This window comes from Medicago truncatula, chromosome 8 (genome assembly GCF_003473485.1).
Source record: "Medicago truncatula cultivar Jemalong A17 chromosome 8, MtrunA17r5.0-ANR, whole genome shotgun sequence".
Classification (NCBI taxonomy): Eukaryota; Viridiplantae; Streptophyta; class Magnoliopsida; order Fabales; family Fabaceae; genus Medicago; species Medicago truncatula.
This window is the reverse complement of record NC_053049.1, coordinates 37606313-37669768: the sequence shown is the minus strand read 5'-3', so window position 1 is coordinate 37669768 and position 63456 is coordinate 37606313. Positions and strand designations below refer to the sequence as shown.

The following is a 63456-nucleotide window of genomic DNA, read 5'->3' as shown; positions in this document are numbered from 1 at the left end:
ATATTATCATTTTTAAGGTGTAGTTAAATGGTAACTAATGTCGTCGAGATACTAGTTAAGGTATTATAAAATAAAAAGTTTACCTTATAAATTACGTATTTTACTTTTTGAAATTTGAAAAAAATGTTCTTTTTAATGCTAACTTTATCTTTTCTATCTATTTTTAATCGTTTAACTAGTGTTCGGGCACGAGTTAGCATGACCCTTGCATAAAAGATTATTATATTTCTCATTTAATCTTTGTTGTTTTAATGCTAACTTTATCTTTTCTATCAATTTTTATTAATTTTTTTATAAAAATATTCAAACAAACTACAACCAGGGGCGGACCTGACGGTGTGGCAAGTGCCACACAAGTTCAGGTCCAATTTATTTTATTATAATTTTTTTATCGGTTCATTGTATATTTCTATTCATATATTAATATGTACACCTAATTTTTTTATGTTTATACATACATCTATATTTTTAGTCATATATTAATATGGGTACATTTTTCTAAATTCCAATTAAGTCAGATAAATTTATTAAAAGAATTTCCTAAAAAAATTATTAAAAGAATTCTAGATTATCAATTTGAAAGAAATCTTCCTTAAAAAGAACTTGAGACATTTCTCAAAATAATCTGTCAAAAAAATAACCAAATTTCCTTGTGTGTCACTTAAAATTTGGTTTTGACATGTAGTATTATCTTTTGTGATTTCTGTACTAAGTACTAAACAGAAAAAGAAAAATCTACGCTGCATAAAGGATTATAAATTACTCATAAATAATTTAACTTGTATGCAATTGACCGTAAAATATTTTATACACGTGTTGAATAAATATCTTATTCTGATATTAGCTAAATTATATTTTTAGTTCTTATCTTTATTTTAAGTTTTAATTTGACCCCTCTTTTCCTTTAAAAAAAAAATTGACCCCTCTTTTGTATTTTTGTACATAAATAAATGGCCCATTATATTGCGAGTTATAACAATCTTTTTCCTTAAATAAAAACAATCCGGTCCTCTTTTTGTTTGTTTCTAAAAATTGTCTTTTGGTAGATGAGATGGTCTTCTATACACTTTAGTTTGAACGGAAAGGATTTTACATCGCTGTAACTTTGAAAAATGAAGGACCATTTCAACACACAAAAAAACACAAAACAGAGACCTATTCAAACTTAAAATAGAGATAAATGAAAAAAAGAATTCCTTAAATATGTGATCACATATGTCAAAAGAATCATTATAATTTTTTTTTGTCAACCTTCACAAGAAAAAGAGTCCCAGTAATGTGATGTTCCATTGTGTACTATAATAATTTTGAGTAGTGATATTTGAACAATTATGTGGGACAACTTCCTTAAAAAAAAAATTATATGGGACAACTTATGTGAGAACTTCTTTTTTCTCTCTTTTCATTGGTCAAAATTAATGGAGAGAGAAAAATGAAGAGAGAAAATAAAAGTATAATATGAATATGAAAGAGAAGGTTGTCAAAAAATTGTCACAAAATGATTGTATAAATATCATTTTTTAATAATTTGGTCATAAATTGTTTCCCTCTAGAATTCAACTCAAATTGTTTCACAAAAAGTACTTTCTAATGATTTGTTCTAATGTCATTAATATGTTAAATTCAATCGCTTGTTGTATATACCCCACCTGTCATAAATTATACGTCATTTTAATAAAATATGTTTGTTCTAAATTATATTAACATATTATTTTACAATATCAATAAAATATTAACATATCTTTTTATAGGGTAATGTTAACCGGTGTCCCATGATACTGGTTAAGGAATCGAAAAGATGAAATTTTAAATCAAAAGAGAAATCATTCAATGCATTACACAACTTTGAATCCAAATATTATATTTTTTGCATCATTATTTAAGCATTTAATACAAATATTATTATATTTGACTTCTTAACCAGTGCTCTGGAGCACCGTTAGCATGACCCTTTTTTATATTATGCCCTTATTATTTGTTACTCAATTTTTTTTCAATTTATTTAAAATTTATTTTTCTCCTACCGGTGAATGTTATTTTTGCATACTGTTTGATATCTTCTTTTTTCAAATAAACATCAGTTACATTTCTTTATTTGTGTAAGAAAATTAAATCAATATATAATTTGGGACGGAGAAAATATTATATCTTAAACTTATCACATTATAAATTCAAAATAAATATTATAATGATATGATTATGACTGATTAAATAAAAAAATTTGTATTTTGAATGTATATTAACTAGAGAATTATACTGTTTGATTGAGTAAGATTTGATTGAGTAAGAAAGAGGAATAATACGGTTTGATTGAAATACCGTGAAAATTGTAACCAAAAAAGAGAAATACCGTGTAAAATTAAATATATTTTTAAAGGAAAATTAAAGATTTTTATAGACAATTAAAGACAATATATGCAAATTAAACTCAATTATAACCATATTATTGTGAACCAGTTCTTACTTTGTTAAAAAAGGAAAAGAAAAAACCATTGAAAGATACAACGTCGGAGATGAGGTTGCATGAAAAAAGAAAGGTTAATAGGTCTTTATCCCTTGTAATATTAGTTATTTCCGATTTTCCTCCTGTAAAATATATTTTTTGATTTATCCTTTGTATTTTTATTTATTTACCCTTTAATAGGCCAAACAAAAACGAAAAATTCTGAAGAAAAAAAAAATTAAAATTCGTTTTTGTTTGACCTATTTACGGGGGTAAAAAATTATTTTGCAGAAGAAAAATCGAAAATGACATATATTATATTACAGGGTAAAAACCTATTAATTCAAAAAATAACAAGTCATGCTTTGTTGTTGCCGTTACTGTCTTAGACCTGTGACTGACTGTGCCGTTAACTAAGACAAGAGTTAAAATCGAAATTTTCTTGTCTTAGTAGTTTGTTTCTTTTTACTCATAAATAAAGTCAGAAAAACATCTCCTGATATTTTTAATAATTTAAAATAAACATTTCAGTCAAAAAAATTAGATTTATTTGAAAACACAAATGGAAAAAATTAATAAACATTTCAGTCAAAAAAAAAGATTTATTTGAAAATTAAAAAAGAAAAAAATTAAATGATTTGACTAAATCATTTATTTTTAATTTTTTATATTATAGTGTGTTGTCCAAATAAATTTGAAGTTGTGTCCAAATAAAAATTGCTCATGAGTTTTAAATGTTGTTTCTCACTTTATTCGTAAACAAAAAAGTGTATTTCATTTAAATTAGTTAATATAAGATGAAAATATTGAGTGCTACAAAAATTTTGGACACCATTTTTTTTTCTTTTTGAGAGGAAAAAATTTAAAACACATAAAATTGCTACTCTTAACAATTTTTTATCTTTATTGTTGTAAATGTGTCCAAATTTTTTGTCTAAAATTTTGCATAGTTAGTGTGAAAGGTTGAAAAATATAAATCCAGCCGTTGCTTGAAATCATAGCTATTACATATGTTACGCTGAAAAACTGAAACCAGGCACAATCATAGGATAAAAAAACATTTAAATTCACTTCTTTCTGTTCACTTTTTATGTTCTGAGTTGAAACTATCAACCTTAGTTTCTCTCTCTTCCTTCATCTCTCTTGGCCATGATTGCTGGGAAAGATCTTCGTAATGGTGTTACTGATTCTGATGGTGAAAACTCCAGAAGCAAGTTATCAAGACCCAATTTTGATCCAAACAAACGTTACCCAGATGATAAAGATGCTGTTTTTCTGAGAGATTCTGAGATGGGTGGTGGTCGTGCTGGTGGGTCCAACCAGGTTTCTGGTGGTAACTCAGGTTTTCAAGAATTGACCCTGAGTTATCTCTGTGGAAATCCAAGATTGAAAGAGATTCAAGGTGAAAGCTTTCTGAGTCAAAAGGGTAAAGAGGTTATGGTTTCTGAGAATTCAAATCAAGATGGAGGAAAATGGGTTGAAAGAGATTTTCTTAGTTTGAGTGATTCTTCAAAGAGATCTATTGAAGATGATGGTGAAAGAGAGAGTAATATTAGGGATAAGAGACCAAAGGTTCAGACACTGGATCTTTCTCTTGGTTTACCTGATGTTTCTCTTTCTCTTACTGCTTCAAATGCTTTTCAACTCAATGGTGATCATCAACAACCTTTTAAAGTTAAACCTAGCAGGCCTTCAACTACTCATACTTCTTATTCAAATGATTATACAGCACCTTTGTCTCATTCTTATTCAAACGCCTTTTCATTTTCAAATGCTTTTTCACATAATCCAAGTTGTTCTTTAACTCGTAATTCAACGGATAATTTTGATTATTCCGCGAGTAAAGACGATCAAATTTGGAACTGTGGTGAAGGGACTAATGGTTCTGTGCATAGCAGGTTTAAGCCAATTGGTGATGGTATTGTTGCTTTGGCAAATCCCGGAAATGGAACTGGTGTTAGTTCATTTATGCAACCAGGTAATAGTAGTCATTATAAGACGACTAGTTCTGAAAACCATTCTTTTTTTCCTTCTGAATTGCCTGCTAGACATAGGTTTGAGACTCATTCAGGGGATTCAAGGGGAAGAAATTCTGAGAGTATGAGGGGTTTTGAAGGTGTAGATGGTGGTGGAAATAGGAATCTTTCAAAACCAGAGAGGATTGTTAGGGAAATTATTTGGGAGTCTGTTCCTATTTTTTCATTGACAATTCAGGAGCTTGCCGAGGAAGTTGTCACATCAACTAAGGAGTACTTAAAGAATCTTATTGAGACCAAGAAAGAAGAATTGGTCAACCTTCAAAGCAGGCTTGAGAGAAGGTCCGATCTTTCTAAAGAGACGCTTTCGAAGGGCACTAAAGTTCAGTTGGAGATTCTAGTTGCTGTAAAGATGGGACTGTCCAGCTTCTTGTACGGTAATCTTCAGCTATCTGAGTTGGTAGAGGTTTTCTTGTATAGGAGGTGTAGAAATGTTACCTGCAAGAGTTTGCTTCCTGTTGATGATTGTGACTGTAAGATTTGCTCGGGAAACAAAGGGTTTTGTAGCTCTTGTATGTGTCCTATTTGTTTGAACTTTGATTGTGCAAGTAATACTTGTAGTTGGATTGGATGTGATGTTTGTTCACACTGGTGCCATGCTGTTTGTGGCATCCAGAAGAAGCTCATCAAACCGGGACCGAGCTTGAAAGGACCTTCTGGTACCACGGAAATACAGTTTCATTGTATTGGATGTGAACATGCATCGGAAATGTTTGGATTTGTTAAAGATGTGTTCATGTCTTGTGCAAAGGATTGGGGGCTTGAAACCTTGTTGAAAGAGCTTGATTGTGTGAGGAGGATTTTCATGGGAAGTGAGGATTGCAAAGGGAAGGAACTGCATTTGAAAACCGATGGCTTGCTATTAAAGCTTCAAGCTAAAATAGTATCTCCTTCAGAAGCCTGCAATCAGATCATGCAATTTTTCAACTGTAAGTGTCTGGACTATGGTATTTGTTTTCCACAATTAAATTTATGCATTTATTTAAATAAACAATTGCCTGCGGCATTTGGTTTGGTAGGATTGTGAATAAACATTACTTTTGATATGAAGGTGGATCAACATTACTTTTGCTAAATATTTAATATATACTGTTGTGAAATTGTCTTATTCATCATGCTCTTTATACATTTCTGGTCATTGCTGAAATAAAATTTAACAAATAACAGACAATTCAGGAGACTAGATAAAATGTAAATTGAGTTTAGCGTTTGGTTGTTCAAAGGCAAAAATCAAACAATTATGAGGATGAAGTGCAAGTTGAATTCCACAGTTTTCCAGCAATATTTTTTTAAGACAGGAAATTCAGGGCAAGTTGAATTCGAGTTTGTTGATATTGCTTTTGAAGTAGGATTATAAGCATATTCGGTTTTCATTATTTTAGTAAAAGAAACAGCCAAAATCTCTCTTGTGAACATTTTGATTATAAGCCTTTCATTTGAATGGTATGTATGAAGTGATTTGAGACTCTACAAGATGTTTTATTAACCTCCATTTGTTTGATTGACAGTTAATTAAACTTTTTCTCTAGATTCACTTACAGTATTCAGCTTAAATATTAAATTTGTCAGAGTTTAATAAGTTATTAGAGTGAACAATGAATTATGTGCTACATTGAATATTTATGCCTAATATAGTATGTGTGTTATGTTGCAAATTACTATACCCTCCCTGGTCAAGCTATTTATGTCCTAGCATTGGTGTTTTCCATTTAAGTACTTCATTGAGGTAGGAAGCGTTGGAGTGTTTGTTGGACTGTAGCCCTATGAGACCAACACAAACAAGGACACCGGACACTCACACACAAACACCAATAATAAAGTGATTGAAATGTGCTTTTCTCTTTGGTACTGTTGAATGTGTTGATGTAACTATTCAAACTATACATGTGACCCTGTGATTTTTTGTTGTGTCATCTTGTGTAGAAGGCCTTTTCCTGCCTTAGCTTTAACTATTGATTATTGATAAGCTTTTTGTGATGAAGCTTGTTTGTTGTAATTGAATGACCTATAATTATGTCTGATATCTAACTTTTGAGAGATAATTTTTTTGATGAATAGATGCGGAAAACATGGCAAACTTTCCGGCTTCTGTTTTCTCTTCAAAGGAATTGATAACCTCTCAATCCAGCCTTCCAAAGGACACACTGTCTCTTCCAAAATCTAGTTCTTCAATACCGAACTACGCCTATGAGTCGAGCTATTCTACTAGGCCACATTCCGGTGCCCCATCCAAAGAGCTTCATCAGAAAGACCTCAAGGATAGCATCTTTAGCGAACTAAAAAATGACGATGATCTTCAATTAGCGGCTTTACTAAGCAAAGGTGGAATTGAAAGTTTGGAGAGCATTGTTCGGATAAAGGAGGCAGAAGCGAAAATGTTCCAAACCAAGGCAGATGAAGCAAGGAGGGCGGCAGAAGGGTTCCAGAAGATGATTAGGACAAAGACTGCACAGATGGATGAAGAGTATGCGACAAAGCTTTCAAAACTGTGTCTGAATGATACCGAGGAAACGCAGAGGAGGAAATTGGATGAAATGAAAGTTGTGGAAAATTCTTGTGTTGATTACTATAAAATGAAAAAGAAAATGCAAGATGAAATTGATGGTTTGTTGGCGAGAATGGAGGCAACAAAGCAGCATTGGGTTTAACTTTTTTCCATATATTTTTAGTTGTTTTTATTTTGTTTTCTTACTCAGGATACTGCTAAAACATGTTTAATTTATTGAAGTTCTGCTGTGGTATTTATTCTGATTGTTTCCAGAATGGATGATTTTCGATTTTCAATTTATAGACTCAAGATTTTGGTGTTTCATTGCTTATATATTGAGCTGTGTTATTTCAACACAATTTTAGACATCATTTAGTTCTATCTTCATCTCTCACATACTTTTTTTCGTTTTATACAATTTACATGGATTACAAAAATACACAAGAGGACCGGTATTTTTGTCAAATTTATGTGTCAATTTAACATTTTTGTTATATATTTTGCATAATTTGGGAGGACATGATAAAAATGTGAAACTTAGTGGTCCTTCCTAATATACTTTTGTACCCTGAAAGATACTCTCTTGGAGCATTTGAGAGAAACTGTTGGACAGGAATAGTTTTGGTCCAAAACTATTGGTACACTCTTTGGTGGATGGAGCATAAAAAAGGATAATGCTCAAGCACTTTGGTTAAATATTGTATTTCTGGGATTTATTTATTTGGTCACATTGGAACAAGTTCACTAAGGTGATAATGATGATGATGAAAGGGAATATGAATCCTTTCATGGTTTCATTTTGAGCTACGTGCCTTTGTGTTTCACTTTATATTCGACAACTAAGAGCATCTCTTGTGCATATGTTCGAAATACGGTTCATAAATATAATACTAGTAATGAAATTTTATGCTAAAGAATGTGCCACATTTAAGGACAGTATCGACCGTAGAACATATTAATATTATTGTTGTAAAAGTTATTCTTAACTTTAATCCATTAAAATGAAGTGTTCTTATTCAATGTGACATCTTTAATTTCTTCCTAAGCTGATTTGGTAATCGTGGCTTTTACCAAACATTTGATTATTTATCGAACCAAGACACTTTCAAGTTGCCATTACATTAAAGTAAAGTAAAACGCAACTTCATCGTGCTTGAGAAATGTAATCATTGTACTCTTTTTATGCTACTACAACTATTCTTTTCATTATGTTTAATATTACATTTACCGTGCTTAATGGCTCAACGTGTACATCTCAGATTGAAGCCTCACAAAAATAATTAGTGAGATAATGCTGTCCACAAGGAAAAATCTAATTGAAAATTTACAGATTAGTGGAAATCAACCAATATGCTCGATTGGGACATTCTTAATGAGTTTGATCCTGTCTTATCTAGAAACAAGAATTTTCTAATTGGATTCTCCTTGACAGATTTCAACTCATGACTTAACACATACTACCATTTACTTCAAGACCAGATTAATCGTTATTGGTCTTTCAGTCCTTGAACTAGAATAGGTCATATTGAACCTTTTAGTATACTCTTTTTTATACTTTTTTTTTAAATAAAAAATATTAGTTCATATATCGTTTTTAAAAATCATATACTCTTTTTCATTCATAGAATTTACCTTTGAGTAGACTTTCACAAGAGAATATTCTTTCAAAAATATACAATGAGACTGATTCCTATGTTTTTATTCTAACATTTTTGGTAAACTACTATTTCTTATTAATGTTGTTGTCTATTTTCTTACTCTTGACTTGATTATGCATCCTCTTTGACATTTAACTTCACTAGTTTTGATCCAAAAGACAAAAGCATAATCTATGAAAAATCAGCAAATCCTATGTCATCAGCTATCCAACCTACAATAAACCAAGCTTATGAAAAGTATTGTATATTACCAATCTATCCACCTGTGGAATCAAACCACAAGGAATCTCACAGATTTCACATCCCAATTCACTTTTACCATAAATTCACAAAATAGAAAACAATATTTTAGTCATGGTTCACTAATGCCAGTTCACTAAATCTAACTGTTATGTTCACTGGTTTTGATTATGAAAGATCCACCACTGTGAGTCCAATTTAGAAGCTATATGGAGATTTTAACAAGGAGAAGATCAAGTGCATAATGATGTTTCTCCTTCTATGTAATTTTTGTATTCTAGATCAAATTAATTTTATCTTAATCCATTTTTTATGTCAAATATTTTTCATTTGTTTATTCCAATTGACTCAACTCTCTTGTTAATTGTTCTTCCTACTTCCTAGTATAGCAAACTCCAACTCTTATCTTACCTTAGAACCATTGATAAAAAAAAGTATATTGATCAAAAAACTTTTTGACTCAATAAAAAATTATATGAAAAAATAGAATAAGAAAAATACAATAAATTTGTGATGTGAAATACAAATTTAATTTCATTTAGAGCAACAAAATCACAAACCAGAACTACTGATTAATCTGTGATTTGAGTTCTCTCATTACTATGATAATAAACTAACTGTATCAATTTCATACTTAAAACAATTGACTTATGAAAATTATATACAATATTTGGAAAAACATCTGCATTATTAAGAAAGAGAGCATGTTGTGCCTATGTTTGGTTCCACGTCAGGCTTGATATACAAAATTGATTTTGATATGTTTAGTTTTTGACGAACATATTTGATTTTGACTACATAATTGATTTTAATTTAAAACTATAATTTGTAACTTTTGAGTCTTGAAGTAATTTTTATATTAAAACTTATGGATTAACTCACTTTTACATAAATGTGCTCATACATAACGAATTTTGAAGTAAAATCAATTCATTTAAAACTAATTTTTTCACTGCAGATTCAAAGTTGCACTGAATTTATTTGTGGTTGCAAATAAGCTTGTTGAATAAAAAATAACAAAAAGAAAAATCAAATAGATGTATTGTAGCATAATATGGTAGTTGCTTAATAGGCCTGTGAAAGTTGTTCAAACTCATGGTTGATTGATTTCGTAGAAAATCTCCAGAACATTCTCCCATATTTGGCGCGGAAACGACCAGACAGTTATCGAATTTTCTAGCAAAAACTGGTTTCATCCTCTATTTCCTTTAAATACCTTGCAAACATCAAAAGTTATTCAAATCAATCACAAGACATAAGATTCATTCAAAACTTTCATCCAAGTTTCTTCAGTGGCAGAGGCAGAAGGAGCAACGTTTTCGATCCTTTCTCCCTTGACGTTTGGGATCCATTCAAGGATCTTCCACTTCCCAATTCACTCTCCTCATCCTTCCCAGAAGCTCATGTGTTTAAGGCGGATCTTCCGGGAATGAAGAAGGAGGAAGTGAAGGTAAAGATTGAAGATGATAGGGGTTCTTCAAATAAGCGGTGAGAGAAGCCTTGAGAAAGAAGATAAGAACGATAAATGGCATCGTGTGGAGCGTAGCAGTGGGAAGTTTGTGAAGAGGTTAAGAAGCCTGAAGTTAAGACAATTCATATCTCTGGTTAAACACAAAAACGAGTTCTATGTTAGAATGGAGTTCTTTACTTTATTCTAATGTGTATGTGTTTTGTGTGTGTAATAATAATAAAGAGAATGAAATTATGTAATGTGTTTTGTACCTTGGAGAATTTTGTGTGAATAAAGTCTAGTTTGCACTAAATACAGTATTCCAATTTGTATTAAGAATTTAAAGCAAACCACATGAATTAATCAACTTATATCTCACACAAGTCAAATGTAATGAACAACACAATTACAAAATACACAAAATTACAAATGTATAGACGTATACATATAAAAAGAATGTTAGAGCAATTCAGTCTGTGACGATTCTTCACTCGTGTATAAGAAGAAGATTTGAGGAATGAAATTCACTTCAAGAAACAATATGGGCCAAACCAACTGTCATATCCACAAATACTCCAAACAAGAGAATTGCTAGACCAGTGAAATTAATCAAATGGGATTCTCTTTGGTGTGGCATTAGTTTTAACATAGCAGACCTCTCCATCAAGCCTGTTAGTGCAGCACAAATTGCCATGTAAAATAGTGCTCTACCACCAGCTATGTGCCATGGAGCCATTGCAGCCCTTGATTGTCTTGTTCCTTGAAACATGAAGGTCAGACCAAAAAGCCACTGCAAAAATAGTTTATAAAGAGTGACACACGTTACAAACAATTTCGTAAAAAAATGAACTTAATATAATGTCAGGCTTAGTTTTTTTGGGAGACAGATATTGTTAGCAGCAGAGATCGAATTTTGAACCTTCTTAAAGTCTAGGACAGTGGCGCATTGTAATTTTAAAATATATATATATATATATTTAGAATGCAAATACTTATGCCGATATTTTGTGTAAAACTTTTGTTCAAAGCCATGCTTTTTGGTTAAATTTAAATGTTATTGGAATAAGATTTTACCTGCAAGCCAAACAAGCAAAATGTACCAATGCCAATCCATGAATGGAGGCTGTAAACATCAACCAAGTTCACCATATCATGGAACTTGAAAACGGCACATATACCAACAATTCCAAGAACTATGGCAATGAAATGAAGTGTCATGTGAACAATCTTCTGTGTTTCATGTGTGCCTGGTACTGTGTGGTAAGACATTATTGCTGCTCAAAGTAAACAACACCAATTCAATCAGTCATGTGAACAGTATTTGGTTTGAGGAAAACATTACCAATTTTTATTTTTAATTGTAAAAATGTCCCTAATTTTTACCTTGTTTCATTTTTCAAATATTTGTACATGGAACAATAAAAAAAGTACAAATATTTAAAAACAAAAAATAGAGTAAAAACTGACACACAATTTTGCAATTAGTAGGAAAAGTAGGCAAAAAATAATAAAAAATGTTCTCTCAAACTAAAAATAGACCAATATTTTAAAATCATTCAAAAACTCAATGCTACGTGATGTTGTCCTTTGGAAGTAGAAGTTTACGGTTTTTCTTGTTATAACATGTGGAATGATTGATGTTAATTTGACAAAACTAGAGAAAATATGTATGTATGCTTCAAAACTCAATTCGTATTTTTTTCACTTATTTTTATTAGACCGATATGAACACCACAATGTCTCGTAAACTTCTACTTTAAAAAACCGATGTCAATTATTGTTTATGGTTTATGTGATTTTTAAGTATTGATCCATGTCGGACCACCTATCTTAAAACTTGAAATAAAAAAATATATACCTTGACCAACAAGGAAAATGAACCCAAAGTACATAAGAAAAGGGTGAGTCTGCATAATTGAGAAAAAATCAGATAAAGTAGAATGTGACAATTGTTAAGTATAAACAAACAATCAATTAAAGAAGAAAAACACAAGAAACATACATTGAAAACACGAAGTGGATTTCCAGAGTCATATTCAATTCCCTCACGGTAATGCAGCAACCAAACAAGCATAAGGATGAGGGCAATGATGCCAAACAAGTGAGCCAAAATTGAGGTACTATAAGAACGCATCTTGTTGGTTACTACAGTATACGAGGTGACAGAAGAGATAAGTGCAAAAGTTTTTGGTGCTTCTGAGTGGTGTCATTCTTCTGTGGTTCAGTCTTTATAAGAGTTTTCCTTTTGATAAAGTTTATAAAAGAGAGAATTGCTTGATCTCTTGGTTTTGGAATTTTGAATGAAGAAGAAACTTTGATCTTTAGTAAGCATCTTTGTTGTCCTACAATAAAATAAGCCAACCATATAGATATAGCTGTATCTAAAGTATATATTCTTATGTAATGGTATTGGTTGGTTTAATTAACGTGTCTACTATATTTTATGTATTCTTTTTATACTTTTTGCACCGGGATTGGTATCTTACCTTGTATATACATTGTCAGAGAGCCTTACGGAGTATAAATCATGTGTAAATTTTGAATAAATTTGTGTGGTAACATATTTTTTAAACTAAATTAACATAATAATATAGAAACTTGAACAAATTTCAAAATGTTCCATATACAATCCAATTAGGTTCTAAACTCTCTAAAGGAAAATTTACCACAATTTATGAAATTGTTATAATTTTTGGACAGTATCATCATTTTTCTTTTACAGTTTCTTTATAAATCATAAAAAGATAGATATAAAAAAAAAAAAAAAAAAAACTTAACTTTGATGATATTAAATGTCTTTATATTTGCGTATAGAGATGACTTGTATATTTTAAACTTTTAATTCAACAATCAAATATTTAAAATATGCATAGAAAAAAAATATTATTGAACTTGACATGCTAATGTTACACCTTACCTGAGAGTTAGGTACCTCAACTGATTTGAGCTAAGGATTAGATAATTCAATTGATTTGAAGTAAAAGTTTGAAGTCTAGGTTAAATCCGAATAAAGGTATATACCCTCAATTTTAATTCCCACTTGGATCCAAATCTAATCTAATTACTTTTAGAGTTTTTGTTCACCCAAGTCTAAAATGATACTTCTTGTTCTCATTTTTCTCGTTGTAACCTTTTGCTTCTAACTTCTAACTATATTCCTTGATCACCCAGAGTCTCAGTAACTTCAGTTATGTTCCTTTTTTCTATCGGAAACTTTTTATTCCTTCTTCAGTTACAACTTACAAGTATTCCATGGAGAGAAAAAAAAGCAGATTTGATAGGTTTTGAAAAAAACTATGGTCTTTTGCCCGGTCAAAAAACAAAGGGTATCATTGGTATGGATTAAGAAATTTGTGGTGTCAATAACAAATAAAACAAAACAACAGCATAGCTGTGGTGTCACTATCTTTTGGGCTTTATTTGTTCGTTTCAAAACCAAAGAAAAGAGGACGAAAATCGCTCTTTAGACTCCTTTGATTGCTCTCAAACACTTCAAACTTTCGAAAATAACTTCGTCTGAACGGTAGTTAAGAACCATTCAGCACGTATGGAAAAGTTTGACCCGTTGGCTTGGTCCTATTTCGTATGGCTAGCCATTATGGTTATGTTATTGCTGCTTTTCAAGTAGGATTTAATTATTTAAATGGTTAACTTATCCCTTGATTTAATTTAGCATTAATCTTTGAGATGTTCTATTCTTATGGAATTAATTAAATATGATTTTTTTTTTGTTTTTAGTGTTTAAAATTCATATTTTATTGAGAAATTCTAAACTTTTGTGTGAGAGATTGTTATAATATTCTAAACATTTTTGTAAAAGTTCTTTAAAAAATGTGAATGATAGACATGAGTTGGCTTAAAAACAAGGACTAAAAATAGTAACAAAAAATATTTGGATGACTAAAACTTTGTGAAAAGTTATATTTAGAGGGATTGAAAATGAAATTTGAGATATTTATAAAGAGCAAAAACTTATTTAACTATTTTCTTTTGAGATATTTATAAGGCGCAAAAATTTATTTAACTATTTTCTTTTGAGATGTTTATAAGGAGCAAAAATTTATTTAACTGTTTTATAATTTCTCAATATTTGCTTTAAGGTAAAGTTACTATTGTTGGATCTAGATTTGGCGGAACCAAAAATTTGTGATAAAAAATATTTGGATAACTAAATCTTTTTGTTTTGAACAATAGATAACTAAATCTTGGTAAAAGCATTTAAAAGGACTAAAAACAAAATTTGAAATATTTATAAGGAACTAAAATTTATTTGACTATTTTCTAATTTCTCAATATTTGCTTTAAGGTACAGTTACTAGGGTTGGGAATAGGCCAGGCCAGGCCAGGCTTTGATAGGCCTGAGCCTGGCCTACGAAAAAATTTGCAGGCCTGAGCCTGGCCTATGGCCTTTCATAGGCCTATTTTTTTGGTCTGGCCTGGCCTATTTATAAGCCTGGCCTGGCCTGAAAGCCTATTTACAGGCCTACTTACTATTAAAGTCACTAAACATTCTATTTTATCTACTTTTAAATAGGCTTAATAGACCTCAAAGCCTATTTGAGTGTAAGACTTGTCTATCACTATAAGGCCTTAAAAGCCTATTTCACTATAATGCTTTAAAGCCTATTTAAAAAGTCCACTATGAAGCCTAACATGCATAAACAGGCCGGCCTATTAGACTTCATAGGCTTTTTTGATAGCCTAAGCCTGGCCTATTTACTTAAATAGGCTTTTTAAAAAGCCTAAGCCTAGCCTTTTTAATAAACAGGCCAGGCCAGGCCAGGCTTAAACAGGCCAGGCCATAGGCCCCTGTAGGCCGGCCTGACCTATTCCCAACCCTAACAGTTACTATTGTTGGATCTAGATTTGGCTTGGTACACGAACTTGTAATGCACATCAATAAAATGCATTTAATATACGGATGCAAGCGTCGCTATAATTTAATTTTAATTATAATATTCTATTTTTAATTATAGAAATGTTTTTTTAATAAAATGCAATTTTTAATTAATCTCACTTAAGGAACATGGTTCAAAGACAAAAATTTGATTTTGAAAGCTTAAGGAACATGGTTCAAATCTCACTTAAAATGGTAGCAAAATACTAATCTTTGGTATCAAGTATCAATGATACTAATAATGTCTCTTATATCATCTTTTAAAGTTTTTTAATTACAAAAAAAAAAATTATATATATAATAATAATAATAATAATAATAATAATAAATTAATTAATTATCTCATTCCCTCGTGAAGAGACGAGACTTGGGGCTTTTCATAAAAAAGAAAGAAAACGAAAATGAGACTTGGGATCCCCAAATCCCAATTGCCCAATTTTAGCCACTCAACATTTTTTGGATTGAAACAACAATATGTATGTCGACGCAGTGGATAAGACCCTTGCTTATATGGACATAGGACCCAAACCAATCAAGTTAGACATATACTATGTTTTATCACACATTAACCCCACCATACCAAAGTGCAACAATGCCATTATTCTTCTTAATTATAGCCCTACCAAAGAATCTCATTTTCAAAAGTTTTTGTTGTCCAAACTGTTTCATATGTCTTCATGTTAGACAAGAAAACAACCCGTTAACTTTATTGTTATATTTATACATGTATTGAGCTCCATATATATGTATATGCACAATCAATCATTTAACTTGGGATATAAGCAAGAATAGTGGACCACAAACTACAAACTATTTACAGCTCAAAAGGCACTGACCTGGCATATGAGTTGGAGCTATCTCTATTGCATTTGACATGTCGACAATAAATAATGTGATGAAGGATGGCTACAATTATATTGATCTTGAAATACTAGACACTCAAGTTGTACAAAGATTGTTAATCAAATTCTTTTCATAGCAATGTGCTTAATTTATTGGTTGATACTTATCTGGACTCAAATATAAGTAAAAACGGACATAAATACAAGTCTGAAATAGTGCAATTTAATATACCTACAAACAAAATCAATCGCTGAATGTTGTTTTTTCATGGGTAAAAGACTTTTAAACAATAATTTTATTATCAATTGTTATACCCTGTTTTTGGACCTAAAAATACTGGGCCCAATTTCATTTCAAACTTTGTCAATTGTCAAATTTCAACTGCACAGTTCAAATTGTCTCTGCCTCGCAGTATTTTCAATCACAATTTTACCTATGTTTTTCTTGCATAAAACCTTTTGAAATGTCTTTACTTGTCTTGTAAGTCATTCAAAAGTGTCTCTGAATCATTACATTGCTTTTTCTACAGTTTATTTCAAAATTTGCAAAAAGTCGTACAGAAGGGTATTTTGGTCATTTCCTGCAGTGGGACCCATTTTCATCCTTGTGACTGTCTCTGAGTCTTTTCAGATTATTTTTAAACATTTCATCAGTAGACCTTGTTAAAATTCATTTCAAACTTGCGTCTGAGTCAGTGCCAAGTCAATTTGATTCTGTTTAGGTCATTTTTAGCCCTAGGGGCATTTTGGTCATTTCACATAAAATTTTGGCATGGGGAGGTTACTTTGAAGTACCTCATTTAAGCCATTGGTTCGTTTTAGTCCTTTTGTCAATTTTACTTTGGGTTTCACTTTACGTTTTGTCAGTTTACGTTTTTTATCCAATTTTATTTTGTTTTTACCTTTTTGCATTTTGGTCCCCAAAAGGGTCCAAAATTGCATTTCAGTCCAGTTTCTTTTTCAATTCATATTTCAGTCCAGAATTTTTTCTTATTTTACTTTTCAGTCCTTTCTTTGTAAATTTCATTTCAGTCCCTTAACTTTTTAATTTTGCAGAAAAGGCCCAATGTCAAATTTGCGTTTTTTAGTCAGGATCCAGGTGTCACATTTTCATTGGCCAAACAGTACACTTGTCAGCTATAAAAGCAACACAGTGGCATTGATTTTCACACGTTTTTCCATTCATCAAGTGCCAACTCATAAACACAGAGTCACACTCTCTCTCTTGGCAGTTACAAATCAAACAGAAAAAAGCTTGAAGCCTTCATCAATGGCGCAAAGAAAACCACTTCCAGAAGGCAAAATCCAGAAAAGCTGAACTAGTTTTGTTACTGCAATTCTCAGTGATTCAATTGAATCATCATCACTGAATTGCAGACTCTGCAATTCGAAGCACGAGCTCTTCACCTACGGCGAAAAGCTACGAGTGCTGATCACAGAGATTTGAAGGAAGAAGAAGGAAAGAAGTTAGGGTTTACACCGAAGAAGATGAAGATTCAAGGTTAGCAAGAACCACACTGATTTATTTTCAGTCTCCAGAAACGAAATCAGATCAAAACGGAAGAAAGATTTGAAGATTTTCTGAAGAAATCAACAATCTCCATACAAACTCAGGTAAACACGTGAATCTTCATCTTTCTCATCATCAAAGCCAGTAACAAACTCAGAGAAGATGTAGATCTGTGAAGTTGAAAACATTTAAGCAAAAAACCTAAAAGATTTTCAAAAACCGTAACACCAAAAGCACAGATCTACATCATCCAGACCGTTAATCTCTTCATCTTTTCGTAAAAAGGACCATCAGTACGTGAATCAACAGAATCTCAAAAAAGATTCAAAGAATTTCATCAAAAAGAGCAAACCCTAATTTTACGAAAAAACGTAAGTGAGAAGACCAGATTCACGTTGATTCACGTAGTGTTTGTAAAAGCCAAGGCCAGAATCGTAATCGCAATGAAAAGACGAAGAGAATGATGTGATTTTCATCAAATTCTGGGTGGAAAGCTCGCCGGAACCCTAGGGAGCTCACCGGAGAAGATGAAGGTTCCGGCGAGCCTACGGTGGCTCCAGCCAGACCTTCATCTCTCACGGCGGCTCAACCCAGAATCCGGTGAACTCTGGTTAGAGAGAAGGCAGAGCATTTTGTAGTTTAGAGAGAGAAGGAAATGAGAGAAATGAACTGGACCGGTGTCCATGTCTTTATATAGACGCGTGAACCGGTCCGGTTTATTTCGTTTTCATTTTGAACCGTAGGATCTAGGGTTTCTTTTGTTGAATGGCTGTGATGCATTGTTGCTGTATGCTTGATTTACGTTACCCTGCGCTACGCGTTTTGAACCGTTAGATCTGGATCTGGATCAATCCAACGCCTCTGAGGCCTTTGGATGATCCAGGTCCAGTCTGTTTTGGGTTTTGGGTTTGGGCTTAGTTTTCTTTCACGTTTTTTGCTTTTTTTTGCTGCTTGCACCATACTTGCCTGCTGTTTGCACCCGTCGCACATGCTAATTTTTACCAATAAATTCCAAGGAAATTACCATGTCACTTTACTATTTTTCTTGATAATTTTCAGTGGTATTTTACTTGGAAAAGTTGGTAAAATTTTGGTGTTGTTTTGTCAAGGGTTTTTACTATTTTAAGTCACTTTTCTCGCATTTTTACCCGTTACTTCGTGTGTATAATGTTCGTATTCGTCATGTTTGATTTGCATACTATTTCATATGAATTTTGCTACTGATTGCTATGCATATGTCACTGTTTTGGCGTGTTGGGTTTTATTCTTGCATCATACGCATTATTCATCACATATTTCCGGCTTATTTTCATCGTCACTCTACCGTCTTATGCCATACTTTCTTCCATCACTTTATGCCATATTCTTCTTTTACCATTTTCTACTAACATTTCCTTTCATGTTGATCACTTCATAGCACTTCATTATCTTCACTATTGTCTTCTTTAGTTTAGTTTTCTCTTTTACAAATTGTAATTCATTTGGTGATGTAATATTTTACCATTGGTTTGTAGCTTGGCAAAGGGGCCATAGAATGTATTTAGGCAATGTTGTAATATGGACTATGGACACTATGGCGCACCGACACGCACACACTCACCTTAGATGTATGCATAGGATTGTATGGTTAGATAAGCGCTTAGGTTTTAAACACTTAGAGAAAATCCATCTTTTTCCAAAAAAAACAATTGAACTTCACTTCAAAATTTTCATAATAAATATGAAGTCAACACTTCATTTTTTTCCTTTCCTTTTTTCTTAAGAAAAATTCAATTCATCTTAACCATTTAGACTTTCTTTTCAATCACTAATCAAACCTCACTTTTTGCTAAATCTAATGCCCTTGAGGCCTCTCGTCTCTATTCTTCAAAATCTCTTTTCAAACTTAAAATCAACCAACAAAAACAAAAACTATTTTTGAGCAAGAACTACGCCGGTTTTGATCCCGTAAAACGGTACGTAGGCAATGAGTCAAAACTCATCCAAGCCGAAATAAAAAATCAAAGTCTTGCAACTTCTCCCCCCATTCTTAACTAAATAAACCTCCCATTTTCAAAAGTAAGTAAAAATAAGCGTGAATATAGACTTAGGATAACGGCTCCTATAGAGGACTATAGTTACTCCGGGTGCCTAACACCTTCCCGTAGTAAAACCGACCCCCGAATTCGGAAACTCAAGGGTTTTTCTCCTTTTACCCTTCCCAAGAAAAAAGAGAGATATCAACGGTCGAAAGGTACAAGTCCAATTAATGGCTTGGCACCCAAAAACCATGATAACAGAAATGGCGACTTCACTGGGGATATTTTTTTTAGCGGGTCGCGCCTAGTTTTCCTTAGTTTATATTTACGCTTTGTTTTATTGCTTACATATGTGAATACTTGTTTACTTTCATTTGACGTGTGGGGTGAGAATATCAAAAGTCCTATACCCGGGCTGAGTGAACTTATGTTTAGGTAGAGATATAATCGACAATTCGATCCGGGGGTTGCCTCGTGTATTGGATTATGCGATCAATCTCACATAGCTGAGGCATTTTGAAGGTGATATTGTCGGCGTGTGTTGTCATGCTTAGGCACTTCACTTTCAATTGTTCGACGAAGCTATGAACCGTAGTTACCAAACCCATCCTAGCCTTTTTAGGACGTAGTGCGGTGGCTAAATTGAGTGTTGTCTCAAACTTTAGTCGTCACGCGATACTACACTCAAACTAGACCTTCTCACAAATAATCATGGAACGGGTGTCGTCCTGTACTACCATGATATATGTGAGAGAGGTTGCAGTTTGGGAACTGTGTTAGAACCTTGGTTACTACTATCCAAAGCCTTAGTTCACCGGACGCCGTGTCCATCCGTGGCCTTGTTACTTTGAATCTCAACCCACATTGTAACTAAACAACACAATCATGCATACATGCATTCATGCATAAATATTTTTCATGCATTCATCGAAGGGTTTAAACAAATGGAAATTTTTGTAAATAATCACAGGTATGAAGAAGACTAAGTGCTACAAGTTCAAGGAAGTGGATTTGGTTAGTTTGAGAGAGTTGGCACTCAAGGTCAAGAGTCAGACAGGGTTCCGACTCCGATTTGGGGGATTGCTTACTTTGCTCCGAACCGATGTGGACGAGAAGCTAGTGCACACTCTAGTGCAATTTTATGATCCGAGCTTCCGTTGCTTCACTTTTCCGGACTTCCAGTTGGTTCCTACTCTCGAGGCTTACTCCAATCTAGTGGGTTTACCTATAGCCGAGAAGACGCCTTTCACCGGTCCCGGGACTTCTCTTACTCCTCTGGTTATTGCTAAGGATCTCTACCTCAAGACTTCCGACGTCTCCAACCATCTTATTACCAAGTCTCACATCCGGGGTTTCACTTCGAAGTATCTTCTTGATCAGGCTAATCTCGATACTACTCGTCAGGATACACTCGAGGCTATTCTTGCTTTGCTTATCTACGGGCTCATTCTCTTCCCGAACCTCGACAACTTCGTGGATATGAATGCTATCGAGATCTTTCATTCCAAGAACCCGGTTCCTACTTTGCTAGCAGATACCTACCATGCCATTCATGACAGGACTCTCAAGGGCCGTGGGTATATTCTTTGCTGCACATCTCTTTTGTATAGGTGGTTTATTTCGCACCTTCCGAGTTCCTTCCATGACAACTCGGAGAACTGGTCCTACTCGCAGCGGATTATGGCCCTCACTCCTGACGAGGTCGTCTGGCCCACTCCGGCCGCTCAGGTGAAGGAGATTATCATGGGTTGTGGAGACTTTCTCAACGTACCTCTTCTTGGTACTCGTGGAGGAATCAACTACAATCCCGAGCTTGCTATGAGACAGTTTGGTTTTCCTATGAAGTCGAAGCCCATCAATCTTGCTACATCTCCAGAATTCTTCTTCTATGCGAATGCTCCTACCGGACAAAGGAAAGCTTTCATGGATGCTTGGTCCAAGGTTCGAAGGAAGAGTGTGAAGCATCTAGGTGTGAGATCCGGTGTCGCTCATGAGGCTTATACTCAGTGGGTGATAGATCGAGCTGAGGAGATTGGTATGCCTTATCCAGCTATGAGATACGTGTCTTCATCCACTCCGTCTATGCCTCTGCCTCTACTTCCCGCGACTCAGGATATGTATCAGGAGCATCTAGCCATGGAGAGTCGTGAGAAGCAAGTGTGGAAAGCTCGGTACAATCAAGCCGAGAATCTAATCATGACTTTGGATGGTAGAGATGAGCAGAAGACTCATGAGAATCTAATGTTGAAGAAAGAGCTAGCTAAGGCCCGGAGGGAATTGGAAGAGAAAGACGAGCTGCTTATGAGGGATTCCAAGAAAGCTCGAGGACGACGAGATTTCTTTGCCAGATACTGTGATTCAGATTCCGAGTCCGATGACCCTCCGACTACTTCCTATGCTTGAGGGCTTCATCTGTTTATCTTGATTCTTTCTTTTGAGAACGCTATGTAGTTTTGATTATTTGCAAGATTTCTAATTTGTTTAAAAATCCTTCGATGAAAAAAAAAAATATGAGTCTTTTGCATTTGCATTTGCATATCATGCATCATATGCATCATACATCGGTCACAAAGGCTTCCAAGTGCTTACCACCTCCTGGTTTCTCTGCCGCAGTGTGAAAAGTGGCTCGTGCTCAGAGAGTTTACGAACCTGATAGAACTGACCGAACCAGAGAATACAGAAGAAAGAAAAGGGCTATGGAAGAAGAGAACACACAGCTTCGTACTGAATTGGCATCTTTAAGGGAGGAACTGGCCAAAGCTCATGATGCTATGACTGCTCTGTTGGCTGCTCAGGAACAACCAGTTCCTGTAGTTTCTACAGCTGCAAATGTGACTCCTACCGTAACAACTGATCCCCGCTCTATCATGCCATCCGGGTATCCCTACGGACTTCCGCTGTACTATACTGCTAATACAGGGGCAGGGACCTCTGGTACTACCAACAATGGCCCAATCCCAGGGGCAAACTTAACTCCTATCAGTACCGCCTTGACTCAAGCTGCAACAACTGTTACCGAGCCCATTGTGAATGCGGTGCCTCTATTTGTCCATGCTAATGCGCACCACGGGAGTATTGCCACAGCCGGAACTATGGAAGAGAGAATGGAAGAACTTGCCAAAGAGCTCCGACGGGAAATTAAGGCCAACAGGGGAAATGGAGACTCCATTAAAACCCAGGATCTCTGCTTGGTATCGAAGGTAGATGTTCCAAAAAAGTTCAAAGTCCCGGAGTTCGACAAGTATAACGGGCTGACTTGTCCTCAAAATCATATTGTCAAATATGTCCGGAAGATGGGCAACTACAAGGACAATGATTCCCTTATGATCCATTACTTCCAAGACAGTCTGATGGAAGATGCTGCGGAGTGGTATACTAGTCTGAGCAAAGACGATGTCCATACTTTTGATGAGCTAGCCACTGCTTTCAAGAGCCACTACGGGTTTAACACTCGTTTGAAGCCGAATAGGGAGTTCCTCAGGTCCCTATCTCAGAAAAAGGAGGAGAGTTTCCGTGAATACGCGCAAAGGTGGAGAGGGGCAGCTGCCCGTATTACTCCTGCTTTAGATGAAGAAGAAATGACCCAGACATTCTTAAAGACCTTGAAGAAAGATTATGTTGAGAGGATGATCATCGCTGCCCCGAACAACTTTTCGGAGATGGTCACTATGGGAACCCGTCTTGAGGAAGCAGTCAGGGATGGGATCATTGTGTTTGAGAAAGCTGAATCTTCTACGAGTGCATCGAAGAGGTATGGTAATGGACACCACAAGAAGAAAGAAACGGAAGTGGGAATGGTGTCAGCTGCAGCCGGTCAATCTATGGCTACTGTTGCACCTATCAATGCAGCTCAAATGCCTCCGTCATACCCATATATGCCGTATTCTCAGCATCCGTTCTTCCCACCGTTTTATCATCAGTACCCTTTGCCACAGGGCCAGCCTCAAGTGCCCGTCAATGCAATTGCCCAACAGATGAAACAACAGTTGCCGGTTCAACAACAACAACAACAACAACAACAGCAGCAGCAGTATACTAGACCAACTTTTCCTCCTATACCAATGTTGTATGCAGAACTTCTTCCAACTCTACTCCAGAGAGGTCATTGTACAACTAGACAAGGCAAGCCACCACCTGATCCGTTGCCTCCAAGGTTCAGGTCTGATCTCAAATGTGATTTTCATCAAGGTGCCTTAGGTCATGATGTCGAGGGGTGTTATGCTTTGAAGTATATCGTGAAGAAGCTCATTGATCAGGGAAAGCTGACTTTTGAGAATAATGTTCCACATGTCCTTGACAATCCTCTTCCAAATCATGCCGCTGTGAATATGATCGAAGTGTGTGAGGAAGCTCCTAGACTTGATGTCCGCAATGTCGCAACTCCTCTGGTGCCTCTACATATCAAGTTGTGCAAAGCTTCTCTGTTCAACCATGATCATGCCAAGTGTCTAGGATGCCTTCGTAATCCTTTGGGTTGCCATACTGTTCAAGACGACATCCAAAGCTTGATGGATGATAATTTTCTAACTGTCAGTGATGTTTGCGTGGTCGTGCCAGTTTTTCACGATCCGCCTGTCAAGAGTGTACCTTTGAAGAAGAATGCTGAGCCTTTGGTGATAAGGTTGCCAGGACCAACTCCTTATGTTTCAGACAAGGCTGTGCCATACAAGTACAATGCTACTATGATAGAAAATGGAGTAGAGGTGCCTCTAGCCTCCTTTGCCACAGTAAGCAATATTGCCGAAGGGACTTCTGCAGCGCTAAGAAGCGGGAAAGTCCGTCCGCCGTTATTTCAGAAGAAAGTAGCTACGCCGACCATTCCACCAGTTGAAGAAGCAACTCCAACCGTTGTTTCACCCATTGCTACAGATGTGAACCAGTCAGGCAAATCTATAGAGGATTCAAATTTAGATGAGATTCTGAGGATAATAAAGAGGAGCGACTACAAGATCGTTGATCAATTGCTGCAGACTCCTTCGAAGATATCTGTATTGTCATTACTCTTGAGCTCTGAGGCTCACAGGAATACCTTGTTGAAAGTGCTGGAGCAGGCATATGTTGACCACGAAGTTACGGTAGATCGGTTTGGTGGCATAGTGGGAAATATTACTGCTTGTAACAATCTCTGGTTTAGTGAAGAAGAGCTGCCGGAAGTGGGAAAGAGTCACAATCTGGCTTTGCACATCTCGGTGAACTGTAAATCAGACATGATATCAAATGTGTTGGTGGATACTGGTTCCTCTCTCAATGTAATGCCTAAGACAACCCTAGATCAGTTGAGCTACCGTGGGACCCCTTTGAGAAGAAGTACTTTCTTGGTCAAAGCTTTTGACGGATCTCGAAAGAACGTGCTGGGGGAGATAGACTTGCCGATAACCATTGGCCCTGAGAATTTCTTGGTTACTTTCCAAGTGATGGACATTAATGCATCCTACAGTTGTCTGCTGGGAAGACCGTGGATACACGATGCAGGTGCGGTTACTTCCACCTTACATCAGAAGTTGAAATTTGTGAAGAATGGAAAACTCGTTACAATCCATGGTGAAGAAGCATACTTAGTCAGCCAGTTGTCTTCTTTTTCTTGTATTGAAGCAGGGTCTGCTGAAGGGACTGCTTTCCAAGGTTTGACCGTTGAAGGTGCAGAGTCAAAGGAAGCTGGGGCTGCTATGGCTTCATTGAAGGATGCTCAGAGAGCCATCCAAGAAGGTCAGACTGCCGGCTGGGGCAAGATGATACAGCTCTATGAGAACAAGCGTAAAGAAGGTCTCGGGTTCTCCCCGTCATCAAGGGTTTCCTCGGGAGTCTTCCACAGTGCAGGGTTTGTTAATGCTATCTCTGAAGAAGCCGCTGGATCTGGTCTCAGGCCTGCATTTGTTACACCAGGAGGCATTGCGACAAATTGGGATGCCATTGACATTCCTTCAATCATGCATGTTTCTGAGTAATGTGTCTTGTTGCTTTAATGCTTTGTTTTCAAAATAACAATCCTCTCGCTCTGCCCAAAGCGAGAGTGATATTTTCTGTAAGGGCATGTTTGTTTCGGCATTGCCGTTGATTAATAAAATTTTGTCGTTTCTTCCACGACTACTTTTTTTAGTGTTTTTTCCCTTGGAAACAATGGTAATGCCAGAAAAAACCAAAACGTCTGTATTTTCTTATTAATTTCAAAAATCTGCATGAAAAAAAAAAACTCTTTCTAAAATCATCCAATCATTATATGCAGGTTGAACCATAATAAACCCGTTGAACACAGTAATCCTACGGTTCCTCCAAGTTTTGATTTCCCTGTGTGTGAAGCCGAAGATGAGGAAGGTGATGACGTACCATATGAGATTACTCGGTTACTTGAGCAAGAAAAGAAAGCCATTCAGCCTCACCAGGAAGAGATTGAGCTTATCAACATAGGTACCGAGCAAAACAAGCGAGAAATCAAGATTGGTGCTACTCTAGAGGAAGGGGTTAAACAGAAGATCATCCAACTCCTCCGGGAATATCCGGATATTTTTGCATGGTCCTATGAAGATATGCCAGGTCTAGACCCTATGATCGTGGAGCATCGGATCCCTACCAAGCCTGAATGTCCTCCCGTCAGGCAGAAATTGAGAAGGACTCATCCTGATATGGCTCTCAAGATCAAGAATGAAGTTCAAAAGCAGATTGATGCGGGTTTCCTCATGACAGTTGAGTATCCCGAATGGGTTGCTAATATTGTGCCTGTGCCAAAGAAGGATGGTAAAGTTCGGATGTGTGTTGACTTCAGAGACCTGAACAAGGCCAGTCCAAAAGACAACTTTCCATTACCTCATATTGATGTGCTTGTTGATAATACTGCTCAATCTAAGGTGTTCTCCTTCATGGACGGTTTTTCCGGTTATAATCAAATCAAAATGTCTCCTGAAGATAGAGAAAAGACATCTTTTATCACTCCATGGGGTACTTTCTGCTACAAAGTGATGCCGTTCGGCCTAATCAATGCTGGTGCTACCTACCAAAGGGGAATGACCACTCTGTTTCATGACATGATTCACAAAGAAGTCGAGGTATATGTGGACGACATGATTGTGAAGTCAACAGATGAGGAGCAGCATGTTGAATATTTAACAAAGATGTTTGAAAGGTTGAGAAAATACAAGCTGCGATTGAATCCCAACAAATGTACATTCGGTGTCAGGTCCGGAAAGTTATTAGGCTTCATTGTCAGTCAAAAGGGCATTGAAGTCGATCCTGATAAAGTCCGGGCCATCCGAGAAATGCCAGCTCCACAAACAGAGAAGCAAGTCAGAGGTTTCTTGGGACGTTTGAATTACATCTCCCGGTTCATATCTCACATGACCGCAACCTGCGGGCCGATCTTCAAGCTACTTAGAAAGAACCAGCCTGTTGTATGGAATGATGAATGCCAGGAAGCTTTTGATAGCATCAAGAATTACCTGCTGGAACCACCTATCCTTGTCCCACCCGTGGAAGGAAGACCTTTGATTATGTATTTAGCAGTATTTGATGAATCCATGGGATGTGTACTTGGTCAACAAGATGAAACCGGAAAGAAAGAGCATGTTATCTACTATCTAAGCAAGAAGTTCACCGATTGTGAAACTCGGTATACAATGCTTGAGAAGACTTGTTGTGCTTTGGCCTGGGCCGCTAAACGCCTGCGTCATTATTTGGTGAATCATACAACTTGGTTGATATCCAGAATGGATCCGATCAAGTATATTTTTGAGAAAGCTGCCGTTACTGGAAAGATTGCACGCTGGCAGATGCTTTTGTCTGAATATGATATTGTGTTCAAAACTCAAAAGGCAATCAAAGGTAGCATTCTTGCCGATCACCTTGCTTATCAACCTCTTGACGATTACCAACCAATTGAGTTTGATTTCCCCGATGAAGAGATCATGTATTTGAAATCCAAAGACTGCGAAGAACCGTTGATTGATGAAGGTCCAGATCCCAATAGCAAGTGGGGTTTAGTCTTTGATGGTGCTGTCAATGCTTATGGTAAAGGAATTGGGGCAGTCATTGTATCCCCGCAGGGGCATCATATTCCTTTTACCGCCCGAATTTTGTTCGAATGTACAAACAATATGGCTGAGTATGAAGCATGTATCTTCGGGATCGAGGAAGCCATTGACATGAGAATCAAACACCTCAACATCTATGGAGATTCTGCGCTCGTCATCAATCAGATAAAGGGTGAATGGGAGACCCATCATGCTAATTTGATTCCTTATCGTGATTATGCGAGACGTTTGCTGACATATTTTACAAAGGTTGAGTTGCACCATATCCCTCGTGATGAGAACCAAATGGCTGATGCTCTTGCTACTCTATCCTCCATGTTTCGAGTAAACCATTGGAATGATGTGCCATTAATCAAAGTGCAACGCCTTGAAAGACCTTCGCATGTGTTTGCTATTGGGGATGTGATCAATCAGGCTGGTGAAAATGTGGTTGACTATAGACCCTGGTACTATGACATCAAGCAGTTCTTGCTGAGCCGTGAGTATCCGCCGGGTGCTTCCAAACAAGACAAGAAGACCTTGAGAAGATTGGCCGGTAGATTCCTGTTAGATGGAGATATTCTGTACAAGAGGAACTATGACATGGTATTGTTAAGGTGTGTTGATGAACATGAAGCAGAGCAGTTAATGCATGATGTACATGACGGTACCTTTGGGACCCATGCTACAGGGCATACTATGTCAAGGAAGTTGTTGCGAGCAGGTTACTACTGGATGACTATGGAGCATGATTGCTACCAGTACGCCAGAAAATGTCACAAATGTCAAATCTATGCTGATAAGATTCATGTGCCTCCGCACGCTCTCAATGTTATGTCATCCCCATGGCCGTTCTCAATGTGGGGCATCGATATGATCGGAAGGATTGAACCGAAGGCTTCAAATGGTCATCGTTTCATCTTAGTGGCAATTGACTACTTTACCAAATGGGTTGAAGCAGCATCTTATACCAATGTGACCAAGCAAGTGGTAGCTAAGTTCATCAAGAACAACATCATCTGTCGATATGGTGTTCCCAGCAAGATTATTACCGACAATGGTACGAACCTGAACAACAATGTGGTGCAAGCTCTTTGTGAAGAATTCAAAATTGAGCATCATAACTCTTCTCCTTATAGACCTCAGATGAATGGTGCAGTTGAGGCCGCCAACAAGAATATCAAAAGAATTGTCCAGAAGATGGTGACCACTTACAAGGACTGGCATGAGATGTTACCCTATGCTCTGCATGGCTACCGTACTACAGTGCGCAGTTCAACCGGGGCAACCCCTTTCTCTCTTGTATATGGTATGGAAGCAGTTCTTCCTTTGGAAGTGGAGATCCCGTCTCTCCGTGTGATCATGGAAGCAAAGTTATCTGAGGCTGAATGGTGCCAAAGCCGGTATGATCAGTTGAATTTGATTGAGGAAAAACGTATGGATGCCATGGCTCGTGGACAATCATATCAAGCAAGAATGAAGACTGCCTTTGACAAGAAAGTCCATCCTCGAGAATTCAAGGTAGGGGAACTTGTATTGAAAAGGAGGATAAGCCAGCAACCCGACCCAAGGGGCAAGTGGACGCCTAACTATGAAGGTCCTTATGTTGTCAAGAAGGCCTTCTCTGGTGGTGCTTTAATCCTTACACACATGGATGGTGTAGAACTTCCAAATCCAGTGAATGCCGATATAGTCAAGAAATACTTTGCCTAGAAATGTGAAAAGAACAGCGTGGTAGGTCGAAAACCCGAAAGGGCGGCCTAGGCAAAAATGCGCTTCCCGGTGGATCGAAAACCCGAAAGGGCGGTCCAGGCAAAAATAAGGGACAAAAAACAAATATGAAAAGCTCGCTGAGATTGTACGCAACTCAGGCAAGAATGAGCGTCTCGATGAGCCGAAAACTCGGAAGGGCGGTTCATGCAAAAATGAGATTGAAACAAAGGGCAAGTAACTATATCTGGCCAACCACCGTCTCCCTTGGGGCATCTGCAGCTGTTAATGACCGTCTTCATCAAAAAGCTTATGTACTTGTGGATTCAAAGTTTCTAAGAAATGTAGTGATTACTGTGTTCAATGTACCACCAACCAATAAAATTACCATTTTCCAAGCTTTGTGAATCCGTGGAGTCACGCCTTTGGCTGACCACCACTCTTACACATCAATTTGAGCTTGTGCTTTTGTTTAAAACTCTACTTTTCTTCTACTTTCAAAGCTATACACAAATCATTTTCCTTCTATTTTGATAATGACAATGCCTGAAACAAACATTTTTGAAAATTGAAAACTTTTTGTCTATTTTGAAAAGCAAACCTGAGCAACAGGGTACATTCAAATGAAACATGCATGAGCGAGAGTATGGTGATGTCCATTTCAGTATATGTTACAAGCAGGTTCTCCTTCAGGATAGTCTGTGGTCAATGGCAAGAATGAAAAAACAGAATGAAAATGCATGAAAATGAATGAGCTCGCTAAGTTGAAAACCCGAAAGGGCGACTTAGGCAAAAATGAGCACCCCGCTGGATTGACAACCCGAAAGGGCAGTTCAGGCAAAAATGGGGCATTGAAAAGAATTTATTTCCCCGATGGATCGAAAACCCGAAAGGGCGATCCAGGCAAAAATGGGATGGAAAAAATGATGAATGAAAATTGAGAAAATAACATGCAAAAAGCATTGACCACAGATGCGATGTTTACAACTTACCCAGGACTGAAATGCCCAGCACAACGGCGTTTTCCCCAGTAAAGTCTTCCAAGATTCTATCTCCAGCAAGTTGCATAGCTACCTGCCCTCAGCCATGGTTCCGATACGTCTCTCAACGACGTCATCTCCAAAGAGGATTCCCAAGAATGTGTAATATAGCACGAGCCACTACGTGCCCAATATTCTGATGTCTTGTCTTCCCCGTGAAGTCGTGCCTACAAAATGCCAACAGTCATGCATTACAAGCATTCATACATGCATAATCATGCATATTACGTGCCCATGCATTTAATGAAACTGTTATATCATCCGTGCATATTGCATTTCCAATGTCAACATCAGTCTCAATTCGATACTCATGTCAGGTTCTGTCAAAACCTTGTGAGCCAATAATATCGGTCAATTTCTGCCTTTCAATTCAAATCGACGTCAAGTCAATCTCAATCTATATTTTGTCAAAAAAAAAACCAATCCCCAGTGAATATGTTTCTGTTTGGTCAAGTGGCTAGTTCAAGTCCAAGAACAGCTTGTACCTATCAATTTGCTTATGTTATCGGTCGAGTGCCCAGCTCAATCCAAGAGCAGCTTGTACCTGTCAATATGTTTCCGTTTGGTCAAGTGGCTAGCTCAATCCAAGAGCAGCTTGTACCTGTCTATCTGTTTCTGTCCGGTGGAGTAACCAGTTCGAATCCTTAAGAACAACTCGTACCTGCCAATTTTACATGTTTTCAGTCGAGTCACCAGTTCGAATCCATAAGAACAACTCGTACTTGTCAATTTTCTCTGTTTTCAGTCGAGTCACCAGTTCGAATCCGTAAGAACAACTCGTACTTGCCAATTTTCTCTTTTTCCCAGTCGGGTCACCAGTTCGAATCCATAAGAACGACTCGCACTGTCCAATATCCCCAAGTGAGTTACCAGTTCGAATCCATAAGAACAACTCATGTTTGTCCAGTAACCTCTATCCCCTGTGAAGTGACCAGTTCGAATCCATAAGAACAACTCGCAGTTGTCTGTTTGTTTCATCCCCGGTCAAGTGGCTAGTTTGAATCCAAGAACAGCTTGTACCTGTCCAACTTGTTTCTAGTTTCCCGTTACTCTGCTATTCACTATCTTTGTCAATGTCTGCCAATCCCGCAATGGATACGACATATTTTGTTAATTCCAATCCCCATGAGGTCTTGCATTCATAATCCAAATGATGCATGGCATGCATATTATTTGAAAATGGGTAGGCGTATTTTTACGTCCAAACACAGTGCAAATGCTAATATTTAAGTATCTTCGTCCTGTCAAGCCAAAGACTCCGTCTCTTGACTCTCCAGACAAAGAAACTTAAATAGGGGCAGCTGTTATACCCTGTTTTTGGACCTAAAAATACTGGGCCCAATTTCATTTCAAACTTTGTCAATTGTCAAATTTCAACTGCACAGTTCAAATTGTCTCTGCCTCGCAGTATTTTCAATCACAATTTTACCTATGTTTTTCTTGCATAAAACCTTTTGAAATGTCTTTACTTGTCTTGTAAGTCATTCAAAAGTGTCTCTGAATCATTACATTGCTTTTTCTACAGTTTATTTCAAAATTTGCAAAAAGTCGTACAGAAGGGTATTTTGGTCATTTCCTGCAGTGGGACCCATTTTCATCCTTGTGACTGTCTCTGAGTCTTTTCAGATTATTTTTAAACATTTCATCAGTAGACCTTGTTAAAATTCATTTCAAACTTGCGTCTGAGTCAGTGCCAAGTCAATTTGATTCTGTTTAGGTCATTTTTAGCCCTAGGGGCATTTTGGTCATTTCACATAAAATTTTGGCATGGGGAGGTTACTTTGAAGTACCTCATTTAAGCCATTGGTTCGTTTTAGTCCTTTTGTCAATTTTACTTTGGGTTTCACTTTACGTTTTGTCAGTTTACGTTTTTTATCCAATTTTATTTTGTTTTTACCTTTTTGCATTTTGGTCCCCAAAAGGGTCCAAAATTGCATTTCAGTCCAGTTTCTTTTTCAATTCATATTTCAGTCCAGAATTTTTTCTTATTTTACTTTTCAGTCCTTTCTTTGTAAATTTCATTTCAGTCCCTTAACTTTTTAATTTTGCAGAAAAGGCCCAATGTCAAATTTGCGTTTTTTAGTCAGGATCCAGGTGTCACATTTTCATTGGCCAAACAGTACACTTGTCAGCTATAAAAGCAACACAGTGGCATTGATTTTCACACGTTTTTCCATTCATCAAGTGCCAACTCATAAACACAGAGTCACACTCTCTCTCTTGGCAGTTACAAATCAAACAGAAAAAAGCTTGAAGCCTTCATCAATGGCGCAAAGAAAACCACTTCCAGAAGGCAAAATCCAGAAAAGCTGAACTAGTTTTGTTACTGCAATTCTCAGTGATTCAATTGAATCATCATCACTGAATTGCAGACTCTGCAATTCGAAGCACGAGCTCTTCACCTACGGCGAAAAGCTACGAGTGCTGATCACAGAGATTTGAAGGAAGAAGAAGGAAAGAAGTTAGGGTTTACACCGAAGAAGATGAAGATTCAAGGTTAGCAAGAACCACACTGATTTATTTTCAGTCTCCAGAAACGAAATCAGATCAAAACGGAAGAAAGATTTGAAGATTTTCTGAAGAAATCAACAATCTCCATACAAACTCAGGTAAACACGTGAATCTTCATCTTTCTCATCATCAAAGCCAGTAACAAACTCAGAGAAGATGTAGATCTGTGAAGTTGAAAACATTTAAGCAAAAAACCTAAAAGATTTTCAAAAACCGTAACACCAAAAGCACAGATCTACATCATCCAGACCGTTAATCTCTTCATCTTTTCGTAAAAAGGACCATCAGTACGTGAATCAACAGAATCTCAAAAAAGATTCAAAGAATTTCATCAAAAAGAGCAAACCCTAATTTTACGAAAAAACGTAAGTGAGAAGACCAGATTCACGTTGATTCACGTAGTGTTTGTAAAAGCCAAGGCCAGAATCGTAATCGCAATGAAAAGACGAAGAGAATGATGTGATTTTCATCAAATTCTGGGTGGAAAGCTCGCCGGAACCCTAGGGAGCTCACCGGAGAAGATGAAGGTTCCGGCGAGCCTACGGTGGCTCCAGCCAGACCTTCATCTCTCACGGCGGCTCAACCCAGAATCCGGTGAACTCTGGTTAGAGAGAAGGCAGAGCATTTTGTAGTTTAGAGAGAGAAGGAAATGAGAGAAATGAACTGGACCGGTGTCCATGTCTTTATATAGACGCGTGAACCGGTCCGGTTTATTTCGTTTTCATTTTGAACCGTAGGATCTAGGGTTTCTTTTGTTGAATGGCTGTGATGCATTGTTGCTGTATGCTTGATTTACGTTACCCTGCGCTACGCGTTTTGAACCGTTAGATCTGGATCTGGATCAATCCAACGCCTCTGAGGCCTTTGGATGATCCAGGTCCAGTCTGTTTTGGGTTTTGGGTTTGGGCTTAGTTTTCTTTCACGTTTTTTGCTTTTTTTTGCTGCTTGCACCATACTTGCCTGCTGTTTGCACCCGTCGCACATGCTAATTTTTACCAATAAATTCCAAGGAAATTACCATGTCACTTTACTATTTTTCTTGATAATTTTCAGTGGTATTTTACTTGGAAAAGTTGGTAAAATTTTGGTGTTGTTTTGTCAAGGGTTTTTACTATTTTAAGTCACTTTTCTCGCATTTTTACCCGTTACTTCGTGTGTATAATGTTCGTATTCGTCATGTTTGATTTGCATACTATTTCATATGAATTTTGCTACTGATTGCTATGCATATGTCACTGTTTTGGCGTGTTGGGTTTTATTCTTGCATCATACGCATTATTCATCACATATTTCCGGCTTATTTTCATCGTCACTCTACCGTCTTATGCCATACTTTCTTCCATCACTTTATGCCATATTCTTCTTTTACCATTTTCTACTAACATTTCCTTTCATGTTGATCACTTCATAGCACTTCATTATCTTCACTATTGTCTTCTTTAGTTTAGTTTTCTCTTTTACAAATTGTAATTCATTTGGTGATGTAATATTTTACCATTGGTTTGTAGCTTGGCAAAGGGGCCATAGAATGTATTTAGGCAATGTTGTAATATGGACTATGGACACTATGGCGCACCGACACGCACACACTCACCTTAGATGTATGCATAGGATTGTATGGTTAGATAAGCGCTTAGGTTTTAAACACTTAGAGAAAATCCATCTTTTTCCAAAAAAAACAATTGAACTTCACTTCAAAATTTTCATAATAAATATGAAGTCAACACTTCATTTTTTTCCTTTCCTTTTTTCTTAAGAAAAATTCAATTCATCTTAACCATTTAGACTTTCTTTTCAATCACTAATCAAACCTCACTTTTTGCTAAATCTAATGCCCTTGAGGCCTCTCGTCTCTATTCTTCAAAATCTCTTTTCAAACTTAAAATCAACCAACAAAAACAAAAACTATTTTTGAGCAAGAACTACGCCGGTTTTGATCCCGTAAAACGGTACGTAGGCAATGAGTCAAAACTCATCCAAGCCGAAATAAAAAATCAAAGTCTTGCAACTTCTCCCCCCATTCTTAACTAAATAAACCTCCCATTTTCAAAAGTAAGTAAAAATAAGCGTGAATATAGACTTAGGATAACGGCTCCTATAGAGGACTATAGTTACTCCGGGTGCCTAACACCTTCCCGTAGTAAAACCGACCCCCGAATTCGGAAACTCAAGGGTTTTTCTCCTTTTACCCTTCCCAAGAAAAAAGAGAGATATCAACGGTCGAAAGGTACAAGTCCAATTAATGGCTTGGCACCCAAAAACCATGATAACATCAATTATGCGTTGTTTGTACATAAAAGTCATGTTTGAATTTTAACTCATATCTAAGGTCTAATTTTTATACTTCATTCGTCTCAAATTATAAGAAAAAATTAATGTATTTAATCTAAAATTTAAGTCAAATACATTAACTTACATTGATCTAATTTTATTTATATTTTAAAACAGGTGAAATATTTGATCAGGACCTTCTATATAAATGACTGGTCCTCACATCAGTTATTGTGAAACCAAAAAAATACCACTACTAATCTAAGACATTCTAATGCGAGTTGTAGTCCCTTAACCACCTGCACTTGAGTTCCTCAACAAAATACTTCCCATCATAATTTTGATAGGATTTGAAGGACTGCCCTTAAAAATATTCTTCAACGGTAACGGTTTAAATAGAGTACGAAATGTGTAACTGGATACTGGTAGGAATATTTCAGAGTCCACGCCACTATTTATAAGTCAATAACATTAATGTGTCTTCAATTTCTACTTAATCCAACATGCATTGCAAATAAATTATCTTGGTTAGAAAATTAACTGTAGAGATTGTCACCCTCGAGATTTCAACCAAAACTCACGTGCATGTCGTCCACCCAATACAGTTTCTGCGTCATCACCTTTCTCCTATGCACCTTGGGATCCAGTGTCTTTTAAATTAATTATTACAAGAAACAATTGACTTTTTAAATTCATAATAATATAAGTGATGTATCTAGTATATATTAATAATAAGATACATTAATAGTTCTAAATTACGCTCAACAACAATATTATTCGATACTCCTTCCGTTCTATAATAATCGAATCATTTGCAAAAAAAAATATGTCCCGAAATAACTGAGTCATTTCACTCTTCAATACAATATTAATTTGAGCAAATGGCTCAGTTATTCTGGGAGTAAGGGAGTAGTAGTTGTTGTTTTAAAATGAATGTTATTTTTAATTTTAATATAATAATAACTTTTTCTTTTCAATTGTACCCTCAAATTAAAATTATGCACATTACTTTCAAACTAATCAATAGTTAATAACGCTGATTTGATAAGATAACATTTTTCTTTCTTTTATTTATTATTGCATTTTTTAATATATGTGTAAAAATCTTAAACGACGTTTATTTTAAACGGAAGGAGTAGCCCGTAACGACACCGTTTCCATCTAGTTCATTTCCCTTTTACCATAAAGCCAGTGTTTTTTCAAGACTTGTTAGCGAGTTTTGAGAGACAAGAGAAGGGATCATTTTTAAAAGATAAATGATATTTAAACAATTATTTTGTGACAATTTTATAACAACTTTCTCTCTCATATTCATATCATGTTCTTATTCTCTCTCTCAATTGTTTTGGTTTTTGTGTCAAAATCTATATTTCTTTGTATATCTTGGTTGTTCAAAAAGTTGTTCTATAAAATGATTGTTCAAATAACATTTCTCTTTTTTAAAAAAAAAAGTTCTGTTAGCGAGTGTTCTAACGATGTTGTTTCAGAAATTTATAAAAGAAAAAATTGCTTTAAAAATACAAGTCAAACCTTTGTCAATATAATAAATACTTCATCCGGCCTCAAATATAAGAAAATATTTTTTTGAAGTACATTGAATAAATGATGCATTTGATTTATATTATAGATCATATACATTATTTATTAAATCAACCTTAAAAATAATATTTTCTTACATTTGAGATCGGATGAAGTATAACATTTTCAAAACAAACTTGCTATTTTTTATGGCTTATCCAATGCCTCAAGGGAACTCATTAGCATTTTCCTAAAAAGAAAAATGAGCAAATGGAATAATTAGAAGAATTTGAAATGGAATGACATTGGGAGATTTATCTTTCTTTATACATAATTTAAAATTTCCCTAATTTGAAGAAACATGTAAGTTATAGTCCTCACTCCATTAATATAAGAGTAGTTTACAAAAATTACGAGTATTAAAAAAAATTGTTTGAACAATAAATTTGTGTGAAAATATGTAACTATTAATATAGGGGGAAATGGAAATATCTTTCACATTTTTAAAAGAGTTTTTTTTAATGATAAATTAATGTTTATGAGTATATTTTCAATTTATAAATGTTATAATTACACATATACTTTTAAGAATTCATATCAACCATATGTAGTTTTCCTCCAGTATAATTTTTGACTATGACAGGCTACAGATCAGGCTTAAACAGACTGAAATTCTCCTCCAATATAATTTTAAGAATTCATATCAACCATCCGAAATAATAGGCCTTATGACAGGCCGCAAACCAGACTTAAACCTTAAAAATAATTGGCAGACCAGACTTAAATCTTACAAAGCCTAACTCGACCTAACTTATTCCTACCCTTACTCGAAACTAGTGACAGAAAAATCATAGCAAGAGAGAGGGAAAGATAAAAAGCTTGTTATACTCTCTCTCTTAAAAAAAATAAATGCCATTTAAGATTGTTGCGTATAATTAAGAAATGACTAAATGAACAAAATAAAACAATTTAAAAAATGTTGCTAATAACTTCTTTTTTATTTTTGATAAAAAAAAAATAAAAATAAATTAGTAGAGTGAAGAGTTCAAAAACACTTACAAATAAATTTATATTTATCTTCCTTAACAAATAAATTGACATCTATCTTCCTTCAAAAAACATTAGCGAAGCATGGATAAAGTTTGAGTTCAAAATATATTTTTTATCGCTAGACCAAACATTTATAATTGTTCCTATAAACTATTGCTATTGATAATATGCAAAATTCACACGGAGATACTACTACTACACTTGAATAACTCAATTAAAAAAAAAACTCATAAATTTTCTTAAAATAAAGACTCCTATAAACTGATATTATTTTTAAATAAATTTGTTAACCAATAAAAATTTATTTATGATTTTAGATAAATTTAAATAATTATCTAAAGCAAGAATGAGATATTCAATTTTAATTAAAAGAATAATTCAGTCATTACGCATTCAAAATTAATTTTGATTCAAACTATCCAAACAATACCAACTGATAAGAATTACTTTTAAGTTAGAGATTAGAGATTTAGAGATTTTAATGTTGCATTATTAGGGAAGTGGTGTTGGAGGCTGTTGACAGATAGAGATAGTTTATGGTATAGAGTGATGTCGGTTCGTTACGGTGTAGAAGGGGGGCGTGTGAGTAATAGTGGCCGTGAGGCTTCTGTTTGGTGGCATGACATATCTGTTTTGCGCGCTGAAGAGTGGTTCCATGGTAATGTTTGTCGTTCTTTGGGAGATGGTAAAAATACTCTCTTTTGGACGGACGTTTGGGTGGGTGGAGTTTCTTTTAGTGTGAGATTCAATAGATTATATGATTTGTCGTTGTTGAAGAGTGAATCAATTTTTGATATGAATGTGTTAGGATGGGGGTTAGAGGGGATGGCGTGGAGGTGGAGGCGTAGGATTTTTGCATGGGAAGAGGAGTTAGCGGGGAACTTAGGCTTTTACTCCAAAGTATCACTTTGCAGGTTGACAGGGTTGACAAAAGGCTGTGGCGGTTGGAAACATCTTCTGTTTATACTGTTCGTAGTGCTTATAAATTTTTGTCTGACAACGTTCCTGTTGGTGATGCGGTGTCAGTGCTGAATTTGTGGTTGAAGGAAGTTCCTTTGAAGGTGGTGTTATTTTCTTGGCGCCTGTTACGTGATAGGTTGCCTACTAAGGATAACCTTTACCGTCAAAACGTGATTGACATTGAAGATCACTTATGCGTTGGAGGCTGTGGGGAGGTGGAAACATCTGCTCACTTATTATTACATTGTAATATTTTTGGGGATGTTTGGAATCACATTTTTAGGTGGATTGGTGTTGCTACTGTTATGCCTTATGATGCACCCAGTCTTTTCAATCAATTTAATTTCATTGGGGGAGCTGCCAAGTCAAGGCGATTCATCCTTCAGGTTATTTGGTTTGCAACAGTTTGGAAAATCTGGAAAGAAAGAAACAACAGGGTATTCAAGAATAAAAATAGTTATATATTACAAGTGGTGGACAAAATAAAGTCGCTAACTTTCGTGTGGTTGAAGGGGAAATATGTTAGTCTTCCCTCAAACTATCATGGTTGGTGGCTTAATCCATTTGTTATTCTAGGCATCGGCTAATAGTACCTTGTTTGTCTTGTTTTTTGGTGGTGTGTAATTATTTTGTAGACATTGTTTGTACATTGATATTACTTCCTCAGTATACCTTGTGCTAGGAAAGTCATTTAGGTGTGTTAATATATTTCATTTTAGCTTCTTCATAAGAAAGAATTACTTTTAAGTAAATGTATCCAAACAATAATCAATTCACATCAAATTCACTTTTAACCAAAATCAATTATTTCAAACTCTAATATTCAACTTCATCAAAATCAATTATTATTACTGTGAAACCAAACACACTAAATCAACTAAGTATTGCATGGTAAAGGTAAAGTGAGACTTATTTAATTTTTTATTTTATTAAAAACCCTGCTAAGACCACGTTTATTTTGTAATAGAGGGATTTGTGTTTTTCTTTTGTAAATAAATTTTTTATACTACAAATGTCTGTATTTTATTTTTATTAAATTAAATGAAAAAGAAGAAGAAAAAGGTAATTTATTAGTCAAAAAAAGGAAGAAAAAGGTGAATTAATCAATTAACTTTACTGCGCGTGAAAGTTGGGCCCCGCTTGATTATGAAGTGGGGTCAGGTAAGAGTGGTGGTCACAGGCCAACTTACAAAACACAGCACAGGATTTGAGGGAGGTAACGGCGTTGTTGACGGAGGGATGCTAAGAAAAGGAAACGCGTGAGAGGTACTAAACGCGGACGGCGATTGGGGACGAGTGTGATTTGACTCCGTGAATAACGGGAGATTGGATTACAGGGATTTGTGTATGTGGGGTCCAGTTGGACAACGGCTATTTTGTGATGACATGGAGGAGACATTATGTCACGTCAGCTGTCAAGCACCAAGGAGCAACTTCTCCTTGTCTTTGGCCTTTTGGAGATTCATTCATGTAACAAGAAAACAAGCCAAATCAAATTAACAAGACAGCACCTTCTAAAAAAAGAAATTTGTTTGTGTAAAAAAAAAATTGCCGTATAAATATAAAATTATTGAATTATGGAAGTTGTACTCTTTTATCTCTCATTATGAGACCGTTTAATAAATTTTCTTTACCTATAAGTATAAGATTATCTATAAATTTTTAGATGAATTTATTACTCTTTTTCAACTATACACATTCCTTCTCAAAACAGGTGTTTTCCACTATGGTATTTTTTTGTCTTAAGTTATTTATCTTTTTTACAATATAATCTAAGATTTATTATTATTTTTCAGTGACATAACCTTGCTTATTGCATTTTATTCATCTAACTATTTCACTATTTATAATTAATAAAGTGTTTTAGTAAATGAAACACATTTTATCAATAAAATAAACAATATTATTAATCATTTCTTTAGCAAACATGTACAACTCAAATGGAACATTTAATATGATACGAATGGAGTACATCTTATTAGAGAAATGATATTCGAACAATCTTTTTATGACAACTTTTGTGACGATTTTCTCTCTCATACTCACATTGTGTTTTTATTTTTTCTCTTTATTGCTTTAATTTTTGTGTCAATACTTATATTTATGTGTATATTTAGGTTGTCCCACAAGTTGTCAATATAAATAGTTGTTCAAATAACATTTCTCATCTTAATAAGGATTAACAAGTCTTTACTCCATGTAATATATGTCATTTCCGATTTTCCTCCCTGTATTTTTTTATTTACCCCCTTTAAAAAAAATTGTTTTAATTTACCCCCAAATAGGCCAAAAAAAAAAACTAATTTTATTTTTTTTCAAGAAATTTTCGTTTTTGTTTGGCCTATTATGGGTAAATCAAAACAATTTTTTTCAGGGGTAAATAAAAAAAAATACAGAGGGAAAACATCGAAAATGACATATATTACAGGGAGGTAAAGACCAGGGGCGGTTCTAAGGCCCGGCGACCCCGGACACTCGGCCGGGCTCCAGGCCAAATTTTTTGCAATTTCTTGTGTAAATCCCTATGAATTTCTTATATAAACCCCTATAAATTGGACAATTTCTTTACATTTTTTATTATTTTGCTTGCAATTTCTTATGTATGCTGAAGTAGCAATAAACGTCACAAGAAAGGGGGAGTTTGAATTGTGACCCTTTTAAAATTATTCCTGAAACTTAAGTTTAGATTTATATACTCAAGAATAATCTTGGTGTATGTTAGTTTAACAAGATTAGAGTATATAACAATTAATTGATTTAGAACAGAACGTTCTGAAGAATGATTATAAGCAGAATGAGAAAAATGATGTTAAATTAAAAATAAAAGATTATTTTAGCAAGGACCAGAATGTTCTGGAAATTAATAAAATAATGTGTGTGTGTTGTGTAACTTTAAATAAAGAGCGAGAGAGAGAAGAATAACACATGAGAGTTATCCTGGTTCACCAAACCCGGCTACTTCCAATCACCACACCTCGTGTGAGATTATCCACTATAGTTTTCTTGCTAATAAAAACTTCTGACTAGCACTACAAGATGTTGATCACACCAGATCAGTCCGTTACACCTGTATTATCAACCTCAGCAGGCTTCTACAATGCTTTACACACTAGCAAAAGAAAGGTTGAAATTTTCTATCTCAAAACTATTAAGCCCAATAGAATTTGAGAAATACAACACACTTTGTATGATGAGATTTGTTTGGATCAAATAAATACTCAAATCTTTGTTTGAGTTTTACAAGAGCAAATTCAAGAGAGAAGATCCAAGAGATATAGTGAGAGAGCTTGGAATTTGCTTTGTTTGCGAAGAGCTTTGTTTGTAGTGATGATTTTCACTTAGAGAGATATTAGCTTGCAGAACTCCTGCTTATGACCTTCAAAGACCCTTGTATTTATAGGTGAGGAGTGTCTTGGTGATCAAGGGAGAAAATAGAGCTGTTGGACGCGTTTTTGATAGCTGTCCAAAGTCTCAATTGAATTCTCTTTTCTTCTTTAAAATAGCCAGAACGTTTTCAGAATGTTCTTTCTGATTTGCCTGACTTTGGACATTAACAAAATCGAAAGTTGGGAAGACCTAGCTCGTTCCTACCTAGGTCCCTCTAATTACAATTGGAGGTGAGGACCACCAAGTGAAATCAACAATAGATAAGCTTAAGTTTGCAAGTTTGTCATCAAAGTGATTTCCTTCTCTGTAAATATGAGAGAGGATGAATTGCATAGATTGAAGTCTAACCACTTTTTATTTGTCTTTGTACTCAAGCAAGACTTCCTCGTTGTTCTTTGTATGTTTTTTTTCTTCCGACAAGCAACAGAAGATGTATCACATCGATTAGCTTTCAATTTCTCACTTGGTTTACATGAAAGCATTAAAAAAAAAATATGGGTTATGACTTTAAACCTAGCTCTATTCCTTGCTACTTACATCCAAAAATGAATTTATTTAAGATTCTTTATTTCACAAATATTTTTCATGATAAATAAAAAGGTCAATTTCAAAAGTGTAAGTTTGAAAAGAAAAGAAAAAACATTCAGAACAAGAACAAAACATCGCTACAGTAAAAACAAGATTATATATAACCATATAGATCAAAATAAATGATCTTCGTAAGCTTAATTCAGTTGGTATGGATATAACATATTATATACAGGGGGTCGGGGTTCGAACCCCGGACACTCTATTTATCCACAATTAATTGTGTGAGTTCTAACCTCTAGACTACTTGACAAAAAAAAAAGTATTAAAGTAGGGTTAATTACATTTAATTCCAACAAAAAAAATAGCATTAACTACGCATAATAGCCTTACAATACTTAAGTGAGAAGATTTCTCAAAGCTATTTCAACCTCGTCTTTTCTTCCTTAGTCGCTCTCTCCCTCATTGTTTTGAAACGTGAAGAATATGGAATGATTAAAAATGACAATTGTTCTTATATTATATATTGGTTAGATTAGCGGATTATTTTTAAAGTAATGATATTTGAACAATTTTTTTGCTATAATTTTTGGAACAATCTTGTTGTGCTCTCTTTTCATTGGTCAAAAATAATATAAAGAGAAAAATGGAGAGAAAGAATAAGAAGATAATGTAAGTATGAAAGAAAAAATTGTACAAAAGTTGTACAAAAATGATTGTACAAATATCATTTCTCTTATTTTTATAACCTATGATGCAATTGCCAGTTGTATAAGTGGCAATTTCATACCATCTTAAATTTGCTTAGCGAAATTTTGCCCTGAAAATTTCAGTAATCTTTTTAACTTCTATTCGCTAAGTGAGTGAAGTAAATTTGCATATCTGCTAAATTAAAAAGTGGCGCTAAGCCAATTTATCAATATTTGGTTCTTCAACTTTGTTCTTTTCAGGTGTCTGAATATCATGAATCTCGTGTATCAAACCCTAATACTTTTGTACATACAATAAAGTGGAGAAAATCACTTGTTTTCAATCAATTATAGTTAATAAGTGTCGTGAAATATAAATTGGTGGTTAATAAACCCTATCAATGATGAATTGTTCAAAGACAATTTGAGTTTGATTATTGCGTGAAACAATTTTTGGTGAGATTTTGATTACCATCTGGTCGAACTTTGAATTAGCATGACTCATATTTTTTCTTGAGAATCGAAAGGTTAACACGTAAAAAATGTCATGAAATGTATATCGAAAACTTCATAAATTTGTCACTTATAGAGCTATCAAAATGGATCATACCTGATGAATAATCTCATTAGTCCTTATTTAAGCACATATTGTCTGGAAAAAAAAGCAATGAAAATTATAGGTATTTTTTAGCTCAATTCATTTAGCCCTCAATAAAAAAATGAATAAGGTCAAGCTAGCACATCAGTCTTCAAGTTGAGTCACCATCAACAACTCCATATGATTTTTGAAAAAATTGATATTAGTATAAATTTTAAAATTATTTAAAATATATTTAAACATGTAATTTTAATAAAAAGAGGTACATTTGGTTAAAAAGTTTCAAATAATGTAAAAAATTACAATTGCACTCCATCATACAGTATCTCACAAAATACATGATTGTGATAAACATACATCTCACATGCATTTTGATTAGTGCCGCGAAATTCGTTGCCAAGGAAATACATGTGACAAATCTTGAACTCTGATATTTGGAAACGTAGGAAAAATGCATGGGGCACCGAATTTTGAATTTGGCCCACGCAGTTCTTATTCCTCGTTTAATTGATGGAGATTCGGAGCGTTCCGTTTCATTAATGCCCTTCCTTATCATGTTTGTTTACGCAATAGCTGTGGGGTTATAATGTCTTTTTTCTATATCTGCATTGAATTGTGCCGCTCTTTGTGGAAGGAAGGACCTAAATTTGTTCTGGTTGCCGCTTCCGGAATGCAACCAGCTGTCATAATTTCCAATTTCAATTCTAAAATGTAAAGGGATTCTTCTTTTTAAGTTTATGACAATCATTCGTACTAGTATTTCAGAATTGTTTTTGTTGTGTTCAACTTCACTTTTTCATATTTACATTTTATTAAACTCACTAAAAACTTATTTTGATATTTCACACACCCGTGAGAATAGGTTAAGTTGGTCTATAACGGTAAATTGACCTTAAGTTTATTTGACTAAAAAAATATATGTTTAGTAATTGTCATTCTCTCACGAGTTTATAAATATATTTTATAAGCTTATATTGGTTTGTGATAATCTAATTCAAGTAGCTTATAATTTAAAACTTATAACTTTTTATCTCAATTTTACCTAAGCAATCTTAATTAAAACAATAAAAATTAAATGCAACTTTTCTTGTTATTTCGTATTTATAAATCAATTCAACGACTAATTTACTGAACACTCAAATTCAATCAAGTAGCGTTTCTGCTGCTAGTTTTAAGTTATCTTATAAGTTACTCCCTCCGTCCCTTAATAAATGACTCAGTTGACAATATACATTATTGACTTGACATACTTTGACCACACTTTTATACTAATTCACAAAGATAAATAATATCATGTAAGATGTTGTTGGATTCGTCTCGATGAATATTTTTAAAATATTAAATTTTTATAACTTTTTTTAATAGAGAATTGAAGATATCAAAGATAAAACATATGCATTGGTATGTGTGTCAGAGTCAACTAGGTCATTTATTTAGGGACGGAGGGAGTATTCATTATAAACTCATCCTCTATGAGATAGTTTATCAATTATCCATTTTTTTTACCAAATTGATTTAAATATATTTGATATCACAGTAAATTTGCTGAAATCAGGCTGAAGTGTGATCTTGCAAATGATATAGTTTTGCAAAATCATGGTAGTTCAAAGGGATTAAAATCATTGTGATACCATACAAACACTTCTTTAAGGCTCATTTTGCTAATATCTAACCCATGTTGTAGAAAAGCTTTTTAGGTCAGCCAATTTAAATAAATACTCCCTCCGTCCGTTAATGTAGGCATCTATTGTCCTTTTCACATTTCTTAAGAAAAGTTGTGAGTGTAATTAATGTGTTTATTTTGTGTGTTAATATTACGAAATTGTCCTTTATTTGTATGTGCATTAAATTTGACTTTTCATATTTCAAAACAAGATGATAATATTAATTAGGGGTATGTTTGGGAAAAAATAATAAATACATCTAATAATTTGAAAAGGGATTTATATTTAGGGACAAAAACAAAATCAAATTGGTGCTTAGATACAAGGACAGAGGGAGTATTTGTTAATTTTTTCAATTAATTTCCGACATTTACATACAAGGACAAATTAATTCATTTGTTATAATGAATCAAAATTAACACAGACTAATTTTTTCTAATATGAAAACGTTTGTGACTAATTTTTTTTTTTTTTTTTTTTATTATGAGTGAATTGGATTGTGAGAAAATTTGAATAGAGTAAATTGAGTTTTTTTTTCTTCTTTTTTATGTTAACTTTTTTCTTAAGGATATGTGTTAAGGAAACTAAAAAAAACAACTTTATATTATAACACATAACATTTTAATTTTTGAAAAGTTGGATGTACAACTTTTGATACATATATATTCTTATAACGAGTTAATTAACACGTGTTTTTGAGAACACAAATTAAATTTACGTATTTTTTTAATATTTTTTTTCTTTTATTGGTTTTGACACTTTGTCCCTTTCCCAAGCTTTCAAGGCTTGATTTTCAAACTTGTATATTAGATTAGATTTATTTAAAAGAAAAGTATTCCAAACCACGTATATTCACTTCAGTTACAATTCAGTGTCTCGTTTTTTTCTTCTTGTTTCAAATCTTCGAGCTTAAGGTACAGGTGGCTTCTCCTTCGCACAAGTTCCATAAAGTGATTAAAATTCCTTACTTGTATAATTTGGTAAGATGACAAATGTTTTTATGTTTTTAAATCAAAAAAAGCGAGTTGGAATCAAAATTAAATGAGGGAAAATTCCATTTTAGGATTGAGAAATTCACAACATGAGAGGCCTCTATAGACGTTATTAGACCAACGCAATTTTCTGGTAATATGGATGTATCAACGCACCAACAACAAAGGAATATAAAGTTCTTCATATTCAATTTTATGTCAAACACCTCAAACACATATTTTACCTTGCAACATGTCGACCCAAGTCAATTCGACACAAACACGGGCGAATCTTGTCCTGTTCACATTTAACGCTCTTTAATCAACCCTAATAGGTCGACCCACTGTCAAGACTATGGCTAAGAGAATACTCTTGATGACTGGACAAAATTCATTTATGGAAACCTCACTCACGCACCATAGCAAGTGTATTCTCAATCTTTTACCATAAATGAATTGAAATTTGTACTCCACGTCAAAACAGCTAGATAATAACCATTGTAGACATTCAAGAATTCAAAGTCTCCCACTAGTTTCCATTTATTTGCAAGTTTGACATTCATGGTGATGAATCATACTTCTTTGTCTAATAATTTGACAATAAGCGTCTCCTTCCATGTACAACAAAGATCGGCAAAAATCTAATCATCAATTGACATCAGCATAAGAAGTTGATTACCGCTTTAAGGTTTATCTTTGTTAATCCTGATTTGATTAGGTTTAAGTTGACCACCGGTAGTCTATGAACTTATCTACGAAATAAGTTGATGACCTGACTTAAGCCAATCAACTCATCATCAAGGGCTTGTTTGGAAATGCACTTTTTTGAGTTTATAGCTTACAACTGATGTCATATAAGCTCATGTGATTAAAAAAGAACCGTTTAGGGACAATCACTTTCTCATGAGCTTATAACATTTTTTGATAAGCTAATTTACATAGCATCTAACTTAAAGCTTATCATCTTTTATATCTATTTTACACCAGTAATTTTAATTGAAAAATTTAATATTAATTAAATACATCATTTTTATGTCATTGTATATTGGGTTAATATGTTTTTTACCCCCTTGTAATTTGGGCGAGTTCCGGCTTACCACTCTATAAAAAAAGAAGTTTAGATTCCGTCATTGAAATATGAAGAACCTTTCGAAAACACCCCTGGCCCCATTTGACACACTCTAGTTGCTGACGTGGCATGACACTGTGTATTTAATTTAGTTTTTTTTTTTTAAACCTGACATGTGTGTAATTCTTTAATACATCATTAATTCCCTTTTTAAAAAAAATATAAAAAAATAGGAAAAAAAATTAAAAAATTGAAAAAAAATCTGATTTTTATTTTGAAAATTAAGTTCCAGAATTTTTTTTAAAAACCTTCCTAATTTTCGAAAAAAATGATTTTTTTTTTTAATTTGGAAAAATAATTCATAAAAATTTAGGAATTTGAATTTTTTTTCTTCTAATTCTTTAATCACGAAAAAGATAGATAATTTTATTTTTTTTAAGTTTATAATTTTAATTTAATTCGGATTTTTTTTGAAATTTTTGTATAACTTTTTCGGAAATTTATTAAGTTCGAAAAAAAAAAGTTCGAGAATATAAATGGTAATACCATATAGGTTTTCCTGTCATTGATGGGAAATATATTAAGTTAGAATTTAGAAAAGAATTCGAAAATTTTATTCCTAAATTTTTATGAATTCGTTTTCCAAATTAAAAAATAAAAAAATCATTTTTTTCCAAAATTAGGATTTTTTTTAAAAATTCTGGAACTTAATTTTCAAAATAAAAATCTGAATTTTTCTAATTTTTTTTATTTTTTAAATTTAAAAAAAAAACAGAATTTTTTTTATTTAAAAAAACTGACTTTTTCCGAATTTTAATTTTTAAAAAAGGGAATTAATGATGTGTTAAAGAAGTACACGCATTAAATACACAGTGGCGTGCCCGGTCAACAAGTGGAGTGTGTGAAATAGGGCCAGAGGTGTTTTCGAAAGAATCTTCATATTTCAGGAACGAAATCTAAACTTTTTTTTTTACAGGGGGTAAAGACATATTAATCTTTGTATATTTATAAGCCACTTTAATTGCTAATTTTATCAAGTACTGTAAATTCAGTTAGTTAACTCATGTTTTCAGCTATAACATGACTTATAAGTCATCTGCTATAAATTATTCTATTCATTATTCATTATTTTTTACCAAACAGAATCTAAATTAAGTTAGTTTAGGTATAACGTGAAAAATACATGTTTTTTTTACCCAACCCAGTCAATAAATTTTGGTTACAAATTACATGTTCCATCCAACCCATGAAACACTCCTAAAGGATAAATAGTTACATACTACAACATTCACAAAATATTTTTGATTTAATTATTTAAAAAATTATAAATTATATAATTTTATTCTCTTTCATATTTTTTATTTACATGTTTGCGTCTAAAAAATATACACTTTTTTTTTTTTGTTACAAAAACTATACACTTTGATAATTATTATAAATAAACATTCATTTGTTCTCGTGAGCTTAGCTTAGATCATGCAAGGCCTGAGGTTCAAACCATGGCCACCACAAAAAAAAAATCATTTTTTAAATATATTAAATAACTTATATATCTTTTCTTGATGAAAAATAACCGATGTATCTGATAATATTATAGGTCAAATTTTGTAAAAAAAATAATAATATTATAGGTAAATCCATTAACTATTCAATAAATTTAAAAAATAAATTTTATTTATAATAATAAGGGTTAAATATGTTTTTTGTCCCTGTAAATATACAAACTTTTCATTTTAGTCCCTCTAAAATTTTCCTTCAACTTTTAGTCCTAAAAAATTTTCCTTCAACTTTTAGTCCTAAAAAATTTTCCATCTTCACTTGTAGTCCCTCTTTTAAAGTAAACTCATATGTAAAATTCATATTTTTAAATAAAATTTTGCAGAAAAATGCATAATATTATAAGAATCACTCCCAAAAAAATTTAGAATTTTTTAACATAAAATGAATTTAATATGCATTTTTATATTTTTTATGGTTTAAAAATATATATTAAATTTATGTTTTGTTAAAAAATTTTAATTTTTTTTGGAATGATTTTTACAATATTCTCCACATTTCTGCCCAGTTTCATAAAAAAAAAAATACTAAAATTAACTTAAAAATAGGGCCAAAAGTAATGATTGAAAATTTTATAGGGACTAAAAGTTGAAGGAAAATTTAAGAGGGACTAAAACGAAAAATTAGTATATTTATAGGGACAAAAAACATATTTAACCCTAATAATAATAATCGAAGAAATGAGTAAGAGTATTATCTAAGCTCATATTAAATTATTATTATTATCTGAAACTAATTTAGTAACATTTATTATATGCTTAAATAAGTAAAAAGTCCCTGTAAGTTAGACCATTTTTTGTTTTAGTCCCTGTAAGTTATTTTGTTGCGAGACAAACCCTGTATTTACCAAACATTTTGGATTAGTACCTGCCGTTCAATTCCGTGAAAAAAACGATGAACTGACTAACATATCAATATGTGGCACCTCATGAGTTGGAACTAGTTGATGATTGGGGTTAGTATAGAGACTAAAACCAAAAATGCAATTTAACATAGGGACTAATTTAAAAAACGTAATTTTTAATTTTTGAATTTTAAAAATTTAAAATCCCCTCTAATCTTTCTTCCTTCTTCCTCTCACTCACTCTCTGTCTCTCTTCTTTCCTTCTTCGTCCTCTATTTGGGCCCAAAACTTATTTCATTTAACAATGTCTTCTCATTCCATTTATCGATCATCATCTAATGAATTGCATATTTGTGGTTGCAATAAAACCATGAGGATGTTATATCCAATTCGAAAACCCTAAAAGGAGATATTGGAAATGCCCAACATATACCGTGAGTTTGCCCTTGTAATACTTGGTTTTTTTCTTCTTATTTTCACACATTTTAATTTGTTGCATATGTTTGTTTTCATCTCAGGCTGCTAGTAGTTGTAAGCTATACATATGAAATGATGATATTGAAGGGCATCCTTCATATGTTCGTCCTGTACCGGTACAAGCAACTGAAACATCACCATCTTCCTTCAATAAGATTCCTTGTGACTGTAGCTGTGAAGAAGTAATGAAAGATTTTATCCTTTTGATGAAGGAGATGGGAATCAACAAAAAAGAGAAGTTGAGGAAGAAGCTTCAGCAATCAAGGAAGAAGAGCAACCTGTTTATGATTTTGTTGATCTTATCTTGGGTATTTTTTGCTTTGTTTGTAATGAATTTAAGTTGAATGGTAAAGTTGTCAAAACTATGTTCAAGTTGTGTATTTTGGTTTGTAATGGTTTGGTTTATTTCCTTTAGAGTTTGATTGTAATTGAAACACGAGTTTGATTGTCAAAACTATGGAAGGATGTTTGTTTGTTGCCCTTTATAGGATTTTGTGTGTTGAATTTGATAACAAAAAAATATGTTGTGGTACTAACAAAAAAACGAAGTATTACAACGGCAAACTCACGATATATGTTGGGCATTTCCAACACCTCATTTTAGGGTTTTCAATTGAATTGGATATGAACATCCTCATGGTTTTGTTGCAACAATAAATAAGCAACTCATTAGATGATGATTGATAAATAGAATGACAAGACATTGTTGAATGAAATGAGTTTTGGGCCCAAATAGAGGAAGAAGAAGGAAAGAAGAGAGTCTGAGAGTGAGTGAGAGGAAGAAGAGAGAAAGAGAGAGATATTTTAAGTTTTTAAAATTTAAACATTGAAAATTACATTTTCTTAAATTAGTCCCTATGTTAAATTGTGTTTTTGGTTTTAGTTCCTATACTAACCCGAGTTATCAACTAGTGCCAACTCACGAAGTGCCACGTAATGTTCCGTTAGCCAGCTCATCGTTTTTTCCACAGAATTGGACGACAAGGACTAAATTCAAAATGTTTGATAAATACACGGTTTATCACGCAACAAAAAATTTACAGGAACTAAAACAAAAAATGTGCCAACTTAGATGAACATTTTACTTATTTAAGCCTTTATTATATGTAAATAGTATTTATTTGTCCGCACTTGAACACAGCTCAACACAATCAGCAATAAAATAATCCTCCTTTGTCTCTGCCTTTCTTCTCTCTAATAACCAGCTAGCACCTCTCTATCGCTTCTAGCTGTTGAACAACATATTCCAAACCTCTCTCTTTCTATCCTTTTTCTCTCCTTCTTCTTCGTTACCCTGTTTTTTGCATCACTTTTTTTTTTCTATATCCACACACTTCTATACTAAAAAGAATAAAAAAAAAATCATGGGTTATTCTCACATGGCTTCTCTCTTCTTCTTTTCCATGCTTTTTCTTTCCGCTTCTGCTTCATCTAGAAATTTACCTATTACGGCCTTTGATGAAGGCTACACACCTTTGTTTGGGGATAATAACGTCTTTGTTCATAGAGATGGCAAATCGGTGCATCTTTCTTTAGATGAAAGAACAGGTTTGAAAATCTATATGGGTTCTTTTGATTTTTGTTGTTACTATGATTTTGTGGATAAAGTATTAATCTTTTTTGTTTTTTTGTTGTTGGGTTGTGTTTTCAGGTTCTGGATTTGTGTCTCATGATATTTATCTTCATGGGTATTTCAGTGCTTCAATTAAGTTACCTGCTGATTACACTGCCGGTGTTGTTGTTGCTTTTTATGTGAGTGATTACTTCTAATTGTTCTTTAAATTTATTTATTTTTTCCTTACTAAATCTGTTTATGAAGCTTTTTGGTTTTTGATATTGATTTTCTTCCTATTTTTGTCTCTTAAGTTTTAAACTTGAGAATATTATCTGATAAGGTCTCAGTCTCAGGGTTTTAATATTCAGGTGTTGAAATTCAAGGCATGCATGTGAGTTTTTATTAATTTTTTTTTGTAAAATAATAATAAATTAGACGGTTTTCAATTTCATTTTCCTCAACCACATGCTTACTGACTGTGACTAAAATTTAGGATTTTATACAAATTTTTAAATAATTTAATCTAGTTTGAACCAGAAACGTCACTGTTGAAATTCAATCTCTCGTGTTTTAGAAAAATTTATAAAAAATCTAACAAAAGTAAAAGGAATAATGTTTCATCATACGTTTTGTATCTGCAGATGTCAAATGGTGACATGTATGAGAAGAACCATGATGAAATAGATTTTGAGTTTTTGGGAAACATTAGAGGCAAAGATTGGAGGATTCAGACCAATGTTTATGGCAATGGAAGCACCAGCATTGGCAGAGAGGAAAGATATGGTCTCTGGTTTGATCCTGCTGAGGATTTCCATCAATACAGTATTCTCTGGACAGATTCTCGTATCATGTAAGCTTCTATATTTCTTGAACCTCATACATACCATATCTGGCTCACCTTTGGATTTTTACATACCAAAGAATATACCTACATCTTCTTTGTCGTACTATTTTTTTTTTCTTTCATCATTTCACTTTTGACTTTAATGCAGTAATTTTTTTTGTCGTCATTTCACATTTGCCTTTTATGCAATAAAGATCCTTGTTTATAGGTAGTAACTTAATCTAGCTGTTTTTTGTTGCTGGGTTTGCTGTTCTTTGTTCAAAGATTTCTCTGATTTTTTTTACTTCTTTTCCCAAGTCATATATAGATTCCTTGCTGTCAAGAGACCACACATTCGATTTGCCCTGTATGGATAAACAGCTAAATTAAGCACGCTTATAACATAAACACTTATCATATACATTGCTTATATCTAAGCTATTTATATAACAAAAGATGAAGTAAAGTCAAAAGATTTTCAAATAAGCTACCAACTGTTTTCACAAGTTGTACTTGCCAGCTTACGAAAATAAGTTGAAATCAGCTTATGGACATGTCATAAGTTGTTTACATGAACTCTTCTGATAGCCCGACAAATATTTACTTGCATCTTTCTGTTGAAATTGAAGATGCTTAAAATCTGTCAGCGTTACCGTGTGAATGTTTGATTAGTTGACAGTAGGGAATCCAAATCCCACCATCAGGGGCTTATAATCAAATCATCATTGATTTTGTTTTTCCTAGTTAACCATGTTAATTACAGTTTTTTTGATGTTCATAACTATTTACATGTTTTCATAATATTGTATTCATGTTTTCCCTCGTGCAGATTTTATGTAGATAACATTCCAATTAGAGAAGTTACACGAACAAAATCGATGGGAGGAGATTTCCCTGCCAAGCCTATGACTCTGTATGCGACAATATGGGATGCATCAGATTGGGCTACCAATGGGGGAAAGTACAGAGTCAACTACAAGTATGCACCATATGTTGCCAAATTCTCTGACCTTGTCCTACATGGTTGTGCAGTTGATCCAATCGAGCATGTAGCCAAGTGTGACACTGCTCAAAGTTCCAAATCCATTCCTTCTGGCATTACACCAGTGCAAAAAATCAAAATGGAGAACTTCAGGAAGAAGTACATGACATACTCTTACTGTTACGACAAAATCAGGTACAGAGCCGCCCCTCCATCAGAGTGTGTGATCAATCCACAAGAAGCTGAAAGGCTAAGGAAATTCGACCCTGTCACATTCGGCAACGGCAGACATCGTCATGGAAAACGACACCACCACAGCAGAGGAAACCACGCTGAAGCTGCTTCATTTTAAGAAGGTTCCACACGAAGATCAATTTCATCCTTGATTCGGTTCGATTACCACCTGGGTTAATTTTTCTTTTCCTTTTCTTCGTGGTGTATAGAGTGAGAGAGAGAGAGAGGGGCTTATATAATTCACGAATATGATAATTTTGATATGGTTCCTTTTGGTGGTGGGGGGTATGTGTATAGTTCATACCTTAGGTTCCCAGGTATTTTGTTATTCATGTCTTGTGCTTCACAAATTATTAAATCAGTTGATTCCTGTATTTAGACCATATACCTCAGGGTTTTCAATAAATTTATTTAGCATGGGTTATTTAATGAAGTAGGTATGACTTATTTCAAATAATTTCTTTTGAACTGATTCAACCTAATAGTATTGTTTTATTCTTTTGGTCATGATATGCATACCTGTCTGGTAGATATAATATTGGTTCAACATAAATGAACTGTTTTATTCTTTTGTCTATGATATTGTAATACATACTTGTCTGGTGGCTGGGAGTTTATGTGGTCAATTATATTTCTCAGCTTCTGGACATAACATTCATTTTATCTAATTTCTTAAATGGAATCCAAAGTTAAGCTGAAGAATTATGCAGTGGCTTTCCCCTGTAGGCCAGTGTAGTATTTGACCAAAGTTTGTATGTCTTCACTTTTTTTTCTCTTTTATTGTATGTATGATTGTTTGAAGTGTTGGTTGAGATCTCTATGGACACAACATTATTATGGGTAGTTAATTGTTTCTCACCTACACCATGTGTCTCTGTTGTAAAGTGAAGGCAATTTGTAGTACATTTTAATCTGGCCTTCCTACCAAATGCTTATTGATTTTACACTGTTTGGATTGACTTATTTTTTAGCTTATGCAAAATAACTTTTGCAAATAATTAAGCTTTTATGTATTACTTACAAGCTTGTCAAGGCAGTTTATGAAAAAACAATTTATGAAGATACAATTTTTGTTAGCAAGAACTTATGAATTAACATAAAAACTTATTTATTTGCATAAGCTATTTTTCATAAGTTAAAAAGTAAGTCAATCAAAACAGGCCCTTGATACAACACCGTGTGCCCTTCAATTTCATCGACCCTTTTGTTGCCCTTTGACTAATGGTCAAGTTCTTTTTGTCAAATGGTTAAGTTCTTACCGTTGAGCCGACGCATTTTAAACAAAATGATCACACACCAATGTCAAACTAAATGTGTATAGTTTTTAGTTAGAGGTTCGAACCTTAATTCGTTACATTATGATAGTCTGACTCGTTTTGTTATTTTGTGCCGGTAAGAGTAGTCCGAAGGAAATAAATACAAAATTAAAAATTATAATGAGAAAGAGAGAAATATAAAAATAATGTGAAAATGAAGAATAATATATAAAAGAAAAACATAACTACTAGTATTTTTCATTAATGACCCAAATTGGTGGAAAACGCTTCTCCAAAAAAAAGTATATTAACTTGAGATAAAATAAGAGCACCTGTTAATTAGCACCAACTAATGATCCCACTTGCAAGTAAACCCCATGTGTCTCTAATTTTGATACATTATGCACATTATGCAAGGAAAAACAGGTAAATTTATAATAAACGGAATCTAAACGTTAGCGAAAAGCGACATACATGAATTGAGATTCTGAACCGACCATTTTACTATTTTAGCTCTGACTATGGTGAATGATTTTCTAAAAAGATGAATCTAATGTTAAATATTCATATTCTTGGCTTCGACTTTACATGAAGCATAACTCTGACATAACCTTAAGCATGTCTTCATTGATATTCTATTTGAAATTTTCTATAACAAAAACTTCACAACATTAGATAATCATTGATCAACTCCTCAAAAACACATTAGATGATCAAGAAAAGGAGTTAAAACTTCATAGAGCTATTTTGACCTTAATTAAAATATGTTATTTCAGTTTAGCATCGGATTATGAGTCTCTTTGTGAACCATTAAAAAAAATGAGTGTATCTGTTATAGTTTTTTTTTTTTTTTTGTCAAATAGTCTAGTGGTTAGAATTCACACAATTTAATCGTGGATAAGTGGGGTGTCCGGGATTCGAACTCCGACCCCAACATATAATATACAAGATTTTTTTACTTTCTATTTGATGCAATTTTTTTTTTAAAAAAAATAAAAATGATAATCTTAAAAATAGATTAAATGAGAAAAGTTGTGTTGTGTAGTTTAGTTAAAAAAACATTTTTATAGATGATGTTTTTTAAAAAAAAAAAAAGGTTTTCAACATGATAAAAAATACTAGTATGTTTTTAAAAATCTTTAAAATATTGATGAAAAAAAATATTAATGAAGTGATTTGACTCAAATACTATTCATTAATCAAGTAATTTGATTGAAGTGCTACTCCCTCCGCTCATTATTATAAGTAAAAGTTGATTTTTTATGTTCATTTAATAAATGATGTATGTTGTATATATATATATATATAGACCACGTACATCATTTATTGAATGAATTTAAAAAATGAATTTTTGCTTATAATAGTGATCGGGAGAGTATTTGTTAATCAAGTATTTCGACTCAAGTGGTTAATGAACTTTATTAAATGTTGAATTGTTAGAGAGAATACAAATTTGATTTACGGATGAAATAATTTTTAATCAGATCTTACTTAACTTCCGACTGAACTTCAAATTATTAGGGTCATCTTCTCTTAAAAATCGGATGATTAACACACGAAAAGACAGGAAGGCACTTGTGAACAAAATAAATATTTAATTGTCATTAAATAAAAGGAACAACTAATGCTACTAAGTACGTGTGGTATAATTTCAATAGGTCTACTCAATGTAGCTAGCTGACCAAAAATCCCTTGGTTTGCATGCCAACCAGGTTAGAACTGGAAGTAGTATCAAATATCAATAGTCAACTGTAGTAAAGACGTTGCCATGATCTTTATCATTCATGAGCCACACAACTCATAATTATACCAGAATCACTAATATTGTCATTGAAATCTTTGTGGTGACAAATAGTATGGACTAGTATTTGTTTTTACCTTTCGGCTATTACTTTAATTCCAACTACGGCCAGCTTTCATTACGTATTTTCTCATACGGAAAAGATTCCATTAAGCATTCATTCGTTTCTCCCAAAACTTCTCGTGAACCTTAATTACTTTCCAAGTTTTATTCTAGAAGAATCACATTCATAACTTAATTTCCAAGTTGAGTAGTAAAAATAACAACACTTAATTTCCAACCAGAAATGTTAAGGATTATCCGGATTTATATTCTTTCCTACGATTCTACCCTTTACTTGGTTTTTAAACGCCTAACATATCTGACCCAATAACACGTATTAAAGCCTAGACTAATGTTAAGATTGAGACATATTTTTTGTCAAAAAGATTAGTGGTTAGAGATTCATTCCTTAAAATAAACAATTTGAAATTCGAACATTGTTTTTACATACTACGACATCTCTGTCAAATGAGCTATATTCATAAGGATAAGATGAAACATTTTTAAAGTATATAATAATGTTTTAGTAAATTTATCAAATCTTTGGTTAAGTTTTCTTTTTCAATCATGGCTCATGGCTACCTTTAAGTGAAAACTTGATGTTGCAATAGAGTTGAGATCCTTTTCTTTTCTCAAAACAAACAAATGGAGGGCTCTAGTTACAAGGAAGATGGACACAAATGAAAGATATGTGGGACTCATTTACATTATGACAAAATCACTAGAAAACAACTCCCTCAAGTTCTCAACAATTTGAGAAGCAAACGAGTGAATATTATCAAACTCAATAAAGATTCTCACAATATCAATATATAATAGGTTAAACGAAACTAAAGATATTTAATTGAAATAAATTGGTCTGTAAGTTTATTCATACCATTTAGATATTTTAAGTTATTTAATTGTTACAAGTTCTTATAGTTTTTTTTGTACCATTTAGGTAATTTGTTATTTGGGTCATTACTGACTTGTTGAGAAAGATGTTATAATGTAAAAATAGTTTCTTATCGCTTTGTGTATGCTTTGCACGCCATACATTTTTTTTTTCCATTTTACCCTCCTATTTGAATTTTACAATCCAAAACTTAAAAACAGGTTTCTGATTATAGAATCCAAATCGCACCAATATATATTATAAAATTCGAATTGTATGAATTAAAATGAATAAGTATTTGGGAGGGCGAGAGAAAAAGAGTGGGGTATAAGAAATTCTCAAATATTGGTGCATATCAACTAACAAAGGTCCATGTGAAATCCAGTCCAAAGGAAAGCGAAAAATAAAAAAAAAATAAAAACCAATAACAACATGATTTTCGTATTTTTGATTTTTAAGATTCCATTTTAATTCGTTGAAACCACAAGATGAAGAGAAGGTGCGTAAGTAGAAAGCAGAACATTTGTTGAATTTGAAGTTAAACCAAACACCACACAAAGACATGTCAGAAGTTGATTTTCAAACCCAAAAACATCCACGTCTCTTCATCCCCAACTTCCTCTCTTCTCACGAATGCAAGGTTTGTTCCATTACTACTACTGTTACATTGTTATGTACCATTTCCCATTCTAATTGATTTTGATTTTGATTTTGATTTTGATTTTGATTTTGTTGAAGGAATTGGAATTCATACACAAATGTAGCAGCACCGTGGGTTACAGACCCAATGTCTTTTCCACCACGCTTTCTCATCTCATTGCAACAAACTCTTCTCATTTCATCATTCCTTTCATTCCCATCCGAGGTTACCTATCCAACACTTCAAAATTCCATTTTTTTTGTTTTTCAGAATAACCCTTTCATTTGTTTCTTTTGCAAATTTGATTACAGAAAGGTTGAAAGATAAATTAGAAGAGTTTTTCAAATGTGAATTTGAGCTTTTTATTGAATTCACTGGTTTAATCAGGTTAGTATCCTCACTTCAATGCCAATTTCGTTTATGTAGTAAGATTTTGTTTGAATTGATTTATTTGAGCTTTTTTTAAAAAGCATTTATGGAAACAGTTTTGTTAAGCATCATAAAAAAACTGATTTTAATGATCAGTATTTTAGAGATTTTTTTAAAAAAAAAAAAAAGCAGAAGCTGCTATGTGTTTGTTTACTAAGAATGAGAATCACTTTTAAAAAAAACTAGTTATCGAAAATGATTTTCTGAGAAGCTACTGAAAACAACTTCTAATTTGAAGCAGTTTTTAGACGGATGAAAACTTCTAATAGTAATTATTGTTTAAAAAACCTGATATTTTTCATGAAAAAAACCGTAACAAACAAACGTTCATAAGCTGGTTTCAGCTTATTTTCATCATTTTTACAGGATAGCTTATAGAAGCGGATTAAAATTTATAAGAAATAAATTTAACTTTATAGTTTATTTTATATTGTTATAGAAATAGCGTATACATAAACACTTATATTATAAAAGATATACTATAAGCGCTTAATGAAACATTTTATCTTTTTTTTTTTTACGAGAATTAAACTGTTTATCTAAACGAGGCTAATTGTTTTACCACCTTGTTTAATGATGCTATATGTCATTATATCATGAATGAATCAGCTGGAGTAGAGGAGCAAGCATTGGATGGCATAGTGATGACAATAGGCCTTACCTCAAACAACGGCACTTTTCAGTCAGTGTTATTCTTCAATTCAACCATTTTTGGATATTGAATTCCTGTTATCTTATGATCCCTTGCTGACACTCAGCTTTTGTCTTCCTTCTGGTAATACAATGAAAGGTAGTTTGTTATTTAAATACATATGGAAAGGATTTCAATGGGGGACTCTTTCACTTCCAAGATGGTGAACCGGCAACAATTATGCCCGCTGCTGGAGTGAGTTTTCCCCTGTTTTTTCAATGTAACTAAATCTACTTTAGCATTCCTATGAATGATTGATGGCAGATTATGTTTTGTAAATTTCAACAGTGAGTTATATGATGTGTTTGGTTAAAATTTCAATGTTTTTATCTCTTTAAACTTGTTAACGGTTGATTTTCTAATTTATTTTCTTTCTCAGGATGTTGTGATGTACACGGCTGACGACAGGAACATTCATTCTGTTGATGAGGTATAAATCAAATGCACCCCTTTCTTTCTTGTATTTACTTCGTGGCCACATCTATGTTGAAATTTGTTTGGCTCTTCTTTAAGCACTCTAAAAGATTGATTTATGACTTAACAAATCCAAGAGATACCTGCTAGTGGGACCATGAATACAAAACACGTAGAGAGAATATATGGTTTTTATTCAAGAAATATGTAAGTACAAAAATTGTGGTTGACACTGTTTCCTCACCTCAGTAATTTTGTCTTTGACCTAACTCTTAGATTATGAAAAACATATATCGCGATGATTGGGCAAATTTGAGTTGATACTATTAACCAGAGAGGACTCCTCTTGGTTCATGCATATTCTAATTATTGGCCATATTTTAACTTCTATATTTTACCCTTATTTGGTGTGCTTGATATGATTAGAATATGCAGAACAGTATCACTTTAGCCTTTCTTTCCGGTCTCCTAGCATGTTACTTTTAAGGCATGTTATTGTATAAGTAATAGTGTAATACCAAACTTCAACAATCACCAAGTTTTATCCCTTTAAGCAGGGTCGGTTACATAGATCAAACTTCAATTGACTTTTTTCTTTTGTAATGAGAAATCAATTTATACTGATAGATAAAAAATATTTAAAGATCATTGAACCATTTGTCACCTTTGACAATTAGCAAATAGGAAATGATCAAATTTCATAATTTCAAATAGTGCTGTTAGTTTACTACTTTGACGTTACCACCCTTTAGAGCACAGCATTAAGCATAGCCATCTTTTCTTAAACCCTCTCTGAACATGGTAGGTTTTATTATAGAATAGTAATCATCTTGATTCCTGAGAGACGAGTTGTGTAAATTTAATCATCAAAAGATGATTTACACCTATTGATCACATCGCACATGAATATGGGTTTGAGTCTGAAATATAGGGCCATCTTAAACCTATCTGATATGAAGCTATCTTTTGGACAGATAACTGATGGGGAAAGACTTACACTTGCTTTATGGTTCAGTCGCGATGGTTCTCATGATGAAGATACGAAACTTGTTTCTCTTCTTTCACAACACCTATTACATAAGAGCATGGCTAGTTCGTGCCTACCTTTTCCTGCATCCAGTAATATGTACTGGTGTTCTCAGAACCAAGCTTCCACTGACCACTTTGGGTTTAATATTTGTTGGGCCAGACTGCATGTTCTCGGATATGACATATATATTTCTCAAGACAGTAGCTCCGGCTTTGATGTCTCTGAATTAATGGTAAAGCCAGTGCGCTTGGTGAGAGGAAGTGAGTTGCTAGACCATGAATTTGTCAATATTTTGCATGCGCTTCAGGTATTTTAAGGAAAACTATGCAAATTATATTTTCTGTTAAAATTTAGAGATCAAGTGACCATGATTTTTTTTCTTTCTTTCTCACCGTTTACAAAAATAGGATTCAAGGTACTGACTAGAGTTTGGATCCTCTCGGGGACGGTTGAGAAATAACCATTATTGTCACTTTAATTAATAAAAACTTCCTCCCTTCCCCAATTTTTTCTTTAAAAAAAAAAAAAAAAATAGGATTCAGAATGAGACTGGCTAGAATTGTAGTTTTATCAATGGATACAATCCTCTACAGTATGTTAATTTTTCTTTCTTTCAGGGTTGGTAAAAGAGTAAATTCGCTAAGATTAATAGAAAGAGTAGTAGATTTAGTTACTAAAAGGCATATATGTGTAGAATATTGGGCCACCCATTAACATTTGTTGGAGTTCTTTCAATTTAATGTACGGACTATGAAGCATTCTTTCATAAACCAATGATATCCAAACCACAGTGACTGAACCAAAAATCGAATAATTTTTCTCCCCACTGGGCTGGATAAGTTTTCGGCTCATATGTTGAAAATCAATCCAAACAGAAAACTTTTTCCCTCACTTGATTGGCTATACAAAGATCTCTGCTATTTCTCTGATTCATGTTCTTTGGCCGCAGGTCGTCCAATTTTATTGTTGGAAAGGTTCTGCCTTGCAGACCAACATGTCGAATATAGATTCCAAGGTAGTAAAACTGTTGGATGTGCAAAGAGAGAAGATCAGCGGTATAAATTCTTTACTTCTTAATGATGTTAATTTTGCATCCAGAATTTTCTGTAGAAGGCCTTCCTATTTGGAAGAAAATGGATGCATTTACTTTAATTGGACTGGAATCGTGGCGGCTATTGCTGCTTGGGAAGATTATGTGTTGAAGTTAAGCAAGCAAATTCATTTACAGTTGCCTTACTGGAGAATGCAAGAATCTTTATACAATGTACAAATAGATGCGTAGTATTCATATCAACGCAAACTCCTTTCCGAAGCTTTGCTTTAACAGCATTATTCAAGTTGGCGTGCTTTCGGCTGGTTTAAGACCATGCTGCTTGAGGGAGAGATGGGGAGTGCAACTTACGGTTTCCCAAGATTTATCATAAATTAAAGGGGTTATCAACTCTAGATGAATAAGCAATGCCTTTGTTTCTCTAATTCTTGTAGCACGAATTTGGGTGCAATATTACAGCTGCTGCAGTCTCACTCAAGACTTTTTCTCAGACTCCCTTGACTTCTGCTCAAATTTTCAGACAGTGATATGTTATCTGTTTTGACATAAGAAATAGATTGCATATGTATCTTTCTAGCTCATTGTATCTATGCCACTGCTTTTTAAGTTCTTTGGATATGCTCCATCTGTGCAAAGCCCTGCCAAAAATGTCATAGAATACAATATTTGCATTGGTTTTTGTGATCTGCATAGACAGGAGTCCATGCCCATCATGATAATGCCTCAATTCTTCGGGATCCCATGGCTCATCGTCACTCTCCATGCCCTTGACAGCAGCTGAATTTCAGAACAATGTTGTGGTTGATGTTATTGTTAAACACATTTACAAGATACGCATACCTCTCTTTGTCAATTATGTGATCCAAGCAATGGCCATGTCCATTGATGTATGCGTCAACATTGCTTGACTGGACCAATAGTGAAGAAACTGGTTAGAAATTGTAAAATTGTCATGTATTGACAACAATAATAAGAGTCAACCGGTGGATCTTAGTTGTGACAGGGAGGGGCCATGGCCACGCCAAAACCTTCCTTTTATTATTAGGTACATGTATATATATATATATATATATATATATATATATATATATATATATATATTATGTTTGCTTAATTGCAATGAATATTTGCGGCGGCGAAGCAGAATTTTGCAACGTAGGGGTACTAGGATCGAGTCCTATATAATGTTTTTTTGTATTTTCTTGGGT

At 33.9% G+C, this 63456-nt stretch overlaps 4 protein-coding genes and 1 pseudogene across 5 annotated transcripts; 4 read left to right on the top strand and 1 right to left on the bottom strand.

The window, feature by feature from the left end:
* The first annotated feature begins 3430 nt into the window (after positions 1-3430).
* Positions 3431-7333, top strand: LOC120577610 (protein OBERON 3). Its single transcript, XM_039829257.1, has 2 exons — positions 3431-5408; positions 6538-7333. The coding sequence occupies exons 1-2, from the start codon at positions 3593-3595 to the stop codon at positions 7125-7127; spliced, it is 2406 nt and encodes an 801-aa protein (XP_039685191.1). The 5' UTR covers positions 3431-3592; the 3' UTR covers positions 7128-7333.
* A 1683-nt stretch (positions 7334-9016) lies between these two features.
* On the top strand, positions 9017-10628 carry LOC120577574 (18.2 kDa class I heat shock protein-like; annotated as a pseudogene).
* On the bottom strand, positions 10449-12597 carry LOC120577297 (probable transmembrane ascorbate ferrireductase 3). Its single transcript, XM_039828415.1, has 4 exons — positions 12318-12597; positions 12174-12222; positions 11390-11589; positions 10449-11105 (listed from the first exon to the last, which is right to left on the bottom strand). Exons 1-4 carry the CDS (start codon positions 12447-12449, stop codon positions 10845-10847), a joined length of 642 nt encoding a protein of 213 aa, XP_039684349.1. The 5' UTR covers positions 12450-12597; the 3' UTR covers positions 10449-10844.
* A 38961-nt stretch (positions 12598-51558) lies between these two features.
* On the top strand, positions 51559-54453 carry LOC120577442 (probable xyloglucan endotransglucosylase/hydrolase protein 28). The gene is made up of 4 exons (XM_039828905.1): positions 51559-51974; positions 52078-52178; positions 52623-52831; positions 53634-54453. Exons 1-4 carry the CDS (start codon positions 51791-51793, stop codon positions 54136-54138), a joined length of 999 nt encoding a protein of 332 aa, XP_039684839.1. The 5' UTR covers positions 51559-51790; the 3' UTR covers positions 54139-54453.
* Positions 54454-58433: 3980 nt separating this feature from the next.
* On the top strand, positions 58434-63021 carry LOC120577637 (uncharacterized). Of its 2 annotated transcripts, XM_039829373.1 has the most exons (8): positions 58435-58633; positions 58732-58858; positions 58945-59020; positions 59672-59744; positions 59853-59948; positions 60133-60183; positions 61142-61504; positions 62147-63021. In XM_039829373.1, exons 1-8 carry the CDS (start codon positions 58556-58558, stop codon positions 62477-62479), a joined length of 1197 nt encoding a protein of 398 aa, XP_039685307.1. In that variant the 5' UTR covers positions 58435-58555; the 3' UTR covers positions 62480-63021. The 2 variants fall into 2 exon arrangements, with proteins under 2 accessions (XP_039685308.1, XP_039685307.1); XM_039829374.1 differs by lacking the exon at positions 59853-59948 and having other exon boundaries at positions 58434-58633.
* Positions 63022-63456: the final 435 nt, after the last annotated feature.

Bases quoted from the DNA above. Each gene is read 5' to 3' on its own strand.
- LOC120577610 (XM_039829257.1), top strand. From the start codon at position 3,593: ATGATTGCTGGGAAAGATCTTCGTAATGGTGTTACTGATTCTGATGGT. The intron at 5,409-6,537 runs GTAAGTGTCTGG...TTTGATGAATAG, and splicing joins GATCATGCAATTTTTCAACT to ATGCGGAAAACATGGCAAAC.
- LOC120577297 (XM_039828415.1), bottom strand. From the start codon at position 12,449: ATGCGTTCTTATAGTACCTCAATTTTGGCTCACTTGTTTGGCATCATT. The intron at 12,223-12,317 runs GTATGTTTCTTG...TCAATTATGCAG, and splicing joins ATCCACTTCGTGTTTTCAAT to ACTCACCCTTTTCTTATGTA. The intron at 11,106-11,389 runs GTAAAATCTTAT...CTATTTTTGCAG, and splicing joins TTTGCTTGTTTGGCTTGCAG to TGGCTTTTTGGTCTGACCTT.
- LOC120577442 (XM_039828905.1), top strand. From the start codon at position 51,791: ATGGGTTATTCTCACATGGCTTCTCTCTTCTTCTTTTCCATGCTTTTT. The intron at 52,179-52,622 runs GTGAGTGATTAC...TTGTATCTGCAG, and splicing joins GTGTTGTTGTTGCTTTTTAT to ATGTCAAATGGTGACATGTA. The intron at 52,832-53,633 runs GTAAGCTTCTAT...TCCCTCGTGCAG, and splicing joins TGGACAGATTCTCGTATCAT to ATTTTATGTAGATAACATTC.
- LOC120577637 (XM_039829373.1), top strand. From the start codon at position 58,556: ATGTCAGAAGTTGATTTTCAAACCCAAAAACATCCACGTCTCTTCATC. The intron at 59,745-59,852 runs GTCAGTGTTATT...ATACAATGAAAG, and splicing joins TCAAACAACGGCACTTTTCA to GTAGTTTGTTATTTAAATAC. The intron at 59,949-60,132 runs GTGAGTTTTCCC...TTTCTTTCTCAG, and splicing joins CAATTATGCCCGCTGCTGGA to GATGTTGTGATGTACACGGC.